The sequence below is a fragment of the Meriones unguiculatus genome, chromosome 8 (assembly GCF_030254825.1).
Source record: "Meriones unguiculatus strain TT.TT164.6M chromosome 8, Bangor_MerUng_6.1, whole genome shotgun sequence".
Lineage (NCBI taxonomy): Eukaryota > Metazoa > Chordata > Mammalia > Rodentia > Muridae > Meriones > Meriones unguiculatus.
This window is the reverse complement of record NC_083356.1, coordinates 108177825-108249913: the sequence shown is the minus strand read 5'-3', so window position 1 is coordinate 108249913 and position 72089 is coordinate 108177825. Positions and strand designations below refer to the sequence as shown.

Here is a 72089-nt window from a genome sequence, read left to right as displayed (position 1 = left end):
CATGATTCAGTATACGCTGGCATGAAAAGAGCTTCTAGAATTGAGGAAGAAAATGGTTTTACCATTTGGTTCTCTCTTTAGTTTGACTCAGCTCTCTTGACATTTCATTTCTCAGTAGAAACTTATGAAAAAATTAAATGCATATGCATCTTGTAACAGATTCTATTCTTTTTGAAAAGTCAAAAAGACTGCAAGACTTATGCATCCTCCTGAATCATCAGTTGTCACCCCTGCTTCTGCTTTGGAGACTCTGGTCTGTCTGTCTAAGACACTGTTTCATCATAACAATTTTTTTAAGGTTACTAGACATTCTACTTATATTTAAAGGATGAAAATCATAAGAAATCAAACATTACATACTCTGATTTTTTGAACATCAGGACTGTCAGACTTACCTATGGAGTTATGATGATTTTTAAGATATTATCCAAAAGATGAATAATTTGTGTCTGAAGAATTAACCTTGGAGACACAGGCCTTCCTGCATTAATCAATGAATCATCAGGGGAAATCAAAAAGATTCCCTCCAGAGTTATTTACAAGGGAAATATCTCTATTGGTAAGATTTTTAATTTATAATTTAATCATTAGATGTTTGGAGTATTTTCAAACAAATGTAAAAAACACTAGATTGGCTTTACTATCTAGGTTGTTTTAAGGGTCAGTTTAAAGGGGGAACTGTAGAGAGCTGCGGAATGCTATGCCTTAAAGTTGGAGCTGGTTTCCGCCTTCCACCTTCCCGATGGTGAGTGCTCTCTGTCACGAACAACTCCACATTTGGCTAAGGCCGAGGATCTGGCTTGCTTCCATGTATGTGGACCTATCTGCATTGCCCCCGTGGCACGCCTGGGTTGGCTACCCAGAGGCTATTTAAGCTGTGGGCTGGCTTTCCCCGGGGTCCGAGGATTGTTCAATGTTCCTGAATAAACTGCATTGAAAAAAAAAAATAAATAAATAAAGATATCACTCCCCATCTCCATTTTTTAAAAATCAGAAAACCTTTCCATGACCCCATTTAACACTCACAAAGAATTATATTTTTTCCTGTATTTCTCTAGTAGTTTCATCACCATTTCGTTCTACTTGTTTTAATTTCTATAAAAGTTCTAAAAACAGAAATTATATCAGTTTATCTTGGTATTCTCTATAGAGATATGCATAAGAATTTAGTTATGCAATTATTGTATAATGAGTAAATAAATGTGATAATTAGCTTAATTAGTAATTAAGCTAGCATTTAGGATATTTGGTACATAAACATGAACCATTAACATAAAGACATATTTATAATTTCAGAGAATTACTGATTAATAGAATATTTTCTCTACACATGTATTTGAAATCCACTTAAAGCTCTGGAATTTATGGGCTGTAAAGTAATGATTGTTATGCATTGTTATTATTCTTTTGGAGTAATATATTACCTTCCCTATAACTATGAAATTCTTCCTCCCCCAAACTTCATTCATGATTAATGCTTGGCATTTAAAAAATGTGGATTATGTTAAAAGGAAAAGATTTAAAATACAAAGTCTGCTTTTTTAGCACAGCATATGAATGACTAGGAAAGGAAAACAAAGCAAGGAAGAGACTTCCAAGTCAGAATCAACAGTTTTCATGAATCAAATGAACCTAACAGATATCTACAGAACATCTCACTCAAACACAAAGAATATACATTCTTCTCAGCACGTCTCAAGACACCTTCTCCAAAACTGAGCATGTACTCAATCACAAGGAAAGCCTCAACATATACAAGAAGCCTGAAATAACCACTTGTATATTCTTAGACTACTGTGAATTAAAGATAGATTTGAACAACAACAGAACAAGAGAAAACCTACAGACTGACGGAAACTGAAAAACTCTACTCAATGACCATTGGGTCAGGGAAGAAAGAAATTAAAGTCTTTATAGAATTTAATGAAAATAAAGGCACACCATATTTAAACTTATGGGACACAGTGAAAGGCATGACATATGCAACCTTATGGGACACAAACTTATGAGTGAAGAGGAAAGTTCATAGCTCTAAGAGTCTTTATAAAGAAATTAGAGCATTCTTATACTAGCACCTAAAAGCTCTAGAACAAGGTGAAGCAAACTCAACAAAAATGAGCAAACAACTAAAATTAATCAAACTCAGGGCTGAAATCAGTAACTTAGAAACAAAGAGAGCAACACAAATAATCAAAGAAACCAAGTGCTGGTTCGTTGAAAAATTCAACAAGATAAACAAACCCTTAGTCAAATTAACTAAAAGGCAGAGAGATAGTATCCAAATAACAGAATCAGAAATGAAAAAGGGAACATAATGATAGACTCTGAGTAAATCCAAAAAGTCAATAGATCTTACTTCAAAAGCCTGTACTCCACAAAATTGAAATAACTTAAAGGGAATGGACAATTTTCTAAATAGATTTCACCTACCAAAATTAAATCAAGATTAGGGAAACAGTTTATACAGTCCCTGAGGAAATATAAACAATGGTCAACCCTCTCCCAACCAAGAAAAGCCCAGGGCCGATGGTTGTAGCACAAAGTCTACCAGACTTTCAAAGAAGACTTAACATCAATATTCCTCAAACTATTTCACAATGTAGAAAGAGAAAGAACATTGCCAAACTCATTCTCTGAAGCCACCATCACTCTGATACCTAAACCACACAAAATTCAACAACAAAGGAGAATTTCAGACTAATCCCCTCATGAACATTGATGCAAAAATACTCAATAAAATACTTGCAAACTGAATCCAAGAACAAATCAAATACATCATTTACCATGATCAAGTAGTCTTCATCCAAAACATGCAGAAATATTTTAACATACAAGAAAACCCATCAATGTAATCCACCATATAAATAAACCAAAAGAAAAAAGCACATGTTTGTCTCATTCAATGCAGAAAAAGCCTGTGACGAAATCCAACATCTCTTCATGAAAAAAGCCTTGGTTAGATCAGTGATATAAGGCACATACCTAAACACAATAAAGGCAATATACAGCAAGCCAATAATCAACATCATATTAAATGAAGAGAAACTTAAAGCAATTCCACTGAAATCAGGGACAAGACAAGGCTGTCCACTATCTGTGTGTGTATTCAATACAGTAATTGAAGTTCTGGCTAGGACAATAAGGCGACGAAAGGAGATCAAGGTGATGCAAATTGAAATCAAAGGATCACTATACAGAAATGATAGGATAGTATAATTAAATGATGCCAAAACTTCTGCCACAGAACTCTAATAGCTGATAAACACCTTTAGCAAAGTGGCTGGATATAAAAATTAACTCAAAACATCAGTAGCCCTTCTTTACACAAACAATAGAAGGGCTGAGGAAAAAAAATTAGGGAAACAATACCCTTCACAATAGCCACAAATACTATAAAATATCTTGGTGTAACCTCAATCAAACAAGTGAAAGATTTGTATGACAAGAACTTCAAGTCATTGAAGAAGATATTAGATGGAAAAATGTCCTGTGCTCATGGATTGGTAGGATTAACATAGTAAAAACGGTCATCTTTCCAAAAGCAATCTACAGATTCAATGCAATTCTTATCAAAATTCCAACAGAATTCTTTACCTTAAAAGAACAATTTTAGACTTCATATGGAAAAATAAAAGATCCAGAATAGCTAAAACAATTCAGTACAATAAAAGAACTTCTGGAGGTATTAATGATTTCAAGCTATAATATAGAGCAGTAGTAATAAAAAAAACCTGCCTAGTACTAGCAGAAAACCCAGGAAGTTGCATAATGGAATTGAATTGAAGACCCAGAAATAAACTCATACACATATGGACACCTGATTTTTGGCAAAGAACCAAAAGCACACAATAGAAAAAAAGATAACATCTTCAACAAATGGTGCTGCTCTAACTGGATGTCCACATGCAGAAGAATGCAAATAGGTCCATATTTATCACTCTGCACAAAACTCAAGTCCAAGTGGATCAAAGACCTAGGCATAACACCAGACACACTAAATCTATTAGAAGAGAAAGTGGGAAAAGCCTGGAACTCATTGGCAGAAGAGACAACTTCCTAAATGGAACACCAACAGCTCAGGCTCTAATATCAATAATTAATAAATTGGACCTCATACAATTGAAAAGATTCTTTAAGATTAAGGACACCATCAAAAGAACAAAATGGCAGCCCACCAACCCTACATTTGACAGAGGGCTAACATTCATAATATATAAAAACCTCAAGAAATAAAACACCGACAAAACAAGCCAATTAAAAATGGAGATAGACCTAAACAGAATTCTCAACAGAGGAAACTCCAATGGCTGAGAAGCACTTAAATGTTCAATGTCCTTAGTCATCAGGGAAATCCAAATCAAAATGCCTCTGAAATTCTTTCTTACACCAGTCAGAATGGCTGAAATCAAAATCTCAGGGGACAGCACATGCTGGGAGGATGTGGAAAAAGGTGTACGCTCCTCCATTACTGATGGGAGTGAAAACTTTTACAACCACTTTGGAAATCAATCTGGAATTTTCTCAGAAAACGGGGAGGAGACCTACCTGGCTATACCCAAAAGATGCTCCACCATACCTCAAAGAAACTTGCTCAACTATGTTCATAGCAGCTTAATCTATAATAGATAGAAACTGGAAACAACCCAGATGTCCATCAACAGAAGGATGGACAGAGAAATTGTGGCACATTTACACAATGGAATACTACTCAGCTATTAGAAAAAAAGGAAATCATATTTGCAGGCAAATGAATGGAACTAGAAAAGATCATCCTGAGTGAGTTATCCCAGATCCAGAAAGATACAGAGGGTATGCTGTAATACAAGTTTTGTTTTCTTTAAAAACCCTGTTATGTTATGTAAATATGTTTTTGTATTGATCCCAAGTGTGGGATTTTAGTTTGGGCTTTAGTTTGTTCACAGACGATAACTGTCTGGTGAGGGGCACAATCTTTGACATCTGGCAAAGGCCTGCCTCATGCATTACGGAGAGGTCAGGGCCTAGGGCTCTGAGGATATCAATATAAATTGAGTCCAGAAAGAGAACGTGTGATCTCCAGTGGTGATGCGTGGTGAGTGTCAGGTTGGAGAGGCAAGAGAAGGAAGGTAAGGTGGCTTGGAGAGAGACAGATATGATTCAACACATATCTGCTTGCTAGTCTGTTGTTAACGGAGAAATGGTATAGCTGTAAAAGAATTTGTATAGCTGTAAAAGCTGTTTGTCCTTTTGGCTGTTTAGCCAAAAGGAGTAAAAGGATTTGTGTCACCTTTACCCACAAACCTTCTTTCCCCTACCTAGGGCTTGGGGTTGGGGGGTAGTTGGAAGGTAGAGGCTTCAAGGAACCTCAAATAAAAAAAAAAGATTTTAAAAATGAGCACTTACAGTATGTATTCACAAGTAGATTTTAGCTAAATAATTCAGGGTAACCATACTACAGTCCACAGACCTAAAGAAGCTAAGTAACAAGGAGGACCCAAGAGAGAATACTTAATTCCCACTAGGAAATGGAAATAGAGTAGATGTCAACAGTGGATGAAGAGAGAGCACAGGACTGGAGAGGCTGTGGGAAGGGAAACAAGGCTGGGGATCAGAGGTTGGGAGAGCTGGGGAGGAGACCAGAGGGCAGGGAGAGAGAAGGGAAACTGTGCAGGGAGGACATCTCTGAGACAAGGTAGAGACCTGTGACAGAGTAGGCTACTGGGAGGATATTGGGGTGACTGTAGCTGAGACTCCTTAGCAGCTGAGGACATGAAGACTGAAGTGACCTTCTCCTAGCCAGGTAGCACTTCCAGTAAAGGGAGGGGCACTACCCAACCCACAAAACATTTGACCCAATATTTACCCTGCCTATAGAACTTGCAGGAATAAAGATGATACAGAAAATAGAGAAAAACAACCATGACTGGCTCAACCTAAAACCCACTCCACAGGAGAAAGCCAACCCCTGACATATTAATCATATCCTGCTCTGCTTGTAGCCAGTATCCTAGTGTGACTGTCCTCTGTGAGGCTCTATCCAGCAGTGGGTAGTATCTGACATGGACTGCTTTTGGATCACTTCCCTTTGCTTGACCTCAAACTAACTTTGGTATTGTGTTCTAATCTTCTGGCTCCTAATTCTCTGTCTTGCTCTCTCTCTCTCTGCAACTCTGGTCCATTCTGTCAAATCTTTCTCTGATTTATCATTTTCATCTCCTCAATTAGACATCTATTTCAAACATCATTGCTTCCTTCTATAAACTAGTCTTACATTCATTGTTTGGGATTAAAGGTGTATATTGAGGGCTTATCTGCATTCCAGCCAGATCATACTATAATTCAGGACATGTCTGCATTCCAGTTGTATCACTTAGACTTAGAAGGCCTTTATTTGTGTCTTTCCAGAGCCACCATGTTGCTGTTATATTCCTCTACACATACACATTAAAAATGAATCTCTCTTAAACCTTAACTATGATGAACAAAGGAATATCCTAAACTTTTAACAAATCCAAAGTTTATTATTATGACTATTATTGTCTCCACTTTCATATATGCTGAGGAGCTGTTGAGCGCCGCCCTGATATAGCCTGAGTCAAGAACACAGGATGAAGGAAAATTCTCAAGATGTTTAGCTTAAATGAATCCCAGAAAAATATTAACGATAGTGGCAGGATTGAAAATATAATCCAAATAAATTAAATCAACAAAGGCTGTGAGCAAGAACAGTGAATACTATTTCTAAAGTTCTTTGAGAGTTAGAACCAAAAAAAAATCTCATATCACCTTCTTTTCTGATACAGAGTTAATAAAATGTAACTGGTAAAAAAAAAAATAATAAAATAAAAAAAATAGAAGACAAGGTGTGGAAAAAAATATTCAATATTGAATTTTTAGAAGCTTGTGACTGTGTTAGCATGCTCATGTTGGGACCAGGAATTGAATAAAAGAAAACATAGAGCTCCTTTTCTCTCCTTCCCTTTAATGACATCTTACTAGTTCCTCTCAGTAGCAAAAGTCAGATTAAAGCTAAACACCAAAGGGACTCCACTTGGCAGTTTCTAAGTGCTGACAGGGAAAAGTGGAGAAAGTGAGATCAGGGTCAAGGAAGCACAGTATATAATTGCCACCATATGTATGTTATGTGTAAAGTGCCCAAACTTAAGAAAAATATCCAATGTTTGGGTTTTTCAGACTCTAAAATTTTTCTTTCTCCTGCGTGCTGTAATTATTTTAGAGCTTACAAAAAAGAATAGTGAGGCTTTCCCAAGACAAAAGTATAAAATTCTTCATTACAAACAAAGATAAATTATAAGTCCCATTGCTTTACCATTCCTTAGAGATTTGATTCCTCTATGATTTGAACAGTCAAACTCAATTCATCAATATGTTTATCATCCTCAGAACTTGTTTACAAAACAAATTATTTCCAGCAAGAAATATCAGAACCATAGGGATTTGATCCCTCTGAAACAATTTTGCTATATAATACCAAATGTCTGCATGTCAATGCTATCATTGTGAACTTCCTTTGCTCCTTCAGGTAGGATCTCCATGGTCTTTTAAGATTTATAACAGAAACAAATATTTAATTGATAAATTGATTTGCAACATATAATTCTAATTAAGAATCAATTATATTAAAATGCTACTATTTTTCTCTGTCTAAGGTACTCACAGATAAAAGACAAAGAGGTGTACAGTTGCATGATGGAAAAGGAGATTAATACCTTTTAAGGTATTAAGGAAAGAGAACTTTAATGCCTGTCAATACTATTGACTGTTATTAATAGGGAAACACTTATCTAGATGTTAATGCATCTTTAACCATATAAAAGCCAGTCTTTGCCCTTAAGGAATCTGTACTTTGATTCTGAATCTTGCTCACAATCTGACTCTCATCTTCATCATGACTCTAGTCACTTCAGCATTTTAAGTATTTGTTGCATGTCATATGTTCTTGAAAGATTTTCCTGAATAAACTTCATACAGAATTGACTTATGTATGAAAAGATTTTTTTTGGATGAGAAAGTTAAGACACAATGATATTAATGATTAAGTCAAGGCATACACTAGAACCAAGAGGATCTAAGACTTAAACTCAGGGAGTGGTAGAGACACTGGGTGTAATTGCATTCTTCTTACTCTCAGTTCATATTTGCTTTATAGGAAATGGTAGTCAGTAATTCCCTTTGAATTCACAATGAAAACAGTTTCCCAATTTCTATGACCAACTGGCTGAAAAATTGGACACAGTGCATTTCTAATCTTTATTGATTATTTAAAATCAAACAGAGGTGCATTCCATGAAGGCACATTCTCTAATTACTGTAGAGGACTGAGTCATGCAGGAAGCCCAAGCATGAGAGATTATCAAGGCACAGTGAATTTCAAGAGTGCTAGTCTGGCATGCTCAGATGCACTTATGTCATTCAAAAATATTCAGATGTATTGGATTAAGCTATGTAGCATATAGTGTTATTTTTCTCTAAAGCAAGGCCCTTTCCCTAAACTACTAAGTATGTAATTGAGAATTCTCATAGCATTTGTTACTTCATTTTTGCTTATATTTAGAAAAGAAGTGAGGAAAGACGTTGAATTTTTTTAAATTCTTTATTAATTACACTTTATTCACTTTGTATCCCCCCTGTGATTCCCTCCCTCCTCCTGTCCCAATCCCTCCCTTCCTCCATCTTCTGCATGCATTTCCCTCTCCAAGTCCACTGATAGGGAAGGATTTCTTTTCCTTCCTTCTGGTTCTGGTCAATTAGGTCTCATCAGGAGTTGCTGCGTTGTCTTCTTATGTGGCCTGGTAATGCTTCTTCCCCTCAGGGGGAGGTAATTAAAGAGCAGGCCAATCAGTTCATGTCAGAGACAGTCCCTGTTCTTACTACAATGGAACCCACTTGTATACTGAACTGCCATGGGCTACATCTGTGTAGGGGTCTTAGGTTATCTCCATGCATAGTCCTTGGTTTGAGTATCAGTCTCAGGAAAGACCCCTCTGCTCAGATTTTTTTGGTTTTGTTGCTCTCCTTGTGGAGTTCCTGTCCTCTCCAGATCTTACTGTTTCCGACTTCTTTCATAAGATTCTCTGCCAAAAGTTTGCCCATAAGTCTCAGCATCTGCATTGATAGTCTGCAGGGCAGAGCCTTTCAGAGGTCCTCTGTGTCAGGCTCTTGACTTGTTCCCTGTTTTCTCCTTCTTCTATCCATACTCTTTGCCTTTCTGGATAGGAATTGAGCAAGAGCTAAAGAAGTTAAACAGCAAAAAATCAAGTAATCCAATTAAAAAATGGAGTACAGAGAAAAACAGGGAATTCTTAATAGAGGAATATCGAATGGCAGAGAAACACTTAGAGAAATGCTCAACCTCATTTGCCATCAGGGAAATGCAAATCAAAATGACCCTAAGATTTCAGCTTACACCCATCAGAATGGCTAAGATAAAACACATGCTGGAGAGGTTGTGGAGAAAGGGGAACCCTCCTTCACTGCTGGTGGGAATGTAAACTTGTATAACCACTCTGGAAAGCAATCTGGCCACTTTCTCAGACAACTAAGAATAGCGCTTCCTCAAGATCCAGCTGTACCACTCCTAGGCATCTACCCAAAACAGTCTCAAGTACACAATAAGGACATTTGCTCAACCATGTTTGTAGCAGCTTTATTTGTAATAACCAGGAGCTGGAAACAGCCAAGATGCCCCTCAGTGGAGGAATGGATGCACAAATTGTGGTATATCTACGCAATGGAATATTACTCAGCAATAAAAAAACAAGGAAATCACGAAATTTGCAGGTAAATGGTGGGATCTGGAAAAGATTATCCTGAGTGAGTTATCCCAGAAACAGAAAGATGCACACGGTATATACTCACTCATATAGTCATATAATAAATGATAAACCTACTAAAATCTGTATACCTAAAGAAACTAATCAAGAGGGAGGACTCTTGCTAAAAAGACTTTGAATTTTTTAAATCTTTTTGTGTGTGTTGCCCTCTTAGTGCAGTAGGCAGTGAGTCAGTCTCATAAATCTTAACATTTCAATAAATAAATACATTAAAATATGACTCTAGTTCCACAAAGTGCTTGTATATGTAGCACCCACAATTATTGAATAAGAAGAGCATAAAATAATTAAGATTTTGGTTAGATAATTTGGTTTGTATCTTATTATCCTAGTCAATAGTTCTAATGTCCCCAAATGCAGAATGGAATGCTGTTAACCTTTTCATGTCAATTCACAAAACAACTCACAAGGTGACTTGTTTCTGCTCCTCTTGTACTTCTATTGTATAAAGACCAGTATCCAACAGCATCATAAATTTGTATGTGTCACTGAACGAAGATGCCAAAATTTTGTGATGGTCCCAACAGTCACTTTCGCTCCATTTAAATGTTAAGAGACACAATTTGGAATATCCTATGTGCTACGTCACTACATGGTTAATCTGGCTATTATTTCTGATGATTTATAGCAAGGATCCTATATTGAATTTGCTATATTCATTAAAACATTTAAGAGTTGAGATCAGTAGTAGCATGGTAAAGTCAGAACAGTTTGAGGACTCCCTTCTGGATTGTCACATTGTCTCCTGCTGTTTTACCAGAGGCTGTAGACACATGTTTGCTTGACTTTGACACCAGCCCATCATGAACACTGAATGTCACCAAGGTATGTCAACAGCTATAAAAACATGATATTAATTACACATGGAGTGTAGTTACAGATATATTTTGTATGCATGAAGGAGGTAAGGTACATTTGTTGTTCCACACGAATTATATTCTACATGAGCAAAATGTGCTGAGAAAAAGAGAGCTTGAGCAGTGTATGAAAGTTAAAAACTATTTGTTGGTAAAGGGTTACTTGGGGTGGGCAAGAGTGGAGAAAATCATAGCTGGAAAAACCTTCATGGGAGACCAGAGAGGCATGTGAAGGGATATTGATTTCATAAGGCTATGCACCATTTTTATAGTTTCACGTTTCTAAAATCTTTTACTTGTGAGAAACAGATAAGGTTCAAATCCTTCATAAAATTAGGATCACATTTTCAAACAAAAACAGTTACATACATGTGTTCAGGGAAACAATAAAGAAATGTGATAAACACTTGCTAACCAAAAGACACTTGAGACATAAAAAGATTTGCAGAAAAAAATTCTTAGAACATCATTTTAAAGTTACAATTTTATCATCCATCCATCCATCCACCCATCCATCCATCCACTCACTCACCCACCCACCCATCCATCCACCCATCCATCCATCCATTCATCCATCCATCCATCCATCCATCCATCCACCCATCCATCCATCCACTCACTCACCCATCCATCCACCCACCCATCCAGCCAGCCAGCCATCCACCCATCCACCCATCCATCCATCCATCCATCCACCCATCCATCCATCCACCCATCCATCCATCCATCCATCCATCCATCCATCCACCCACCCACCCATCCATCCATCCATCCATCTATCTATCTATCTATCTATCTATCTATCTATCTATCTATCCATCTTTATCAATTATCACCTATCTTTCTATGTAATATATGTATCGCTCCAGCTATTATCTATTGATTAATTTAAAACATATCCATGTATTATCTCTCTATATGTCTATCCACTTATCTATCTGTCTGTCTATCTAATTATATAATGATAAACCATCTACCTTTCTTTTTTTCTGTATGTTTGTGTTCAAGACTGGATTACTCTCTGTAGCCTTCACTGTCCTGGACTCCCTTTTGTAGACCAGGCTGGCCTAGAACTCACAGAGACCCACTTACATCTGCTTAACTGAGTGCTGAGATTACAGGAATGAATCAGTCGTACCTGGCTTCTTTCTATAATCTATCAACATTTCTCTATTAATTTAGATATTTATAATATCAGTCCAATGATCACAAGGTTATTTATGTTATGTATGTTAGCAATTTGAGAAAACAGGACAATTAATCAAATAGCATGATGGAGATAATGAATGAATAAAAATATCCAAATAAATTTTTATTTAATTTTAAAGGTCTTGTTTGATGTCAGTAAGAAAAAATGTTAAAGAAAAACTACACAGTGGTGACTGAGTTTATTTTGCTGGGGCTCACAGATCGAGCAGAGCTACAGCCTGTGCTCTTCATGGTATTCCTAGTCATCTACCTCATCACTGTGATTGGCAACGTGAGCATGATTTTCTTAATCAGAAGTGACAGCAAGCTCCACACTCCCATGTACTTCTTCCTCAGCCACCTCTCCTTTGTAGATCTCTGTTATGCTACCAATGTCACCCCTCAGATGTTGGTTAACTTTTTATCCAAGAGAAAAACCATTTCCTTTATTGGCTGCTTCATACAGTTCCACTTTTTTATAGCCCTGGTGATCACAGATTACTATATGCTCACAGTGATGGCATACGATCGCTACATGGCCATCTGCAAACCATTGTTATACACCAGCAAAATGTCCAGAGGTGTCTGCCTCTCTCTTGTAGCTGTACCGTACATTTATGGCTTTGCGAATGGTCTGGCACAGACAATCTTAATGCTTCGGTTAACATTCTGTGGACCCAATGAGATCAATCACTTCTACTGCGCAGACCCGCCTCTCATGGTCCTTGCTTGCTCAGACACCTATGTCAAAGAAACTGCCATGTTTGTGGTGGCAGGATCCAACCTCACCTGCTCTCTCTCCATCATCCTCATCTCCTACATTTTCATCTTCACAGCCATCCTGCGAATCCGTTCTGCAGAGGGGAGGCGCAAGGCCTTCTCCACTTGTGGCTCCCATCTGGTGGCTGTCACTGTTTTTTATGGGACATTGTTTTGTATGTACCTCAGGCCCCCTTCTGAGAAGTCTGTAGAGCAGGGGAAAATTGTAGCTGTCTTTTATATTTTTGTAAGTCCAATGTTGAACCCTATGATCTATAGCCTCAGAAACAAAGATGTGAAAAGAGCAATAAGGAAAGTTGTCAAGAAGGAAGTATTCATGAAGTAAGCTGAGGGTTGCAACCTTTGCTTTCTCAGTCATTGGGAATTTCAAAATAGCAAATTACTTTCTGCCACCGATTAATTTTAATTTCTGTTTCTCACAAATGCCATGTAGTCAGTACAAAGTGTATGCTACTTGTAAGTTAGATATTATCCTTCATTTTTAAGAATGAATTTAAAAAGTCTAAAACTGGAAGGAGATACTGCCATTACTCTATGAAGTTAATGTGGAACATGGAACGTAGTTTTAGCAAGAGTAAAATTGTCAAGTGCTGTGGAAGTTCCTTTACTTATGTGTCTGAAATTCACCATCCATTGTTCTTTCTCTGCAAAATTTTTATATGTGTTAACTCCTAAAATTTTCAAGGCTATATCTCAGATTATTACTCCACGGTGAATCTTTCAAATGATCTGATTGATCTGAGTGAATTTTTATACATGCCATCTTGATTGAAATTCCAAATCTCCACTAGCTTGTCTTGGTGTTCTTCTGTTACTGAGTGCGCATTCCCATCAGCCTCTGCTGCTCTAGTGCTTTACCATTGTCTAGTGTTCGCAAATCAACAGTAATTTGATTCTTTTGACATATTAATGTACAGCTGTTTGTGCATAAAACTCATGTTTTACCATTCACATTTGTTTGTGTACTTTAGGTTTCTCTTGTGACATGTCCCATCCTTTGCCTATTTTAATACTGTAATGTTTAAATTTTTCCTATTCATTTAGAATTATTTATTATTAAACTATTTCTTTGTATTTCTGTATGTACACTTTTATATAAAAAGGCATAAATTTCCATTGCATATCTTTTTGTAATATTGTAGGAATGTTAACATGTTGGGTTTTTTAAGAATTCATTGTTTGAGATTTATTTTTTAAATTGTATGTAAATTAGTGTTTTGTCTGCATATGTGTTTGTGCAGCAGAGGTCTATCATTTCTGTGCAGCTCAGAAATGAATGAATAATCTCTCTGGAAGTGGAGTTAGCAGATGGTTGCTGGCTATCATAAAGGTGATAGGAATTAAACTCAGGTCCTCAGGAAGACCATCAGAGCACTTAACTGCTGTGTCACCTTTCCAGCTCACACATAAAAAAGATTCATATTTGACCCCATTAAATATTTGTACAGAGGAAGTTATATTCCACACATAATTAAAGTGATGTTCATTTATAACATTCAATTATTTTAAGGTTGCATTTGTTTAATTTGAAGCAAACTACAGCTCACACTCAAAAATATGATATAAAATCTCTCTTTGTGAATTCAAGTTATTTGTGTCAGATTTGCACATGATGTCACCGTTGTTTTGAAATAGAAGTTCTTCTTGGTTGGTTGTCTTTCTGTCTTTATTTCCTGCAGTAAATACTGTGTGTCTCTAGTTCTCCTGTAGAATTACCTCTGTAGAAAGTTGTTTGCATAGCCATAGATTAATATAACTTAGGTTTGCTAGATTTCAAACTTCACAGAAGGAAACTGGTAACTTTTTTGCAATAGCATTTTTACTAAAATGGTTGGATTTATAAACACTACTTAATTTAAGAGCACTTTTTACTCAGTCTCTTGTCCCTGTTCCATTCACTCACAGCATATGTATCCATTCTGTTCTAAAGAAACAACTTCATATTGCTACTTTTCTGTTGATATGAAATGCTGCTGACATACTTCATGCAATTCTAAACATGTATACCTGAAAAGTGCTGCTGTTTGTGGTTCAGAATATATGAACATCTAAACCTTTTCTTGTGTGTTATCAATGCTTTTCCAACTCATACTCATGACAATAGCTCGTTTCCTTTACTTTGCATTCCTGCCTATGCATGACATAGTAGGACTTGGTCCTGGGTTCTCTAGCTAGGTTATGTCAATACAGAGGTACAGAGGTACAGAAAAGAAAATCATTCCTAAGCAGCATGGTCACACTTGAATTTGCTTGACATATTGCCACTAATTATAATATTTGACTGTCATATGACTCTCAATTGGACAGGACACAGATGGAAGGTGATTCATTTGTTTCTGTAACTAGCAAAGGAAAACCAGAAACACCTCAAACATTAGGATGAAAATACCTATTGTGACTATTTTTACCCCACTGTAATCTGTATTAAATACATAACATATTCCACTTTGTTCTAGATTGGAGACTAGCATTAAAGCAAGGTTCTCCTCTATTGTCTGATCTTAAAAATATCTAATGATGAATGACAATAAAAGAGATCATAACTCAGATAAAGTTCAAGCAGTGGAGGCTCATGGCATAAAAAAATTCCCAGTTTGAGGCCCCAGGGAGCAAGGAGAGTGGCTACAGGCTCCATTGCCATTGAGACCTGGAATCAGAAAGAACATCTCATTTTTACTTTCTCCTACTAGAGACAATCAGGAAGTTTCTACTTGTACAGACGAGAAAACCTCAGCACGTGCTTGCTGAGTCTGGAGGGGGAGGAAAAGGACACAGGGCTGCTTTTCTTACCCTGCCTCTAACATTCCCCTGGTCCTCCCTTTTGTCAAAGTCAGCGTTAATCAGACACAAGTCACTCTACGCATGATGTTCATTACTCTAGGTGGGAAAAATGGAAGCCTGAGAACAAAGGGAACACAGCTGGAAAATGGAAACCTGAGAACAAAGGGAACACAGCTGGAAAATGGAAGCCTGAGAACAAAGGGAATACAGCTGGGAAGCAAATGTGTCTCCTCATTAGACTCTCTGTGCCTATGAATACACAGGGAATAACAGCAATTTCTATTAAAAAACTGGATGTGAGGCTCAAAATAATTTCAAGCTAAGTTAATTGACCTTTCTAGACTCCAAAATGCCCAGTCAATAGTTCAAATTATTTTATATTTTGAAAATGTGCTTTTTCAATATTTATTACATTTATTCTTAATTTTTATTTTAGTTTTAATATAATTACATTATAATTAAATTAAATATAATGATGCATGCTTTCAGTTCTAGCACTCTAAGCAAAGATAGGAAAATATGAGTTTCTTGGTCAGCCTGCTCTGCACAAGGAGTTTCAGGCTAGCCAAGTCTATGTAGTCAGGGCTCTGCCTCAAAAACAAAACATAAAATACATAAATTTTCACTTCCTTATTGCCTCTTTTCAGTGTCTTTTCTGCCCTATTACTTCTTTTCAAATCAATTTAAAATTCTTTCTATTAATTATTACTGTTACATGTCCATATAAAAACACATGAAGATACAAATATAACCTGTGATTTGATTTTGTGTTGTTTTTATGTGTATATGTTTTCAGAATTGACCATTTATCACCGGATAGATAAATAGGGGCTCATCCCTTGGCTCCTTATTAGTAGTCATTAATATATACATATATATATATAATAACAATTAAAAATAAAGATATTTAGCACAAGCTAAAGTAAACAATAAGTTCTTTGGTTCATCATTCTTAGAAGATTTGAATCCCTGATGACTCTGGAGAGAAGACCGAACTCCTGCTTTCAGTGGATCTAGGGTTTTAGAACAGGAAGCTAGGGGTTATTCATAATCTAAACAATTTACTCCGAGTGATAATTGAGCCCTAGAGAATTGCTTCTATGAGAACTTGCTCCTATAAACTGTTCAGATCCTTTACCTTGGTGCTGCCCTTGCAAAGTCACTCTCCTCTCACAGGTAGGAGTAGCAAACACTCTTATTTAATTTTAGAATGTGGAGATAGGCATTTCAATAGGTAAAAACTGAACTTTAATGACTTAGTAATATCACTACTGAATATCTTCTACACTTCTCAGAGTAAGTAGTCATTTATCAATATGACTTATTTAGTACTTTAATGCCCTATTCTATAAAACCTAGGTCTTCATTTGTAGAACAGCAAAATGCAATGTGCAAGAAGCCTTGAGTGGTGCATTTACAGAGTACCTAAATGACACTGTTCTGTCAGTGGTATTGTGTTTATTGTGAAAGAGCCAGGTTACAAACCTGTCTGTGTGGACATATGTCACACAGACAAAGAGGCATGAACATGTTCCATGATACGGTGTCTATGAGCACTTCACTTCTGCACTAATGCCTGCCATATTGTCTTGGGTGGATTCATAAAATGATAATTGCTTCAGCATGATGTAAAAGAATACAGAATTTATGCTTTTTAGAAATCTGTATAGAATTCATTGTTTTAGCATTATTGAAACTTTCTATGAGTATTAGACTGAGATAAAGATACAAAAAATCGTCATGGCTTGAGGAGTTCTTTCTCAGTATTCTTCCATTCCTGCCTGTCATTCTAGCAGAAACGCCCCATATGAGCACATGATACCACCAATGTATTCACATGTACATCTGTATACACAGCATTTAATTCATTTACATAAGCAATATATGCTTATATATGAGTATTTTGCATTCATAAATAATATTGACTAGTTTTCTCTACCTCAAAACAGTTATTTTTCTGTTTTTGAAAAAATGAAGATGAGTTTGATTTTAAAAACATTAAGAAAGTTTTCTTGATATGATAACCTCATGAGTCTATTTGGTGTGAGAACCTCTGTTAAAGATGGAGGGAACAACTTGAAAGATATCCTGGATTGAGAGTGTGTAGAGAGGTTGAATGCTATATGGACATGTGCCATGTTTAAGTTAAATTCCTCAACTCAATTAGCTAAGGAAGACAAAGTAACAATTAATGCCTAACACTTTGTGAATCATAGTCAAAAGTATGTTTGGAGTAAAACATCATTTTATACCCCATGTTCAAAGAAAACAAAGTAAACACAGGGAAAACTTGCACACACACACACACACACACACACACACACAGAGCTCTATGTGATTTGGGGGGATTTTTAAGAAATTAACCCCACCTTTCTTAGACTATTTATTTTAATTTATTTTAGATTTTTTTATTTTACTTTATACGTATTAATACTTTGCCCAAATGTATGTATGTGCAGCATGTGTGTGCCCTGTGTCTGCAGAGGACAGAAAAGGACACTATAGTTTCTGACACTGAAGTTACAAGTGGTTGCCCAAAGTGAGGGGAACAAGGACTATTTCTAACAGGAACTCAATGACTGGCTCTTTGACCTCCCACCCCCCAAGGGAGGAGCAGTCCTGTTAGGCCACAGAGGAGGGCTTGGCAGCCAGTCCTGAAGATACCTGATAAAACAGGATCGGATGAATGGGGAGGAGGTCCCCCCCATCAGTGGACTTGGAAAGGGGCACAGTGGAGATGAGGGAGGGAGGGAGGGACTGGGAGGGAATGAGGGATCGGGACACGGTTGGGATACAGAGTTAATAAAATGTAACTGATAAGAAAAAAATAAAATTAAAAAAAAAAAACAAACAAGTGGTTGTGAAACACTGTATGGATGCTGGGAATTGAACCGTAGACTTTGGTAAGAACAACAAATGCTCATAACCTCTGAGCTTTATCTTCATGGCCGTGAGTCACTCCTATGCCACGTGTATTTACAAGTTTGAAGGAAGAAGGTTCAGTATCACATAGAAATGACACGTCACGTGTACAATGGTTATCACATACATTTCAATTTCTTTCTCTTTAGACCTTGTCTGGAGCTGAGCAAGCAGAATGTTAAAGAAAAACTACACAGTAGTGACTGAGTTCATCTTCCTGGGGCTCACAGATCGAGCAGAACTGCAGCCTGTGCTCTTTGTGGTATTCCTAGTCATCTACCTCATCACTGTGATTGGCAACGTGAGCATGATTTTCTTAATCAGAAGTGACAGCAAGCTCCACACTCCCATGTACTTCTTCCTCAGCCACCTCTCTTTTGTAGATCTCTGTTATGCCACCACGGTTGCTCCTCAGATGTTGGTTAACTTTTTATCCAAGAGAAAAAACATTTCTTTTATTGGCTGCATTATTCAATTCCACTTTTTTATAGCCCTGGTGATCACAGATTACTATATGCTTGCAGTGATGGCTTATGACCGCTATGTGGCCATCTGCAAACCTTTGTTATACACCAGCAAAATGTCCAGAGGTGTCTGCCTCTGTCTTGTGGCCACACCATATATTTATGGCTTTGTTAATGGTCTAGTACAGACCGTCCTGATGCTTCGGTTAACATTCTGTGGACCCAATGAGATCAATCACTTCTACTGTGCAGACCCGCCTCTCATGGTCCTTGCTTGCTCAGACACCTATGTCAAAGAAACTGCCATGTTTGTGGTGGCAGGATCCAACCTCACCTGCTCTCTCTCCATCATCCTCATCTCCTACGTTTTCATCTTCACAGACATCCTGCGAATCCGTTCTGCAGAGGGGAGGCGCAAGGCCTTCTCCACTTGTGGCTCCCATCTGACAGCTGTGACCATCTTTTATGGGACGTTGTTCTGCATGCACCTGAGGCCCCCCTCTGAGACATCTGTAGAACAAGGGAAAATTGTAGCTGTCTTTTATATCTTTGTAAGTCCTATGTTAAACCCATTTATTTATAGTCTAAGAAATAAAGATGTGAAAAGTGCAATAAGGAAAATTATCCAGAAATGATTGTTGAGAAATGCTTACAGGCCTGTAAAATGTTCTTATTATCAGACAAACTTCTGCGTGGTTTAAGTGAGCAAACTTTGTCACTGTTTATATTTTGTATTTTTAAATTCACATGTAGAATTTACTAGTTTCTATTAATTTGTTCACTGGAGATTCCACCGTATTTGCTTTTTTGTATGTGTGTGTAGCATGATACAGAAGTAGAAACAGGAGTAGGAATCGTGTTTATTTTAATCAGTGTAGAACATGATTGCATCCCTAGTACTTACACTGACCTAGAATTATAAAAGGTGTAATTACCCAGTGCTCTGACAGTGGCAATTCTTTGGGTTATAATTTTGCTTACTAACAGTTTTTGCAGGTTTTTTCATTCATAAAAGTAGAATTTTTATTTGTTATTATTATTATTATTATTATTATTATTACTTACACTTTATTCATTTTCTATTCCCCCATAACCCCTTCCCTCCTCCCCTCCCGATCCCACCCTTCCTCCCCTTTCTGCATGCATACCCCTCCCCAAGTCCACTGATAGGGGAGGTCCTCCTCTCCTTCCTTCTGATCTTAGTCTATCAGATCACATCAGGAATGGCTGCATTGTCATCTTCTGTGGCCTGGTAAGGCTGCTCCCCCCTCAGGGGGAGGTGATCAAAGAGCAGGCCAATCAGATTGTGTCAGAGGCAGTCCCTCTTCCCATTACTATGTAACCCACTTGGACACTGAACTGCCATGGGCTACATCTGTGCAGGGGTTCTAGGTTATCTCCATGAATAGTCTTGGTTGGAGTATGAGTCTCTGGGAAGTTCCCTGTGTTCAAATTTTCTTGTTCTGTTGCTCTCCTTGTGGAGTTCCTATCCTCTCCAGCTCTTGTTGTAAGGCAATAAAAGTCTTTTGGATATTTACCTAATTATTCCTTTAAAAATGTACCTTTCAAGTGTTTTACTGAACTAGTGGCATCATTGCACACTGGATGCACGTTTGAAATTGAAAATTTTGCATAGGATACACTTTGTATATTTTTTACAGTCAGAAAGAGGGGAAACAAACAAACAAACAAACCCCAAAAATGTTTATTCCATATGGTCACATTTGGAAGAAGAGTAGTAATGTCCAGTGACACTCCAAGTTCATCTTTGGTATCCTAACATAAACATTAGATTTAAGTACATTACAGGACCTCTGGGTACTTAAGCAGCCTTGGTCATGTTGCTGTGTGGTCCTGCCTGTCTTCAGTGCCTTAGCTCTAGTTCCTCCTGCAAAATGGACTAGCAGTTTGTCAGTCTATTCCTGGGGTACGAGCTCACCCTTTCTTGACCTCAGATGCTTAGGCTGCTCCTTTTCCCAGGTAACATTCCTAGGTAACATTTCAGTGGTGATCCATTGTTTCCTTAGTGTGAGGGCAGAGGGAGGGGCAGAGTTCCTGTCAGTGGAGTAACACAACTGCCTGTGATGATTCAAGCTTTTCAGTGCATGGATATGCACTGAATATGCACTGAGAATATGCAAATACTCTACCACATTCCAGAAAGAACAGGCCTTTTAAAATTTCTCAAACAGTCTCCAGTTGGGAGGATTCAATATACATTCTCATTTCTCCTGATTATTATTAAAAATGTAGTAAATGCTGTCTAATATTTTGGTGTCCAAGTTGTGTCTTCTTTTAGCTTGATGTTTATGCTGTCTACTTTTTAGGCAGCTTTTTCATCTTTTTAATCCATTTGTAATAGTTTCTCAATACATTGTATTTTGTATTGATATTTTGATGTTAGTTCTACAAACTCTTCACAAATTATATTTCAGTGTTTTACATGATATATTTGATTGTGTGAAATCTATTCATTTTAATATACTTCAATTTTATTATTATGTTTAGGTGTGTTTTTGTATACTGAGCAAAAGTTTTGTCGGGAGGTTTAGGGAACTAAGAGCCTCCAGTGGACTAAGACGCTCTGGATATGAAAGTGGACCAGACTGATATCACCTGTGGAAGCTTCCACGTACCTACTGTATCTACCCCTCTCAGGGGAACCGACCTACTGATGGGCTTTTCTATCAGCCTTTTCTATCCTATAAAATCCCAAGATTCCAATGCCAGGTAGGCACAATCTCCAGTCCTCGGAGAAACTGCAGTCCTTCATTTGTTCTGATTAAAGAACAATTCTGATTCTGGAAGTACCTGTCAGTTTCTTTTTATTTGCAAGTTATCTCCATCAAACATAATCTGAAAATGTTCAAAGAATAAAGATATATATGCATGTATTTAGGACTTTCTACTCCCCCCCCATTTCAGTAATACACAAAGTAATGTGATTCTAATATTTAACAAAAATATTTTCTAGTTCTATATTACTTACATTTAATTGACTTCTTAAGCAATTTTTAATTTTTTAAGATCATAATATAATTACATTTTCTTTTTCTCCTTCTTAGTACTCTTATAAACACATTCTTTTTTTTTTGTACTTTTTATTTATTTATTTATTTTTCTTGTTAGTAACATTTTATTAACTGTGTATCCCAGCTGTATCCCATTTCCTCATTCCCTCCCAATCCCACCCTCCCTTCCTCATCTCCTCCCTGCCCCTTTCAAGTCCACTGACCTCCTCCCCTTTCATCTGACCCTGTTTTATCAAGTATCTTCAGGACTGGCTGCAAAGTCCTCCTCTGTGGCCTAGCAAGGCTGCTCCTCCCTTGGAGGGTGGGGAGTTCAAAGAGCCAGCCATTGAGTTCATGTCAAAAATAGTCCCTGTTCCCCTTACTAAGGAAACCCCCTTGGTTACTGAGCTACCATTGGGCTACATCGAGCAGAGGTTCTAGGTTATATCCATACATGGTCCTTGGTTGGAGAAACAGTCTCAGAAAAGACCCATGTGCCCAGATATATTTTGGTCCTTGTGGAGCTCCTGTCCTCTCCAGGTCATATTAACTCCCCCTTCTTTCATATGATTCTCTGCACTCTGCTAAAGGTTTGGCTATGAGTCTCAGTATCTGCTTTGATACACTGCTAGGCAGAGTCTTTCAGAGGCCCTCTGTGGTAGGCTCTTGTCCTGTTACTTGTTTTCTCCTACATCCAATGTTCATCCCATTTGTCTTTCTAAGTGAGGGTTGATCATCTACCCAGGGTCTTCTTTCTTGTTTATCTTCTTTAGGTGTTTATATATACATTCTTGTTCTCTTCCAAATGGCTGTTTTTATATGTATAGGTATACACATGTACATCCCTAAATTTAACCTTCCCAGACTATACAATGTTACTTGTATGTATGTTTTCAGGGCTGATCATTTGATAGCATAAACAGTTATTGTGCTTTTCCTGGAGATGACTATTTCTCTTACATTCCACATTTCCTAGTTGCCTGCAATTGTTTTGACTATAGTTACTTAACTTAGGGCTCCTCGGACCCACATTGGGGGGGGTGCTCCCAACTGTATGTAACTCTAGCGTCAGGATATCTCATATTTCCGCACATCCTCCAACATCTGTCCTAAAGTGAACATGTTCAATTTCAGACACAGACACCTATGCATAATTAAAAGTAATAAAAATAAAACTTTGAAAAAAATATTACTAGTTCTTTCATCCTGAAGAAGTTACCAGATGAATTATTAAGAAAGCAAAAGAAATGATGAAACAGTCTTAATTGCATATTAGTAGAAATGTTATTATATCCACTCTGAAAATTGTGGAATTCCAGAATGAAGGTGAAAGCAGTAAGTGGCTCCTGACAATGCCACCTTGCCAAGCCATGGAGGAAGAGGACCCAGGCAGTCCTGATGACACTTAACAAGCTATGAGCAGATGGCAATAGTGGAGAACTCCCCCTTTCAGTGGACTAGGAGAAAGGGATGGTAGTAAGAGGGAGGAAGGGTGGGACAGAGGGATGTTGAGGGAGGGGTTTTCAATTAAGTTATGTAATGAATAAATTGTGAAGAAAAATTTTTTAAGAAATAAAAAAAAACGAATTTAGGAGCATTCATCTTGAACATGTTTAGGGTTTAGCAATGAAACTACTTAGCTTATGAAGGTATAGCTATGGAGTTCATAATCCCAATTAAACTTGAAATGACATGCTTAGATAAAGTGTTAATGCAATATCAATATAAAAGAATTTCTAAAACAATGTATACTTCTTTGTAGACATATGGAAAGATATATAAAATTGATATTATTATGTCTGTTATGTAACTGGATATTTTCACGTTTTAAACATGTATGCTCATATTCAAATGTGTGTACATATATGTATGTATTCATTACATAATATATCTTAGAGTATTTGTATTCATATACATTATGTAATATATAATTTATATATATATATCACAAAGAGAAGAGTATCATTGTAATTTCTGAAGTGGTCATTTTGTTTTAATTTTGTTATTTTAATGTTTATTAGATTTACTTTATTTTATTAGATTTACTTGTGTGCATAGGGCAGGTGTGGATAGGTATGTACATTCCATGGAGTGTTCATTGCAAACAGAGGACAACTTTCAGAAATCTGTTATCATCTTATACTATGTGGGTCCCAGGGATCAAAATCACATCATCAGGATGGAAGGCAAGTGTTCTTACCTCCTGAGCATCTCACATGTCATACTCCACTGATACCTATTATTGTGATTATTTTTGTATTGGATAGAAATTTAATGTAAATTGAATGTGCTTTCACATTGCTTATTTGGAATCATCAAAGAATACTTTTATCATTTTTTTTGAGAACGATAGCAATGCTGAGTTCACCTCATTTAAGTATGTTTAGCACATTAAAGGGGGCAATCAAAATAAACTGTGTCCTCTGCAGAGCTCATCACAAAGATGCTTTTATGTATGGAATTGTAGAAAATATGATGAGGTGGTTAATTAGTGTCTCGATGTGAAATCACTCCAATTAAAGCCAAGAAGGGAGCTCCCAGTGTGGAACTCATTGTGCAGCATCTCATCCCTCTGCGGACTGGCTTAGAATGGCCCAGTTCACTCATGCAAGTATAAGAAGGGAAACAATTTACAGTTTATAGCAGCATCCAGAAACAGCTACAATCAGAGACTGAGAACAGAGGTGTGTATCAGAGCCAGAAGTAAGTCTTGTGTGTTTATTCCCTCTATATGTTCAAATGAAAAATACCTGGTCTCTAAATCAGGCAGAAAAATTATGTGCCTTAGTTTTAGTTCCTTTAAAATCATGATTTTCTTGAATTTTCAAATCAGTGAAAAACATGAATCTTGGTATTTTCTATGAATAAGGGCATGCTTAATGAAGTATAGATAGGGGTCAAATCTGTGAAGTATAAACTGTGTCCCTAACAGCAGTGACTATGTACTGACTCCTCACCTCAGTGATGATTGTTCAAGAATAGCTAGTTGTGTTTCTTCTATTCATCTGAAACATGTTGTGTAACTCTTCCTTTGCAAGCATAAAATGACACAACTGTACTCTCCCTTGCAGATCTCTGAGAAGAATTTAACTTTGGTGTACTGCTTTCTAAAGCATATGTGGGCCGCTCTGCTGCTTTCATGGCAGATTTTAAGTTCAATAATTCAGTGACAATGAGCATCAGCGGTCTAGAGACTGAGCACTTCTGCTTTGTGGGAACATCCAGATAGCATTTTTTGCATCTGTTTTCATGCAATCAAAGGTCACATTCTGACTGGGAGAAATTAAGACATTCTCAAGAAACATATGTGTCCCTCCACTTGGCTCTCAGAATATTTAAACAATGAACCTCAAAGAAAAGAGGCTTTTTTCCCCCAGAACTTCATACCAGGAGAAGGAAAGTGCCCAACCTATGGGACACTTGTCTCTAGTGAAAAGAATTCACACGATTGTTAGAGCCTGGCAGACTACCTTTTATGATGAGATTGAAGCCCAGAGAAAGATGGGTCATTGGTGGGCAGGACAACATCTCTGCCAGGACTGTTGATATTTATAGTTAAAGGCTTTGGGTACAGATTTAATAGGGACTCAATGTATATGCCCTTAGGCCTTTGTTTAACCTTTAATCTTATTTCAGGACCCCCAGGAAAACTTAGAGATACAACAAATGTATCTCTTTGTTCATTGTTTAAAAGTGGCCATAGTGAAGAAATGTGCTTTTTCTGATACTGATTTGACTTATTAGGATAAGTGCTTGAACATGATATGGTGCAAAGTTTCATAGCAACACTGCCAAAGAGAGTAACGTATTTCTGCAGTTTCTTCCTCCTTCCTAGAAATCTCTTAAAGTACCTGGTTATTACCTGCTTTTTGACTTTTAGCAGGGTCTATGTTCTTAAGGTTTTCATTGTTACTTGAAGGAACATTCATTTATTCAGAATCTTGTAAATTTTTATTCACTATAAAGACTGTGAAAGGGCATGAACTTTAAAAAACAGTGTTCATTTCAGTCCTATAGCCCGTAATCTACTGATAGGTTGAGTGTCAGTCTTGTTACAGAGGAGACAAATATCACTGATTCTGCCAGTCACAGAACCCATAGTTGCTGTTGTCTATCTCAAACACCAGGCACATCTTCCAAAATCAGTTTCTCCATTCCAAGTTCAGGGAGCTGCTGTAACCTTGCACCTCTCACTAAAATCTCTTCCCCAGTTCCATGCCTTGCAACTTCTAGCACTTCGGCAGGTCACATAGGATAAAATTAATCGCCCACAAATTTCCAATCCTGGAAAAGTCAGAATGATGGCTGCTCTTGGCCCCCAGGATCCCATAATGTGTTGCCTTAATTTTTTCTACTTCAGAATCTTATCCTGGGTGTTTGTGACCTTGAACCTAAAACTTTTCTTAATAAGGCTCTTTGGAGGGGTGCATTTTTCTCAGCTTTTCTTCCTGTAAGCCTGCTTTTCTGTGCAACATTTACAACTTGCGATTTTGGGAATGATGTGAGTCATCAAGCTGTGATTCCTTTAGATTCTATAGTCATCATTTTAGGCATATTTCCACACTATAACATCAAGAACAGTTATATTACCTAATTTTGATATTTATAGTTAAAGGCTTTGGGTACAGATTTAATAGGGACTCTAATAAGGATGTTTTGGATGTTAAGAATTATATTAGATGTGTTTTATTTTTTATATTTATTTTTAATCTATTGACTAGGTCAGAGCTTTATTGAGATGTGTTTCAATAACTCTCTAAGCCTTTTAAAAATTCTTTTCAAAATTAATTACAATTTATTCACTTTGTATCCCAGCTGTAGCCCCCTCCCCTGGCAATCCCACTCTCCTCCCTCTTCTCCTCCCTTGCCCCTCCTCCAGTCCACTAATAAGGGCAGTCCTCCTCCCCTTCTGACTCTAGCATATCAGGTCTCATAGGACTGGCTGCATTTTCTTCCTCTGTGGCCTGGTAAGGCTGCCCCCGCTCTTGCCTCTCAGGGAGAAGTGATCAAAGAGCCAGCCACTGAGTTAATGCCAGAGACAGTCCCTGTTCCCCATACTAGGGAAACCACTTGGAAGCTGATCTGCCATTGGCTACATCTGTGCAGGGCTTCTAGGTTATCTCCATGCATGGTCCTTGTTTGGAGTATTAGTCTCAAGAAAGACCCTCCAGGTCTTTTTATCTCCTCCTTCTTTTATAAGATTCCCTGCACTCTGCCCAAAGTTTGGCTATGAGCCTCAGCATCTGCTTTGATACCCTACTGGGTAGAGTCTTTCAGAGGCCCTCTGTGATAGGCTCCTGTCCTGTTCCCTATTTTCTCCCTTTTCCAATGTCTATCCCGTTTGTCTTTCTGAATGAGGATTGATCATCTTACTCAGGGTCCTCCTTTTTGCTTAGCTTCTTTAGGTGTACCGATTTTAGTATGTTTATCCTATATTATAAGTCTAATATCCACTTATAAGTGAGTATATACCACGTGTTGTCTTTCTGCTTCTGGGATACCTCACTCAGGATGATCCTTTCTAGTTCCATCCATTTACATGCAAATTTCATGAATTCCTTGTTTTTAATTGCTGAGTAATATTTCATTGTGCAAATATACCACAATTTCTGTTTCCATTCCTCAGTTGAGGGACATCTGGATTGTTTTCAGATTCTGGCTATAACAAATAAAGCTGCTTCTAACATGGTTGAACAAATGTCCTTATTGTATAGTTGAGCATATTTTGGATATATACCTAGGAGTGGTATAGCTGGGTCTTCAGTTAGCACTATCACAGAGACATACAGCAGGACATGGTGGGAGACTCCAAAGAGAATTTAGAATCCAGTACCACAGAGAAACCATGTGGGGCACTGAAGACACAAATTTAGCCCATAGTGGGTCAAAGTCATGCTCTTTTTGTTATAGCTCTCTGGCATAATGAAAAAGTTCATAACACAATCTGAAACAGCATAGTGACTGAGGAACAGAAAATGTGACCACCAATATCCCCCTTGATATAAACTCACATCTCCAGGTAAGAAATCCTGACACATGACAATGTCTCTGTTGGGTGCTTATGTCTGTGAGGAAGTGTGGACTGCTCTGGGATTCGTAGCAGAAACAAGAGTGTGGTTTGGGTAACAGTATAAGGTACAGCTTTGGTCAAGATTAATGAAAGGGAAAAAGTTGTCCCATGATCAAGCATGTTTGTGCTTAAGGGAAGTTGTCACAAAATTCTTTCCTCTTTGGTACTACGTAAGAGCGCCATGGTTGTTCCTCTACCCTGAGAAGATTTGCACTTGAGTTTTATGGTTATCACATTGTACATCTCAGAGAATTTCATAATGTGGTCTAGGTTACAAAAAAAATACCTGATAAAAGTTGTAAAAACAAGATAATTTTCTGTTTAGACATCATGTCCTACAGCTGCTCTCAGAGAGGTTTTCTCCTAATTATCTCTGTTTTCTTAGGACTAACAAGAGAATCATATTTATTTTTGCATGGTACAGTTTTGTGAGTGTGAGATCTGTCATCACATGCAAGGAAAATAGATTAAAATTATGTTAGCCTGTGATTGAAGACCATGTGAACATTGTAACTGACACGAATCCATCCAAACAACACTTAGTATTTAAATTTTGGGATAAGCGAACAGGAGGGTTTGTTATTTATGATGATGTGAGTGAGGTCACTAATTTCATGATAAGACATGATTTGACATTTTAGTATGAGTGCCAGAAAGAAGGATCAAGAACTAAGGTGTTTGCTGCCATGCCTGCTGACCTGATTGTCATCCTAAGGATCCATATAGTGAAAAGACAGAAGTTGTCTCTTGCCCCTCACTGGTGCTGAAATGCATACCCTTACAACATATATAAGTGAATAAAAAGAAGCTTATAACAGACTGTTTTGAGTATGAGGGTAAAGTCAAAATTTTAAGATAATGAGAGAAATGAAAAGAAAATTCAGTATTAGATATAATAGGAGAAGAAATTTAAAATGAATCAAAAGCATAATAGTATTTCAATTTTTTAAATATTAGCTGCAGAAATGACTATAATTTATCTTTTTCGTAAGCATTAGTTACTGTTTTTATAACTATCTTTAAATTCATCTATTAGATAACTAATTCATTTGATATATAACGTGCATGTATATTGTACACATATTCATATATATCATACACATATCCATATGGCAGATGGAAGTACTAGGGATTAAATACAGGACATTGTACATGCTCATATATGCTAGACTAATCTACTGCTAAGCTGATTTTAGACTTTAGGGCTTTGTCTTTTACAGGTATGTTCAGGAAAGGTTTGTGCTAGATTTTTCTGTTTTATTTTTCATTTCTTGTCATTTTTCATCTCACTAGCTTTTTAATTTTATATTTCACAAGAACACTTACACATATGTACATGTGTTTTTCTCACATTTTCTTCATCTTACCTACTGTGTTTTCCTCCCTCATTTCTCTGTTTAGTATTCTTCTCACTGAAAACAGATGCCCCTCTATTTTCACATCATCATTTAACAATTGCAAATATGAGAGAAAGCCTGATATATTTTGTAGCATGATCATTTTGTGTAACATACAATCTTTGGTTTAATATGTTTTTCTTTAATGGACATAATTTTTCCTACATGTGAAAAAATGTGGTGTGTGTGTTCCTACATACAAAAGTATAACCTGCTCAGTCTACAACTTGATATTGGATGATTTCGGGGCTCACCATTTGGTACAGGATACCCTGTTGTGTTCTTCCAAAAGGGAAGCATTTCATAGTTTCCAATAGTTCTTGGCATATGGTTGAGGCAGCCTGGGCTTTCTCACATCTCCACATCTGCCTTGTTTCCACAGCTTGTAGCACAGAGCCACAGCTCAAGAGATGCTCCTGACTAACAACACTGAAATTACAGAATTCATTTTACTGGGGCTCACAGATCGCCCAGAACTCCAGCCTCTCCTCTTCGTGCTGTTTCTGTTTGTTTACCTTGTCACTGTCTTAGGCAACATGGGCATGATGGCCCTGATCAGACTGGATTCCCGCCTTCACACGCCCATGTACTTCTTCCTCAGTAACCTGGCATTTGTGGATCTGTGTTACACGTCAACTGCTACCCCACAGATGCTGAGTAATTTCTTATCAGACAAAAAGAGCATTTCCTTTGTTGGCTGCTTTATCCAGTGCTATCTTTTCATTGCTCTTCTCCTCACAGAGTTCTACATTCTTGCAGCCATGGCCTATGACCGCTATGTGGCTATATGCAATCCTCTGCGTTACAGTGTAAAAATGTCCAGGCGAGTCTGCATCTGCTTGGCCACATGTCCTTATGTTTATGGCTTCTCAGATGGGCTGTTCCAAGCCATCCTGACCTTCAGTATGACCTTCTGTAAATCCAATGTCATCAACCACTTCTACTGTGCTGACCCACCACTCATAAAGCTGTCTTGTTCAGATACTTACATAAAGGAGAATGCCATGTTAATATCGGCAAGCTTTAACCTTTCGAGTTCCCTCACCATCATCCTGGTGTCTTATGCCTTCATTATTGCTGCCATCTTAAGGATCAAATCTGCTGAAGGAAGACACAAGGCTTTCTCCACCTGTGGTTCCCACATGATGGCTGTCACATTGTTTTATGGAACCCTCTTCTGCATGTATGTAAGACCACCCACTGACAAGACTGTTGAGGAGTCCAAAATAATAGCTGTCTTCTACACCTTTGTGAGTCCAGTGTTGAATCCACTGATCTACAGCCTGAGGAATAAGGATGTGAAGCAGGCCCTGAAGACAGTCCTCAGACGAAATGTTGGCAGTGCAGCACTCATGCCTCCAGGTTCCAAGAAATTGCAACTGTAGATTTGTGTCAAATGTATTTGTATTTTCATGTTCAAGTCTTTTTATTGTTGTTGTTTGTTTTTGACATTTTTGTACATGTATACAAAGTAATATTCTCATATTTATTTACCATTTTCTCCTTCCTTCACATATCTCTATGTCCTTTTCTAATAATGCCACACACACACACAAACATACACACACAGACACACACACACAACATGTTTTGAATATTTGAAAAAACAATATTTTCTTATTTAATCTTGACCTTAATTATGATATTCATGGAACAGTGAAATTCAGTTTGCACAATTTACTTGACTAGATCAAGAATCACCTAGAGTCACACCTCTTGGTGGGCCAGTGCAGGTATTTCCCGAGGGGTTAAACTTAGGCAGCAAGACATGTCTCGGAAAGAGACAGGAACATGTGAAGTCTTGAGATTAGATTCTGATCTTAATGTAAAGTAGCACAGGAGAAATCATGTATACAGTCATTCAATTTCTGTGTTTTATTTATTATTATTATTATTTATATATTTATTGATTATTACAGTTGATTTTTCTTTGTATCCCAGCTGTAGGCCCCTCCCTCTTGCTCTTCAAACCCTACCTTCCCTCCCTCTTCTTTCCCTACATCCCTCCCCAAGTCCACTGATAGGGTAGGTCCTCCTCCCCTTCCCTCGGACCCTAACCTATCATGTCTCATCAGAACTGGTTGCATTGTCTTCCACTGTGGCCTGGTAAGGCTGCTCCAGCAGAAGGGAAATGATCAAAGAGCCAGTCACTGAGTTCATGTCAGAGACAGCCCCTGTTCCCCTTACTAGGAAAAGCACTTGGAGGCTGAGCTGCCATGGACTACATCTGAGGAAGGGGTCAAAGTTATCTCCTTGCATGGTCCTTGCTTGGAGTATCAGTCTTTGCAAAGACCCCTGGGTCCATATTTTTTGGTTCTGTTTGTTTTCTTAATGTGAGCACAAAATAACCAAACCACCTCTCTCTCCTGTCCTGTCTGTGTGTCTTTCCACTGCAGGGAATATATACCATCTTAAACTATGAGCCCAAATAAGTCTTTTTTTCCCTTAAATTGTACCTGTCAGGCCTTTTCTCAAATAAAAAAGCAAGCACCAGTAACACAGATATTGTTGGAGGAGCTGTTAAAACGTTGAATAAAATCCCACCTCAGATATATGTTCCAGTCTGCTTTGTAGACAGATCCTGAGGAGGCGGACAGGGAGATGCGATTAAGAGGACGATTCTAAGTGAAAACCTCTAAGTTCTTTGCTATGTGGGGTTCCCTATCTCCCCGTGGCACTTGTTTACAAGGCTTGACAGGATATACAGGCTCTCTGCTCTGTTCCTTCCATGGTTAGACCCATGTCTTTTTGCTGAAGGACCTTTAAAAGACAACGGTACATCTGTACTGCCCACCTTCTTACTAGGTAAAGTAAGGAACAGCATCATGAGAGTGCTCCTCTGTTTCTTTTTTAATATTGTATTTTAAATTTTATTCACGTTTTATCCTGGCTGTAGGCTCCTCCCTCTTCTCCTCCTGGTCTGTGCTCCCTCCCTCTCTCTCATCCTCATCCTTCTCCCATAGTCCACTGATAGGGGAGGTCCTCCTACCCTACTGTCTGACCCTAGCTATCAAGTCTCATCGGGACTGCCTGGATCCTCTTCCTCTGAGGGCTGGCTAGGTAGCCTCACCAGGGAGAAGTGATCAAAAAGTAGTCAACAGCTACTAGTCCATGTCAGAGACAGCTCCTGCTCTCCTTACTAGGAAACCCACATGGAGACTGAGCTGCCTATGGGCTACATCTGATCAGGGGTTTAGATCTTCTCCATGTATGGTCCTTGGTTGATGTATCAGTCTCTGCAGGGCCCCCATGGACCAAGCATTTTTGGCTTTGTTGTTTTCCTTGTGGAGCTTCTGTCCCATCTGGGCAATTCCATTTTTTTACTAGTATGATTCTGTGGAGAAGGAATCATTCAAGTACATGAAACTGGTGGATTATACTTTTATAGATGTAAGCCTGTGGATCGAGGTTTCTGTGTTTTTTGTAAGCCTACATTCTGCTATGAATCAAGGCTGGCATTTCACTTTTGGTTTCATCTTCATCTGACAATTTCAAGAAGATTGATCTGAGAATAAAAATTAAAATCAGAAAGGAACAAATACAGAAACTGAATAATCAAAAAGTTATACCAGATAGTGATTACTTTGTATTGACTATTCCTTCTCTTCCTAACTATACTTGGTGTACCAATGTTCATTTTATTTTTTGTAAGTGCACAGAGCACATGCCATGCTTTTATATACTTTGGTTTTGAAGATTTTGCACAAGCAGTCAAATACACTCCTATGCCTAAACAAAAATATCAAAACAGGGCAAATTTGCCCTCAGGATTTGTGCTAAAGCAAATGAATTAAGGAAACAACACAGACCTGTTTCACCAAAATATCTTACTGTTCTAATGTACTGAATATGTTCTAAACGACATGCTACAAAAAAATAAAATAACCCTTCATTTAATTCTTACTCAGTTGCTTATAAATTTTTGTGTAGAGCTCTGCTCCCTATTCTGTGGCTGCTTGTGCACCATGTGGCTGACCTTCATGTTAGATTAACTGAAAAGACAAGTTTTTAAATTAATTTTTAATTTTTTTATATTAATTACAGTTCATTTGCTTTGTATCCCAGCTATAGCCCCTTCCTCATTCCCTACCACTAGTGGATACTAGACCTATAATATAGGATAAAAATGTTTTTTTTTTCTTCTTCTCATTTTCTTCTTCTTCCCTAGAAAGCTGCTAGGATTTACACATTGTCTTCCCTAGAGTTGTTTGTGTGTGTGTGTGTGTGTGTGTGTGTGTGTTTTTTAAACTTTTGTAAAATTGCTCTCAAGTTTTAATTGGAGTTTGTTCTATTTTATTTTTTAATAATTTTTTATTTTTTATATTAATTGCAGTTTATTTATTTTGTATCCCAGCTGGAGCCCCATCCCTCATTCCCTCCCAATTCCAGCTTCCGTCATTTCTTCCCATGCCCCTCCCCAATTCCACTGATAGGGGAGGTCTTCCTCTCCTTCCATTTGACCCTAGCTTATCAGGTCTCATCAGGACGGGCTGCATTGTCCTCCTCTGTGGCCTGGTAAGGCTGCTCCCCCCCTTAGGGGAAGATGATCAAAGAGCCAGCCACTAAGTTCATGTCAGAGACTGTTCCTGTCCACCTTACTAGGCAACCCATTTGGATACTGACCCGCCATGGGCTATATCTAAGTAGGGGTTCTAGGTTATTTGCATGCATGGTCTTTGGTTGGAGTGTCAGTCTCAGAAAAGATTCCTGGGCCCAGATATTTTGGTTCTGTTGCTCTCCTTATGGAGTTCCTGTCCTCTCCAGGTCTTTCTATCTCCCCCTTGTTTCATAAGATTCCCTGCACTCTGCCCAAAGTTTGGTTATGAGTCTCAGCATCCCCTGTAATACCGTGCTGGGTGGAGACTTTCAGAGGCTCTATGTGGTAGGCTCCTGTCCTGTTTCCTGTTTTCTCCCTCTTCCAATGTCCAACACGTTTGTCTTTCTGAGTGAGGATTAAAAAATAAGTAAACTAATAGATTTGTTTGTATACTAAAAGATACATGTGTAGTATAATTTTATTTAGTTTTAATGTTAGATATAGTTGTCTGCATAAAAAGTGTAAATGTGTTTATTCTCCATCTGTTCTTTCATTTGCCCTTTATTTTCATGTGTTGGCAAAATAATTACTTGTTGTTAAGTTCTATTCTTATTATGTTGTCAGGAAATATTAATTCTACACATCTAAGCCTAACATATGAAACCAGTGGTTCTCAACGTGTGGGCTGCAACTCCTTTTGGGGTGAACAGAACTTTCACAGAGGTCCCATACCAGATATCCTGTATATCAGAGATCCACATTACAGTTCCTAACAGTAGCAAAATTACAGTTTTTAAGTAGTAACAAAAACAGTCTTACGGTTGGGGGTCACCAATACATGAGGAACTGTATTAAAGGGTCACAACTTAGGAAGGTTGAGAACCACATTAAATTAATTCTACTATAACTCTTCATAGTCTTTCCAAACAGTAATAATTTTACTCAGTCTGTTTTGTAATTTTACAACTTAGCTCCAGGTATTTTTAAAAAAATTGATAAAGCACACATTTCAGCTTGGGAAAAATTTTAGAAACATCAGAGTCCATGAATTATGTCATAATATTAGGCCATGATTAATTGTTCAACTTATCTTTATGAAAGAAACAGACTTATTTTAAAATATTCCCTTAAGTATCATTTCTTGAAACATTCAGCTCAAGGTGATTTTTCACAAGCTGATACATCTCCATTGTTCAACTCCCTACATTCTAGTGAGGGAATATTTATACCAATTACTACTTTTCCTTAATTAATTCTTTGGGGAATGTGGAAAATTATTTTGGAGATAAAAACTTCAGGTTACAAATTTGGTATAGATAGTGTTCGGCAACTTCTTGCTTGGGTTGCTAGTGTCTCAGGAATAATTTTTTCTGGGCAAGGTAGGAAAAAAAAATAATATCTATGTTGACACATTTGTTTTTATATCATTTTGGATATTTATTACTTGAAGTTAGTTATCAGTGTTAATGTTAGTCGAGATTCTTATCTTGCTGAAATAAGTATTTACTTAGCCTTTAGAATAGTGATAAAATGTTGAAAATTTTGTAATAATCATAATATTACACAAATAACATTTTCATTATTAATTCAAAACAAAAATATGTACTAAATAAGTATGCCAGAAGAGACATTAGAATTTCTCATCATATTAATATTTTTATAATAATTTCTGTTAAAAGATAGACACATGCACTTCTTTCCTAATACTCAAAAAGAAAAATATAAACTGAATTTTTTTTCTTTCTATTAAAACCTATTGTAGAAGTTCAAAAGTCTTATCACTAAGTGATTAGAAGAAATTTTTATTGACATGATATTTTTCTTTTTCTTCATTGTCTTAACATTAAATTCTAGAGTTCCATATGTTTTCCTACAAATGACAGGATTTCCTTCATCCATGTGACAGAATAAAATTCTATTAAAGAGCACAATATTTCAATTAGCCATCTTGAAATGGATGTGAATTTAATTGAATATTAAGCTTTATAAGAAATTCTGTTATACAGAGAATTTTTAAGCTGTAAATAATTCCATGTTATACATTACAACACAAAAATATCTAGGATTTTTTTTTTTGCATTGGTAATAATTTCTACTTCTATGAAATCTTTCATTTTTTTCCTCATAAACCAAAATATAAATATGTGCTGAATGTTCATGGTATAGTAATTAAAGAGTTTTGTTTCTACCCTTAGAATGCTAATATGAAAACTGTTTGTGAATATATATGTGTATGGGATGTCCTGGAAAGATGAATATAAAGAGACTTATTAGATTCATATATGAGGAGAGTATGTAAGAAATGCCTCACAAAGGAAGTTAAATATGCTTAGCATTGTGGGATTGTTATACTGTGAGGCAAAATGAAGATCAGAGAGACAGGGCTGATGCATCAATGATTTACAATGGATTAGTATTGTGATACAGTTAGAAGCACATCCAGAGGAATGGAAACCAAAGTTAAATAGGGATTAGTAGAAATATAAACAGAATTATTGTATAATTTGCTTTCAATGTATGTAATATATTAAGAAAGACATGGTTTTAACTATCATTATTTAATAAAAAATTTAAAAAAATTATTACAATTGATTCACTCTGTATCCCAAGTGTAGCTCCCTCCTTTGTTCCCTCCCAATTCCACCCTCCCTCCCTTCTCTCCTCACATGCTCCTCCCCCAGTCCACTGATAGGGGAGGTCCTCCTCCTCTTCCATCTTAACCTGTACTATCAGATCTCATCAGGATTGGCTGCATTGTCTTCCTCTGTAGCCTGGTAAGGCTGCTCACCCCTCAGAGGGAGATGATCAAAGAACCAGACACTGAGTTCACGTCAGAGACAGTCCCTGCTCCCCTTACCAAGGCACCCACTTGGAGAATGATCTGCCATGGGCTCTATCTGAGCAGAAGTTCTATGTTATCTTTTTTATCTCCATGAAATCTGTACACCTAAAGAAGCTAAGCAATAAGGAGGACCCTGGGGAAGACACTTAAGCCTCATTCAGAAGGGCAAAAGGGATAGGCTTCAGAAGTAGGAGAAGACAGGGAAAAGGACAGGAGCCTACCACAGAAGGCCTCTGAAAGACTCTGCCCCTCAGGATATTAAAGCAGATGATGAGACTCATAGCCAAACTTTGGGCAGAGTTCAGGGAATCTTATACAAAAAGGGGGAGATAGAAAGACCTGAGGGTACACGAGCTCCACAAGGAGAGCAACAGAACCAAAAAATCTGGGCCCAGGGGTCTTTTCTCAGACCAATACTGTTATTTTTAATCTCCACATCTGCCTTGTTTCCACAGCTTGAAGCACAGAGCCACAGCTCAAGAGATGCTCCTGACTAACAACACTGAAATTACAGAATTCATTTTACTGGGGCTCACAGATCGCCCAGAACTCCAGCCTCTCCTCTTCGTGCTGTTTCTGTTTGTTTACCTTGTCACTGTCTTAGGCAACATGGGCATGATGGCCCTGATCAGACTGGATTCCCGCCTTCACACGCCCATGTACTTCTTCCTCAGTAACCTGGCATTTGTGGATCTGTGTTACACGTCAAACGCTACCCCACAGATGCTGAGTAATTTCTTATCAGACAAAAAGAGCATTTCCTTTGTTGGCTGCTTTATCCAGTGCTATCTTTTCATTGCCTTTCTCCTCACAGAGTTCTACATGCTGGCAGCCATGGCCTATGACCGCTATGTGGCTATATGCAATCCTCTGCGTTACAGTGTAAAAATGTCCAGGCGAGTCTGCATCTGCTTGGCCACATGTCCTTATGTTTATGGCTTCTCAGATGGGCTGTTCCAAGCCATCCTGACCTTCAGTATGACCTTCTGTAAATCCAATGTCATCAACCACTTCTACTGTGCTGACCCACCACTCATTAAGCTGTCTTGTTCAGATACTTACATAAAAGAGCATGCCATGTTGATATCAGCTGGTCTCAACCTCTCCAACTCACTCACAATCATCCTGGTGTCTTATGCCTTCATTATTGCTGCCATCTTAAGGATCAAATCTGCTGAAGGCAGACACAAGGCTTTCTCCACCTGTGGTTCCCACATGATGGCTGTCACATTGTTTTATGGAACCCTCTTCTGCATGTATGTAAGACCACCCACTGACAAGACTGTTGAGGAGTCCAAAATAATAGCTGTCTTCTACACCTTTGTGAGTCCAGTGTTGAATCCACTGATCTACAGCCTGAGGAATAAGGATGTGAAGCAGGCCCTGAAGACAGTCCTCAGGCGAAACGTTGGCAGTGCAGCACTCATGCCTCCAGGTTCCAAGAAATTGCAGCTGTAGTTCATTATAAATATATTTGTATTTTGATGAGTTTTTAATATTCTCTAAGACCATATATTTGGTGTCATAGCTAGATGTTCTTCGTTTTGAGGTATACCATCTGTTCATGTTCAAATCCATGTGATAGACAGATCCTCAGATTAATGGGCTCATCACATTAAGAGGACTATTCTAAGTGAAAGCTTCCAAGTGCTTTGCTATGGAGGATCTGCCCCCATCTCCACAGGGCACTTGTTTACAAAAGTTAACAGTATATACAGGCTCTTGGTTCAATTCTTTCCATTGGTAGACCCATCATTCTCTTTTCTGAAAGACCTTTAAGAAACAGTGGTACAGCTGCACTCCACACTTATTTACTAGTTAAAGTGAAGAAAAGCATCATCTGAGTGCTGTTCTGTTTTTTTCCTGATGTGTTTCTGTGGAAGCACATCACAGAAGGAGCCATGCAAGCAGCATGAAACTGAGGGACATTGCTTTTGCAAATGTAAAACCGTGGATCGAGGATTCTGTGTTTTGTCAGCCTACTTTCTGCTGGCATTCAGGTTTGGAATATCACTTTTGTTTTCATCGTTATCTGATCTGAGAGTAAAGATTAAAATTAGAAAGTGGGAGACAGGAAAACTGAGCAATCAATAAACCATGGCAGATTGTGATTCCTTGTACTGACTGCTCCTTCTGTTTCCAATTACGTTTAGGATGCTAATGTTTCTTTTATTCTTTGTAACATATGCTATTGAATATTTTTCTGTAAACAAACAAATAACTATTGCTTCCCTGCTGACACACCTCATTCTTCACAATTTTAGGATTTTGAAACCAAATTTCTATGTCTATGATTATTCACATTTTTTTTGATGAGGAATTTTTGGTATAGTTTGTTTCCTGGACAGAAAATCAAACATGAATGCATTATCATATTTATTGATAGACTTGATGTCCTTAATTCTTGCTGAAAATTTTTAATATGTTTAAAAGATGTCTAGGTAAGATGATCAATCCTCACTTAGAGAGACAAATGGGATGAACATTGGAAGTAGGAGAAAACAAGTAACAGGACAGGAACCTACCACAGAGGACCCTTGAAAGACTCTACCTAGCAGTGTATCAAAGCAGATGCTGAGACTCATAGCCAAACCTTCGGTAGAGCACAGGGAATTATATGAAAGAAAGGAGAGTGAGTATGACCTGGAGAGGACAGGAGCTCCACAAGAACCTAATATATCTGGGCACAGGGGTCTTTTATGAGATTGTTTCTATAACCAAGGACAATATATGGATATAATCTAGAACTCCTGCTCAGGATGTAGCCCATGGTAGTTCAGTATCTAAGTGGGTTCCCTAATAAGGGGAACAGGGACTATTTCTGACATGAACTCAATGGCTGACTCTTTGACCCTCCCCACACCCCCTGAGGGAGGATCAGCCTTGCTAGGCCACAAAGGTGGACATTGCAGCCAGTCCTGAAAAAAATCTGATAAGCTAGGGTCAGATGGAAGGGGAGGAGGACCTCCCCTATCTGTGGACTTGGAAAGGGGCAGGGAGAAGCTGAGGGAGGGAGGGTGGGATTGGGAGGGAATGAGGGAGCAGGCTACAGCTGGGATAGAAAGTTAATAAACTGTAACTAATATCTAAAAAATAAAATAAGTAAAAAGAGATGTCTATACTGAATAAACTTGCTTTCTAATAAATTTATTGAGTGTATTTATGCTGGTCTAGTAAATAATTAAAACAATAAAATATTAGAAAGTATCTATTTTATATTGAATCTTGTTAAGTGACCACTTAGTCCTTTTGTCATTTTAAGGGATTGTGCAGTAGACAATTCTAACTTTGAAAGAATCATAGAAAAATCAAAGTTTATGAATTATGTGAAAACATCATACCATTACTAATTGTTGTAGCCATTTTCTTGCAATAAATAGCTATTCCTATTGAAAAAAATCCCCTGAGAATCAATTCATAAACACACAAAATATGCAGCTCAAGATGAGTACAAGGTGATGCAATACCACTACTCAAATCCCCGGGTTCTAGCGTGTGCATCTCTAAACAAATTACTGCGTTTTCTTCAATTATTTCTTTGGAGGGTTTTTAAATTCTTTGGGGACAAACACTCCCAACTACAAATAGGGCATAAACCATTTTCAACAGCAACTTGTTTGGACATCCAATGCTTCTGTGAGAATTTTTTCTAAGTTCAGGTAGGAGTGCAAATCATGACCTCTGTATTACTAATTTGTCTGTTTGTTTCAGTTTGGATATTCAACATGAAGAGTCAAATGTCAACAAAACTCCTTGAATACTAGTTTAAGATCTTACCTTGCTGTAATAGTTGAGCATGTATGTGTTATATAGATTGATTACAAAAATATTAAAATTTTATTGAAATTATGTGTATGTGATAATCATTCTGTTTGACAAATTACATTTCAATGATTAATTCAAAAGAGATTATTAATCTCACTGACATTTTCAGAATATGTTAAAAGGGTAATTACCCACAAAACCATTTCATCAAAAATTAATGAAAAAAGGCCATAATTTTGGAAGGGAGAAAGGAGGGGTATATGAGAAGCTTCAGAAGGATGAAAGAGAAGAGAGAAGTGAAGTAATTATATACAATCTCAAAAATAAAGAAAGTAATAAAAATCAAAAGGAAGATTATGTTGAATTATATTCCTGTAAAAATAAAACTATTATATAACTTTTAAAGGTTTATCTTTAAATTATTGGAGAGAAAAAAATTGGGATCAAAGTTAATATATCTAAAGGTACATTAGTAATTATGAGTTTAGAATTGGTAGACTCAAAATTGTAAGATAGGCACCATAGAAATGGGAGGTGCTATGGATAATGCTCAATGTCTGTCACTGAACAGGCAGATAATCCAAATATAGAAAGGATGTGACTCTGAGAAGGGAGACCTTATGATCTAATTAGTCTTAAAGGAGTTTTACTAATAACATAGAAAATTGTGTTCATTGTCTTATTGACCTAGACTTCAGTGTTGTTCATTGTAAAGAGGTGATGTCCCTTGTCCTCTTATTTGAGAAGCACCGAAACCCAGAAGAGATGAAAGTGCTCGATTCTGTGGTGGAAGGGCATACAAGAACAATGTGCACTCCCTAAAGGTTGTGCACAGGAACTACATGGTGTCGTAACTATCTGGCTTATCCATGTTTTTATTTTGTACCTTACAATCTCATTTCCTCAACTAAGCTCACTATCTTCTGTATATCTTCATGTTCAGCCAGATAATTAGGTGCCCAGATACTGGATTTTAAATTCAATAACTCTTATTTTAATTTCTCTGCCCCTTTCCTTGACTAAAATTGCATCTATTTTCCCATTCCATGCAATTTATATGGGCAAATAACAGCTTTTGTGTATGAGATGGTACATACATGTTTAGTGATTTTTAAAAGTTTTAGGAAACTCAGCTACTCTGCTACCATGAATTTATCTATTTATTGATTGATTGATTGATTGATTTTTATTTATTTATTTTTAACCATGAAATTTTTATATAGACCAGTTCCAGAGAAGAGGATATGGACACTTCATCTAACAGTAATTCAGATACCACAGCTATCTGTAGAGCTGATTTTATAGATGTATTTATGTTTTTTTAATTATTGTAGATTGCACTTTTTGTCTAATTTGTAAGCTAGAAATTCTAGTAACTCAAAATTTCACTTATATATTCACAATGAATCCTGACTTAACACAACAGTCTTTTCCATTTAAAAGACTATATAATTTGCCAATTAATGTGATTAATTTTTAGATTTTCATTTGGAAATAAACATATATTTTGGATATATTAAGTTATTAAATTTATGTTTAAATTTTTCAATCTAGAGAGAAGTTAATGTTGTGCAGCCAGTGAAATTTAGTTTTCTTTGCTTTTACAAAGAATACACATGTTGGGCTGGAGAGAGGGCCCAGCCATTAAAGGCTCACGACCAAAGCTATGAGAATACACATGTTTAAATATCTCATCAGTCCACATCTGGTTCATAATTACTAATAAAGCTTAAATAGGATCAATGTCATAAAGATGCAGCAGTTTAGAAGGATGACTGTCTACTGTCTTCCCTCATAATTTCTCTGTGACATTTCTTATACACGTTGAATAGCTTCCATTTCAATTGAAAGTCTCCAGTGGAATGACTCCATGTAGAATGTTCAAATTACTTGAGAGTCATATACTCTTGTCTTTCTAAACAATTATTATAAATGCCTCAAACCTCAGATCAGCTCCATTGTTCGTCAATGTCTACCCTAATTTTTAAATGCAAATATCTACTTAATTCAAATACTTATTGTTGAACTATGACATTTAACTATGGTTTTCATCACTCTTATCATATGACACCCACCAGCTTTTTCAATTCAAAAACCATTACTGGTTACCTTATTTTTTCACCAGTAGATAGCCTCTATGCATGTGATGTTCAGCATTGCTTGTGTACTAGGTTATCTTAATTAAGTATGCAGCATGCGGAGGGCACTATCAAGTCAAGGCACAGAATTTGTACTTGGGTTTGACTCCTTTGCCATGAACAGCTTGTGTATTGGAAATATACAGCTGGTGAATTGGGCAGCAGGTGGGACTGTTATTTGTAACATAGTAGAACAAGCCTGCAGATTTCTATTTTGTGCCTTAATGGAGGACAGGTTGAAAAATAACATTAATTTCTAACAATATTTTGGTAGATTTTCCTTAAAAATGAAATCTAATGCTTAAATTAGGAATCCTATAGGACAGCAGAACACAGGGCTCACAGTGCCGTGCAGTCAAAGTCCATCCCACAGTCAGAGTTGTTGTTTACATGGAAACTGTTCTCATTTCAGTTGGCTCTGAATTCCCCACTCTGCTCAGTTTGAGAGATAACATAAAAAGCTCTGATATTCAGCTGAATTTTACTCTTATACAATGTAGTCCAAAACTTTTTAAAAAGCTGAATATAGTAAACAAATCTATAATTAAAATACCTTATATGAAGGCCCAACCAGTAATGTATTGTTACATTTATCCACTAGAGTTGACATTATCTGACTTGATAATTTCGGAGAGAATTATCTATTAATCACAAAACCACCTTCTGCCTTCTGTACTAAAAATAATTAAAACTACTTTCATTTATTTTTGTTTTACTATAATGACAGTCAAACTTTTTTACATGCACTTAAAAAGATTAAAATCAAATTTCTGCTCCACTACCAGAATGTAATTGCCAACATTTTGTCATATGTTGTGAAACATTTGATTTGTGGGGAACAAATGAAAAGGTAAATTGATAAGAAAATAGAAATGTGACCTAATCACTAGTGATTGAAATTTTCTTTATGTGTCATTTGACTGCAGTGTGTAAAACCACCTGCTTAGTAACTTATATAGATCTTTGTTATTCCCAATTTATAACTTTATCCTTTTGTATTCCGACAGAAATACTTCATTCTGAAACACTAAGATTATAGTACTAAAATTGACCTGGGAAGACTTACTTCTGGTCTCTTCAATTTGGTTTTTCTTTCCTTCCTTCGTTCCTTCGTTCCTTTGTTCGTTCGTTCGTTCTTTCCTTCCTTCCTTCTTTCCTTCCTTACTATTTTTTTTTTTTTGCTTTCTTTCAAACACAAAGGGAATAAATTCTCTAAAGTGAGGCTTCTAGATATGCACACAGCCACTGGAAAAAATCTTCTCTAATTTTTTAAGAAGGGGACTCTTGTTTCATAGCAAACTATAAAGTGTATTTGGAAGTTTATCTCAATTGGGCAATTATTAATGTGTATAATGTATAATTATTTATAAAATTTGCAATTACAGTTTGGGCTATTATTAGATCATGATTTCCCTCCCTCATACTGAAGGAATTTGGTAACTTGGGATCCTCTCTGGGTAGGAATGACCTGCCCTTTTGCTGTCAGCTATTAGGGGCTATTTGCCATCTGCTTAAGAATACCAGCTCTGGCTGGGACCACTCATTGTGTAAAGCACCTGTCTTTGCCCCTATACCACACGCATAAAGACAGGAGTCCTCTAGAATGTATTTAAGTTGGCTGTGGTAGCAAGTGTCTGCAGTCTCAGTGTTCTTATGTTGGTACAGGAAGTAGAGACAGCAGAATCCTGAAAGCAGGCTTGTGAGGTCATTTAAGAACAAGAGGTGCTGAAACCACCCCAAACAAGATGGGAGGCAAGCACCAACACCCAAGCTTGTCCCACTTGTATGTGTGGCTTACACATGATACTTGTTCTTGGCAGTGCACGCACACACACATGCAGAACTATTTAAAGAAAACCTTTGTGTTTGTGTTTAATTATTTTTTAAGATTTGAAAATCTAGTGTACTAACTCTGATATTCTCAGACCTTAGCAATAGCTGTGTGAGGGTGAATAATAAGAAGGAGGTAGCAAAATAGGGAGAAAAAGAGAAAACATCTAACATGCATCTCATTTACCTCTCTTTAATCCATCTAAGTGAACATGCTGACACCTAAGAAAATGGTCAGAGGCAATTACTCCATGGTGACTGAATTTATTCTCTTGGGATTAACAGATCGTCCAGAGCTACAGCCTATACTTTTTGTGCTCTTCCTCGTGATCTATTTGGTCACTGTGGGAGGAAATCTTGGCATGATGGTGTTGATCAGGGTAGATTCACGTCTGCATACCCCTATGTACTACTTTCTTGCCAGCTTGTCTTGCTTGGATTTGTGCTATTCTACCAATGTGACTCCCAAGATGCTGGTGAACTTTTTATCAGAGAAGAAAACCATTTCTTATGCAGCTTGTTTAGTCCAGTGTTACTTTTTCATTGCTATGGTGATTACTGAATATTATATGCTAGCTGTGATGGCCTATGACAGGTACATGGCCATCTGTAACCCTTTGCTTTACAGCAGTAAGATGTCCAAAGGCGTATGTATTCGTCTGATTGCTGGTCCCTATATCTATGGCTTCCTTAGTGGCCTGATGGAAACCATGTGGACATATCGCTTGACCTTCTGTGGCTCCAATATCATCAACCACTTCTACTGTGCTGACCCTCCTCTCATCAGGCTATCCTGTTCTGACACATTCATTAAGGAAACATCTATGTTTGTGGTAGCAGGATTTAACCTCTCCAATTCCCTGCTCATAATCCTCATCTCCTACCTCTTCATTTTAATTGCCATCCTGAGGATGCGTTCTGCTGAAGGTAGGCGCAAAGCCTTTTCCACCTGTGGGTCTCATCTGGTGGCAGTGACGGTGTTTTATGGGACTCTGTTCTGCATGTATGTTAGACCGCCCACAGACAAGTCAGTGGAGCAGTCCAAAATCATTGCGGTGTTCTACACTTTTGTAAGCCCGATGCTCAACCCCATCATTTATAGTCTGAGGAATAAGGATGTGAAACATGCTTTTCAGAAGCTGGTCAGAAAAAATGTTCTTTCAAAGTAAAATCATTTTATCTTTAAAATCAAATAAAAGCTTTTTATGAAAATGACACCCAACTTTTTTTGCATAAATTCACTTTATACACAAGATGAAAAGTTATATTCTTACAACAAAATATATAACATAATACATAAGTGCAAAAGATAAACACGTTACATACTATGTCAAAGTGCAATGCATGTGAAAATGTGAAAAGTTTGTTTTCCTGTTATACACTTTTATATTCATGTGTTTGTATATATTAGTTTTACATTATAAAAATTAAATATTTGTTACAGTAAAACACCCAATCTTAATATAAATGTACAGAGTAAAAGACTGAACTATTTCTGTCTTCCATCCTTATCTTCCATTCTTAACTTTTAGACTGACTATTAACAGTTTTAAAAGCTTTTAGAAAAATATATTTATATAACTACCAACAAATGTGTAATTGTGTTTCTGAGCATAGGCATAAAATTGGCAAAACACATACTGCAGGGCAGAGCTGTTACCTTGTAGGAGTTTCTCTCTGGTATGTTACAGGACTCTCAGTGGGGGTGCTTACTAGTCTCACTTCTTCACCTCCAGTTTTGACCCCTGCCATTCATTTACTTCTTTCTACTTGTAAGAAGGATTTTCAGCAAAACATTTCTTTGCCAAGCAGAATGCCAGAGCTTCCATATGATTCTCTCTTTAGATATTAACTTATGTCTTTAAAGATTCCAAGGTTTGCCTGTTTATTTTGTGTGTGTGTGTGTGTGTGTGTGTGTGTGTGTGTTTAACACATGTGTGCCTGGTGTACTGAGAAATCAGAAGAGGAAGCCAAATCCCCTGGAACTAAAAATAATTGTGAGCTGCCGTAAGTGTGCTGGGAATCAAACTGGGTCCTCTGGAAGAGCAGCCAGTGTTCTTAATACTGTTATGTCAAATCTCCAGCCTCAAAGATTTATTTTTATTTTTTGAAATTATAATTTAACTACAGCATTTCTTTTCTTCCTTTCCTCCCTCTATTGTACCTGTGTTTACATGCATACATATCTCTATCTATCTATCTATCTATCTATCTATCTATCTATCTATCTATCTATCTATCTATATCACATGTCTATATATCATAGGAAAAGGATACCAGATCTCCTGTATCTAGAGGTATAGTTGGTTGTGAGCCATCATGTAGTTGCTGAGAACTTATGTCATGTCATCTCCCAGACCAAAAAAAGATGTTTGTTAACCACTGAGCAACCTTTCCAGATATTACACATTAACTCTTCAGTCAGGCAAAGAAGGGTTTCCACAAACGTTATGGATGTCTCGTGTCTTTATGTATTTTTTAATAGAATTAACTAGTGACATTTCACGTCTCTTGAGCCAAGTATCTTTCACATCTTTCCTTATTTTTTCTTCACTAATCTATTTTTTTTCAGGATCAACCAAAAATTTGATAATTGTACCACAGTTTAAATGTGATCTACTGTTGTTCTGTACCATGAGTAGAATGATTTATATTTTTAGAGTGAGACGTCTTCCTTCTTTTGTAAGTATTTTTATAGTAAAGAAAGCATTTTTTGTGTGTGTGTTTCTGCTAAATTTGCTGTTCTGCGTTCTAAGCAAAGATAACCAGTGTTTACTAAGTCTCATCATATGATATGCATTGCTTCTAGTGTCATGTGGATTTGTGAGGTGTCTTGGGGTAGTTTATTTTGTAGAAATTGTAACATTATAAGGAGAATAAAAGCAGACAGTACAGTTTACTTGGCTTATCACACAGAACTGTCCAAGCATTTAAGCAGTGGAAGAAATGTCAGTTCACTCTTCTTCTGTGGAAGCCAACTCTCTAAGATGCTAACTTGTTATGTTTCAACAGGCAGGTATTGGAGCGTCGCTATGCAAATGCATCTGTTGATTTGGATATCAATGGAAAAGAGAAAACTGCAGAATATCTTTATTCCTCTCAATAGAAATATTCTTTCTTTATTGTTCTTCAAAGTTTTCTTTACAACTACTGAAGAGTTTATTTCTGCTCAATGATACACATAGAGTGACATTTTCAGTGTGTTTATATTAAGCCACTCAATTATTCATGCCCAAAGATATAATTAAAATATCTTACTTTGAATGTCATATTGTTAATTCATTCTGCTAAAACACACAAAACGGAATTTAAAAATATTTACTAGTTTGATGGATTCTCCTAACAAGCCTGCATATACTAATATCTAAACAGGCCCTTCACATCCCATTCCCATTATTATTCCTATTGTTTCAGATCTTATTGTCTATGTAAGCTTTATGCTTACACTGTAAAGACACAAGTGTAGGGTTCACTAATGGACTGTATAATATTCACTAATGGACTGTATAATGGACTGTATAATAGCATATAATATTTTTTTACTTATTTTTATTTTTTTATTTTATTTTTTTTATCAGTTACATTTTATTAACTCTGTATCCCAGCCGTGTCCCGATCCCTCATTCCCTCCCAGTCCCTCCCTCCCTCCCTCATCTCCACCGTGCCCCTTTCCAAGTCCACTGATAGGGGGGACCTCCTCCCCATTCATCTGATCCTGTTTTATCAGGTATCTTCAGGACTGGCTGCAAAGCCCTCCTCTGTGGCCTAACAGGACTGCTCCTCCCTTCGGGGGTGGGGAGACCAAAGAGCCAGTCATTGAGTTCCTGTTAGAAATAGTCCCTGTTCCCCTCACTTTGGGAAACCAATTGGTTACTGAGCTACCACAGGCTACATCTGAGTGGAGGTTCTAGGTTATATCCATACATGGTCCTTGGTTGAATGTCAGTCTCAGAAAAGACCCTGTGCCCAGATATATTTGGTCCTTGTGGAGCTCCTATCCTTTCCCCATCAGACTAACTCCCCTTCCTTCTTATGATTCCCTGTACTCTGCCAAAGGTTTGGTCATGAGTCTTTGCTTTGAAAACACTGCTAGCATGTCCAATATTTTCATGGAACTAATTGACATGTGAAAACATTTGCACGTATTCATACATACACATATGAAGAAGAGAAACAACATACATTTTAAAATCATTATTTCTGTTTAGTTGTGTGTGTGTGTATTTGTGTGTATGGAGGAGAAGTTGCAGGAGTTGGTTCTCTCCTCTCCTTTTTTCTTTCCTCCTCCTTCTACTCCTCCTCCTCATTTTATTTTTAGGGGGCGAGATTTGAGATAGTGTTTCTTTGTGAAGCATTGACTGTCTTGGAACTTGCTCTTTAGACTACACTGGCCTTGAACCCAGAGATCTGCTTTCTTCTACCTCCCATGTGTTGGGATTACAGGCCTGTGCTATTATAGCCCCTGCATTTCTCTGTCTCTGTCTCTCTCTTTTATTATTATTTTATTTATTCATTTTACATCCCAAAGGATGGTAGCCTCTCCTTTGTCTCCTTCCAGTAACACCCTCCCTCCCCTTTCCCCCCTCCCTCTCCCTAGTCCTCAGAAAGGGAGAGCCCTCCTCCCTTACTAACTGGCCACAGACTATCAAGTCTTTTCAGGACTGCCTGCATACTCTTCCTCTGTGTCCAGACAAGGCCACCTCAACCTTGGGAAAGTGATCAAGGAGCATGCACCAGAGTCTATGTCAGAGACAGCCTCTGCTCCCCTTACTAGGGTATCCCACATGAAGACTGAGCTGTCTACTGGCTACATCTGAGCCTGGGTCGGCTCCATGATGCCCCTCTGCTCCCCTGCCCTGTCCAGATTTGTTGGTTCTGTAGGTCTTCTTAACTTTTTCCCCTTCAATTACATTCTTCTGGCCATTTGCTTTCCAGAGTATTTCACATTTGTCTGGCTGCTACTGCCAATGTGTTTGTTGCAAACTGAATTATGAAATAGCCTAGTGTTTTCTTTAGAGCCAGTAATGGAGAGAATCATTGTGTTTTGCCACCTAGTGGCTTCAGACCAAATAAAACTAGCTTTTAACAGAGACCATGTTGTCATTCAGAATGTGTCAAGGAGCACACAGAAGCCAGAGATACATATTTTACTAAAATATGGGGACTTTTCTACTCTGTAGGCAACACTGAGATACTATCTCTTTTCTGCATTTGTGGTTTTTGAGCTGCCAAATGAACAGAGGAAAAAATAATACCACTTTTACAAACCTGAATGTCGAGGCTGGATTAACTGAAGAGGGAAAAACAACCTTAAATGCAAGTGGCACCATTCCCTGCGCTGGGATCCCAGACTCAAAGGAAAGAAAAAGCGACCTGAGCACTGGCATTGGTCTTGCTCGGTTTCCTGTCCATGGAAAGTAATCAGCCACCTCACACTTCTGATACCACAGCTTGATGAACTGCTCCAGCCGAAAGAATAAGCCACAATGAACTGTATCTTCTGGACCATAAGCCAAAATAAAGTATTTTAGTCTTCATGATTTTGTTGTAAATTGATCACAACAGTAAGACGAGTAGGTACAAGATCTGTAGTGTGGGAGGAATGTCCACACTGGTTCTCTCACTTGTGAACCAAGAGTAACAGAAAAAGCCGAAATCAGTTTTGGTTTGTGAACAAGGACAGAAAAAAAATCTGAAGCTCTTTAATATTTTTCTTTTTTTTTTTTTTCAAAAACTTTAGAAATTGTATGCAACCACATATGATCATATTTACTTCTATATTCCAATTCCCAATATTTCCAGGTCACTGCCCTCCCAGTTTCACTTGTGTCTGATTATCAGTAGGTTCAGTTAGAGATGCTGTGTGTCCGTGGGTGTGGGCAATCCGCTGGAGGAGGGGCAGTGCACCAGTTGTTAAACCTTCCATAAAGAAATGCATCCCCAACATCCAGAAGCAACCCACTGCCAATCACTCCTGAGAAAGGTGAGGAGGCTGGAAACAGTCGAAACCACAACTTTTCCTGGACTGATCATGTGTAGATCTTTGGTAAATAACACAGATGCTGTGAGATCACAGTGTCAACAGCCATGTTATCGCCAGGAGAGAGCATTGCATTTCGCTGTACTCTGGCTCTTATTTGTTAACACTATTTCCAGGAAATCCAAGAGGACACTGTGGCCCTCCAGTTGGTAGGAACTAATTCAAGATATGGGAATGGAGGAGTTTTAACTCCCAGTAAATTTTCTTGTGGTTATCCCAATCATGGGATGCATAATTACAATAGGCAGGTGACTGTCAGTTTGTTTAAGTAAAAAATAACCTAGAAGATAGAGTATGGGCATGTTTGTGAGGTAATTTAGTTAAATGTGAGAAACACTACCTATGGACTAGAGTCTTATTCTAAATAAAAAGGGAGAAGAAAATAAAATGTTTGCATTCTTCTCTTCTACATTGAATTGGTGAACCAATAGAACTAGCTGCTTCAATTTACATGCTCTTTTTTATTTTGTTTGTTTATCTATAGGGAAATGTGTAATGATTTTGACCCATTATTGTGGATATTTACTCAAGAAAGGAGATGAATTAACAATGTCCTTTGCGGTTTCCTTTCTGAGCTAGTGTCTTTTCTATAGCTCGGCACTTCATGAAAATGGTTTGAATTTAAGATTTAATGAGTTTCCGTCAATATTAATCTTAAGAAAGTGCTAAGTACGGTGTTTATAAAACTGTGTTGCTTTACGAGTCATACAGATTAAGAATACAGAGCAGCAGTGAGATTCAGTGGCTGAAATATACGGGATAGCCCAGGAAAATAAACAGTTAAAGAAGTTTCCCCAACTAATTGAACTTATTTCAAATTTCTCCATTTTCATTCACTTGTTTTTGCATTTTCTAAGCACTTAACAATATAAAATAAGCAGACAAAAGCACAAAAGCTAAAGGGCCTCACCTTGGCAATTTTGAAAGGAACATGTGTCCCCTGCACTAATGCTGCTTGTTTGATTACACAGTGCCAGGTCGTGCAGCCCAGTGGGTTTAGGCTCTTACCAACACAGGTGAGGTCCCTGAAGAGATGCTCCAGTTCTTCCTAAACCCCTGCTTTGATCTACCTGAGCTGTCTTCAGGGACTTGTAATTGGAGGGATTGATGACTTTTTTTTTTCTATTTTTAATGGTGTAAGGGGAAAAACACCTTCACCTTATAGGTATATATAAGCAAACATCTTCCTTGATTATTAGCCTTGAAGGCCCATTTATTTTTCTTACTTCCATAGTTCTTTATAGGTAAGTTGTTAGAAAATAGTCAAAGCAGAGTTTTATAAGTCGTTACTGTTGTTTTGCTTTTCATGGAATGTGAGCATTTATTCACAAAAGTATTGTATGGCTAGATAACTACAATAGAATAAGGTTTATTTTGACTTATCTGTGTGTATGTACAGTACTAATGATCAAGATCTAAGAATGTGTGTTTTAAATACTGAACAAATAGTCACATGCCTGAGAGGAAAATTGTGAATTTAAGGCCAGCCTGCATGATATATATATAGGCCATTTCTCAAATACTAAATACTGAAATAAAGTTTATATCAATACTTCTCTCTATATATATGTAAGATAGATATTGATATTTATCTGTAAGTATAGACAATAATCTCTATTGAGAGAGAGTGAGAGAGAAATAGAAAAGCAAGCCTATGCCCCAGAAGTCGATTAAAGTTTCTGACTGAATTTCATCTTTTCAGTCACAAAAAGATCTCATTAGCAGATCTGACTAAGAATTAGATTAAGAGTAAATGAAAAAAGGGAGAATTGCCATTTGTTTGTTTTATGTTTTGTTTCTTTAAGTTTTGTTTTTCTCTCCCCAAGAACTATTTTTATGACCAGTTCTTTCTTTGAGATGCAACATGTACATGATTATGATGTGAAGTTGTTGTCTGACCCAGGCTCTGAAATCCCAAATTTCAGTTATTACTAGGCATCCATTCACTTTTGCAAATGTAGATGAACATCCTGAACTGAGTCACGTCCATGTCACAACCCAAGTCTGATATCTGAATAATTAGTCTGTATGATTTTTACTGAGGAAACTGAAAAAATGCTATCAAGTTTCCAAAACCATGAACGTGGGACTTGTAATTAATTGTTAATTTAGAGTATTTTTCTAATTAGGAAATATAACATATTGATCTTTCATGCTTTATAAAGATGTAAAATGATTTAACGCTATCATTTGGAAGCTTTATACATAGAACATTAAAGATTTTACATACATGGCATCGTCTGGAATCAGTGTCACCAGTCAGTGTCTTGTGCTCATTCCTCCTCTGAGTAAACTCATATGAAAAATCTCACAAGTGGTAAAATTCATTTGTCTATATATAATGAGTGGAAAATCTTAGAATGGGAAATTTATATGAAGTTTAAAAGTAAAGAATAAAAAGCCGAAATGGAGATGGGTAAGAATTCTAAATTAGACTGTATAGTTTTAATTCAATTCTAAATTAGGTATATAGGTATATATTAGGTAATTAGGTATATAGCTTGAGAGAAAAAGTTTAAAACACTAGAGTCTACTTAAAAAATGATAGGGAAGAAAGGGTGATATAGAGGGTTTTCTGAAAGGCTCCACCGAATGAGGGAATCTAAGCAGATGTACAGACTCACAGCCAAACTTTGGGCAGAGCGCAGGGAGTCTCATGGAAGAAGGGGGGGTCGAGATAGAAGGACATGAAGGGGCAGGAGTCCCACAAAGAGACCAACAAAGCTAAAAAATCTGAGCCCGGGGAGTCTTGCAAGAGACTGATGCACCAACAAAGAACCATACATGGAGAGGACCTAGATCCCCTGCTCAGATGTAGTTGATTAGCAGCTCAGTCTCCACGTGGAATCCTAAGTAAGGGGAACAGGTTCTGCCTCTGTCATGAACTAGGTTACCTGCTCTATTATCACTTACACCTGGCAGTGAGAGATCCAGGCAGTCCTGATGAGACTCAACAAGCTGTGGGCAGATGGCAAAGGAGAACTCCTCTTTCAGTTGGAGTAGGGGAAAGGAATAGGGGAGTAGGGAGAGGGAGGGAGGTATGGCCTGGAAGAAGTCGAGGGAGGGGCTTCAATCAGGATACATAATGAACAAATTGTGAAAAAAAAATTAAAAACAAAAAAGGAAAAGTAAATAAATATGCAAAAGAGGTGAGATAGCAATTCTAAGAAAAATTTAAATGTTGCCCTCTTTATGGACTGTCTATTCTGACATAAAATTTTCATTTCTCTTTTTAGGCCAGCATGAGGAGAAACTTCACCTCTGTGACTGAGTTCATCCTTCTGGGACTTACTAGCCATGTGGAGCTTCAGCTTCTCCTTTTCGTGCTGTTTCTGGTGGTCTATGTGGTCACAGTGGTACGCAACCTGGGGATGATCCTGCTCATCCAGGCCAATGCCAGGCTGCACACACCCATGTACTTTTTCCTGAGCCACTTGTCCTTTGTGGATGTGTGCTTCTCTTCCAACGTGACCCCAAAGATGCTCCAGATTTTCATTTCAGAGAGGAAAACTATTTCCTACCCTGCGTGCTTGGTCCAGTGTTACCTGTTCATTGCCTTGGTCCATGTTGAGTTCTACATCCTGGCTCTGATGGCCTTTGATCGGTATATGGCCATCTGCAACCCTCTGCTCTATGGTGGCAAGATGTCCCAGAGCATCTGCCGGTCCCTCGTCGCTGTGCCTTATGTGTACGGAGCACTCACCGGGCTGATGGAGACCATGTGGACATACACTCTGGCTTTCTGTGGCCACAATGAAATCAATCACTTCTACTGTGCTGACCCACCTCTGATCAAGCTGGCTTGTTCTGACACTTACCGCAAAGAAACCTCCATGTACATTGTGGCTGGATTCAACCTCTCCCTCTCCCTGCTCATCATTCTCACCTCCTACCTGTATATTTTTCCTGCTATTCTGAGGATCAGCTCTACAGAAGGCAAGCACAAAGCTTTTTCCACCTGTGGCTCCCATCTGACAGCTGTTACCATATTCTATGCAACTCTCTTCTTCATGTATCTCAGACCCACTTCCAAAGAATCTGTGGAACAAGGCAAAATGGTTGCTGTGTTTTATACCACAGTCATTCCCATGCTGAACCCTATGATTTACAGCCTGAGGAATAAAGATGTGAAAGATGCAATAAGCAAAGAACTGTCACGGAAAAATGCCTTTTTCTGAAAAAAAAAAAAAAAATTTGTCACCGATGGCAGTTTTTTTTTTTTTGGAATTATTATTATTTTCTTAAAGTTTCAGAAATAATACTGACAGAAAATTAAAGTAGGGCAAGAAAATAGGGAGTAGAGGATTGCATGGGTTTAATTCTTTTCTAAAACAGAAACTTTTAAAATTTTGTTTATAAAATTTTATATGGTGCATTTGCCTCTTTTCATTCAATACTTATTGTATATTCTTTACACTGTCTGCATAGGGAAACGTTGTTTCCATCCCTTTAAATTTGTGGCTACTTCAGGAGGATGAATTATGTTAGAATTCATAGGTGTAACTTCTCTTTTTATCACACCATTTCTTTTCTTTTTGGCATATTATTTTTCCTTTGTTGTGATTCCAATCAACATTTACGGTAATGGCGACATGGTCGTAAGACATGGTAGAATTCTAAAGCAAACCACACCAGATGGATAGAATAGTGGTAGATATGCTTTGTTCTTAGTAAAGATCATAATCAAATCAGTCTGCATGTTTCTACAACATGATATGGTCTCTCTTGATGGACTGAGTATCAAACACACAGATTTTATTATATTGTGTTTTGGCAGATTGTTTTCTATGCATGTACACAAATGACTGAAATTAGTTCTACGTTATAATTTTAAAATTATTGATGAATAAGTATACATATGCTTTTAATTGTCAAATATTATATAAGTACAATGTCTGCTTCATTTCCATCCCACCCATAAATTTTTTAACTTTTATTTTTATATTAATTACATTTTATTCACTTTCTAGTCCCCTTCCCTCGTTTCCTCCCAATCCCACCCTCCCTCCCTCTTCTCCTCACATGCCCTTTCCCCAGACCACTGATAGGGGAGGTCCTCCTCCCCTTCCATCTGACCCTAGCCTATCAGGTCTCATCAGGACTGGCTGCATTGTCTTCCTCTGTGGGCTGTCAAGGCTGCTCCCCCATCAGGGTGAGGTGATCAAAGAGCCAGCCACTGAGTTCATGAACCCATAATTCCTTATACAGAAAAAAATTATCTTAATTTCTTTGAAGAATTAACCCATTTTTAATCGCACTTGTACTTCTACTTAAAAAAAAACTTTATGAACTTGATTTAGTAGTATTTTTAAATTAAACTTAGAGGTTAGTGTTATTTCATTAATTCCTACAGTCCTACGCTGCATGAATTCCTTTTTTTTTTGCAACAGAACATTTGAATATTTTTAATTAAAATGACTTCCACTATGGGTTTGTAATAGTTATGACTTTGGATGAATGTTACTCTGAAAACAAGCAGCACCAACAATAACTGTAATAATTTAATAATGTGATTAAATTTATAATATTATTGCAATTTTTCACTTGCATAATTTGATCCTAATTATTCTAAAATTTGTATCTAGTTGGTATTTTGTTTGTTTGTTTTGTCTTTGTAACAACTTTGCTCCAAGTTTATACTGACTTATAAAATTTCAATTTAAGGTTCCAACACAATAACAATCAGTTTTCAGTCCTTAAAATGGTATGCTTTTGCCAAGGTGTTAATATGGAGAAAGTGGTTTCAACCATACAAACACACACACACACACACACACACACACACGTATTTATGTATATATAATTGATTAAAATGAGGCCATGTATTTGGGAGTGAGTTGGGAAGGGGCCTAAGAGTATTTGGAGGAAGGAAGGAAGAAATGATGTAATTGTACCTTAACTACATAAAACAATTAAAAGAATTTTATTTTTCAATGTATATATTGATTTTAATGTAATATATGACAAAATTAACTCATCAATGACTGGAATTGAAATAGTCATTTGATGAGTGTGTGAGTACAACAGGTAGACGCATAAACAAACCTGGTAAAAACAAAACGAAAGAAAACAAAAAACGCTCAGATACTGAACAAGAGCATCAAGGTGGTGAGGCCTGCATGGTAGAGACGGACTGAAAGCCTCAGGCTCCGGCCCGTGTGCTCATGTTAAGAGGAGGATACGACTCTGGCATAGGGTTACATTGAGAAGAAACTAAATGCCTGAGAGCTGAGGCTGTGGTTGTTTTATTTATGGGTCTGTATAAAAATGTCCTCGGTTCACGCAGTCAGAACGTTTATCCTGATTATCCACTTAGCTGTACCAGTCGTCTGTGATTGACCAGGTAGTCTGTGACTGAGCCAGCTGTTTTCCTGTTTGGGTCAGCACATCTGGGCAAGCAACACATCTGGAGACGATGCTGCTCTCTCCCAGAGGAAACTGGAAGGTGAGAACTATGTCTTAGTCTCCTTTCAAGAGCAAGTCCTTGGACCTTCAGGGAGCTCCCTCTAAGTTCTCCTTCACCCATTGACAGCAGGGTCTGGGGAGTGAACCTTTAAGAACACTTATCTCTCCTAGAAATGGGTTCATAAATAAGATCAGAACAGTTTCAGTATAGGCAGACAGATTAACACTGAAGGGAGAAAATTTTTTTGAGTCTCACCCATACACAACTATTTACTTCTGTAAGAAAAACTAGCCTTTCCTTGATCTGATGGCTCTTATTTGTTGTCATATGCAGAGTGCTCAGGCCTGAAATCATATACACACAAATAACAAAAATAGACTCAGCACGATAATATGTATGCATAGGCATTATGCATGCATGATATATGTACATACATATATAACAGTAATAAACATGATAGTCATGAAGAGGCTAATAGCTTGAGCGTAGGAGAGATGGGAAAGGGATGTAATAGGGAAAGTGATGTAAGGGGAAGTGATGTGATTCTACTCAACCGAAAACATACTAAAAAGAAACAAGTATTTAAACCACAGCAAATGTCTGTTAAAACTCAAACAGAATCCCTGAGATACTGCTTTCAAGGAGTTTGCAGGAGCTTTTCTTCTACTAAATAAATCACTATTTGATTAAAAAGTAACATTTTATACAATCATTGTCAATATTTGTATATGAATTAAGCAGAACTACTTCCTTCAAAACAAAAGAAAATCACTTAGAAAATGTATCCTACTTTACTTTTCATTTCATGTGTACATGTGAGTTCTTCTGTATACACATATGTGTTCATGCTAGTATGCCCAACAAGCCTATGTGCACGTGCATGTGGAAGTCAGAGGTCAGCTTTGGGGATTATTTTTCAGGTCCTGTCTATATTTTTTTCTGAGATAAGATTCTCCACTAGGCTGAATCTTACCCAGTGGACTAGAGAGGACTAGGGCTCGTGCAGCCGCTGCCTCTCACAGACCTGCAATACAATCTCTTGTCAACACGACTTTTAAACAATGTGGCCCTTTTGGACCAATCATGGGTCCTTCTGAATGCAAGCAAGTCCTTTGCCAACTGAGGTACTGCTTCAGTCCATTTATCTCATTTAAAATAATCTATTTATTAGACACAACGAAAATGGAATTTTCACTAATAATAATTGCATTAGATTTGCTTATTATGAAATACTGCTTATTAAAATATACATGTCAAATGGTTCAATTCTTGTACCACCAAATGGAAAATTGTGGCCTTTATCAAGAATACAACACATCCATGAAGATTAACAGAAAACATTTCAAAATGGGAAGGAAAGAATCTGTTAGCATAGCATCTGCTTTAAAGTTCTAATACTACTGAGAGTTGTTCATCTCTTGAGGTTAATTTTCTGATTTGCAGATAGGTGATATAACATGGAACATTTTAATTGCACCTTCTGGGTCCCTCTGTACTTCCTAGTAAGGTGTGCAGGATGGGGAATTGAGTTCATAAAATGTGTCTGAGTTACTCATTGATGCTGACAGAGGCAATGTGCACACCTCACATGCAGGTAAGGTTCATCACAGAGGCAGCCAGCATGTCTGTGCTTGTTCTTGTTTGTTTGCTTTTCAAGCAAAACCAGTCTACACCGACAGCCCTTAGGACTGTCCTTAAAATTCTGAGGTTGAAGAGAATATTTTGCTGAGGAGCTTCTGTGAGGAGCTGGAGAAGGCCGGGAATGGATATGATTTAAACAAATTGCATTCATGCATCACATTACCAAAAGAAAATCAGTATTTTCAATGAGAGGATTGGACAAATTTTACAGTTCTAATGGGAGTCTGTTGAGGAGGGTTCTTTAGGTCTGGCATGCCAATCTAAGGGTAATAACTTGTTAGTGACAGAAATATACTAAAGCAAACCATGTGAAATCTGTTAGTGTCATCAAGTGGTAATGAAGAAGTACATTTCTTTTACATTGTGAGATGTTTTGGGGGAAAAGGTTTATTGAAGCTTGTGCTTCCAGGTCACAATCCATCACTGAAGGAAATCAGGGCAGGCAGGAACCCATAGATCGGAGCTGAGGCCAAGACCATGGAGGCATTCATGTTGGCTTGCTCAGTCTGATTTCTTTTTTTGATATCATTTTTTATTTATTACAAATTATTTACTTTGTATCCCAGCTGTACCCTGCTCACTCATTCCCTCTCAGTCCTGTCCTGCCTCCCTCCTTCCTTCATCTCCTCCCATGCCCCTTCCCCAGTCCACTGATAGTAGAGGACTTTCTCCCTTTCTATCTGACCCTAGCCTATCAGGTCTCATCAGTGCTGTCATAGTCTTTCTCTGTGGCCTGATCAGGCTGCTCCTTCCTCAGGGGGAGGTGATCAAGAGCCAGCCACTGAGTTAATGTCAGAGGCAGCTCCTGCTCCCTTTGTTAGGGAGCCCATTTGGAGACTGAGCTTCCATGGGCTACCTCTGTGTAGGGAGTCCAGGTTATCTCCATGAATGGTCCTTTGTTGGAGTATCAGTCTCAGAAAAGACCCCTAGGCCCAGGGTCTGGAGCTCCACAAGGAGAACAACAGAACCAAACAAATCAGTCTGATTTCTTACAGAACTCATGACCACAAGCCCATAAGTGGTGCCATCCACAATGGGCTCTCGCCATCAATGTCTTGTTGAGAAAATGCCTCTATTGTAGGTGGATCTTATGGAGGTATTTTCTTAACTGAAGTTCCCTCCTCTCAAATCACTTCAGTTTGTGTCAAGTTCACATAAATCTGTCCATCACAGGTAGCTTCCATGCTCTTCTTATGCCTTATCAGCAAATAAGGATGCAGGTGATGACCTTTTTGGTTAAGTGGGCTCTAGTATTCCTTCTGACCCAGCAACACTATGTGTAAAGGATTCAAAATGTCGAAGACATTTGCTGAGAATCGCCTAAAACCTAGAATGCTGTCAGCTAGCATTTATCATTGCTTTAAAAACTCTCATGTTTAACTTCAACTTATTTCCAAGTTGAAGTCTTTGTAGACCCTGAGAGACTTTATATTGCTTTCAACTTAGAGAAATGTCAGGATAAATTTTCCCAAGGGCCAAGAAAGGAGGGTTATGCAATCTGGTTAGATGAAGCCATTGTAATTTTTTTAAAATTTGTGCTAGTGTTAATTTATCCTCCTATGTGTCTCTCTGTCACAAGTATAAGTAACAAGTGAAATAATAATTTAACATGGCTTTAAACCTAATGTCATTTAGATTATTAGGAAAGATTAATGACATATGCTTAAACTGAAGTCAGATTAAATGATGATTTGGCAACGGTAAAGTAAATTTGCAGATAGAAAACTCAACAAAAGATTAATAGCAGAGATATTTTGGAGAAGTGATTACTGATATATAAAGGAAGATATGATGTTCTATAAATCAGCACTGTCTAACAATGCTCAGTTCTTCCTCTTTTTTAACTACTCTTATTCTTATTGCTTGTGTTTTATTTAGTCTTCCTTAGGAACATTATTTTAAGAGAAAGAATTGAGAGGGAAAGACCTGTATATATATAGTCATAAATGGAAATAACTCCTTTCCCCTACACACCACACATTCCATAGCTTCCTGGTACACTTTAGAAATGCCATTCATAATTTATTATTATTATTGTTATTAATTACAATTTATTCACTTTGTATGCTGGCTGTAGCCCCCTCCCTCATCTCCTTCTAGTCACACACTACCTCCCTCTTCTCCCTTTATTTCCCTCTCCTAATCCACTGATAGGGGAGGTCCTCTTCTCATACTATCTGATCCTAGCCTATCAAGTCTCATCAGGACTGGCTGGATCCTCTTCCTTTGTGGCCACCATGAGATTCCACCTTACACCCATCAGAATGGCTAAGATCTAAACCTCAAGTGAAAACACACACTGGAGAGGATGTGAAGAAAGGGAACCCTCTTCCATTGCTGGTAGGAATGTAAACTTGTACAGCCACTTTGGAAATCAATCTGAAGCTTTCTAGGAAAATTAGGAATAGTGCTACCTCAAGACCCAGCTGTACCACTCCTGGGCATATCTGAAAGATGCTCAACCATACAACAAGGACATTTGTTCAACCATGTTTATAGTAGCTTTATTCATAATAGTCAGAATCTGGAAACAAACTAGATGTCCCTCAATGGAGGAATGAATACAGAAAGTTTGCTACATTTACACAATGGAATATTACTCAGCAATTAAAAACAAGATAATCATTGAATTTGTAGGCAAATGGATGTAACTAGGAAAGATCATCCTTAGTGAGGTATCCCAGAAGCAGAAAGACACACGTGGTATGTTAGACAAATAATATAGAATAAATATACTAAAATCTATAGTCCTAAAGTAGCAAACACTAAGGAGGATCCTATGGAAGAGGCTGAAACCTCATTCAGAAGGACAAATATTGGAAGCAAGAGAAGACAAGGAACGGCAGGAACCTACCACAGAGGACCTCTGAAAGACTACTGATCAGGGTATAGAAGCAGATACTAAGATGCATAGCCAATCTTTGGGCAGGGTACAGGGAATCTAATGGAAGAAGGGAGAGATAGAACGACCTGGAAGGGACAGGAGCTCCACAAGGAGAGCAACACAGCCAAAAATCCTGGACCCAAGGGGACTGTAGAGTCTGTTGAGTCAACCAAGGACCATACATTGAGAAGACCTTAGCCCCTGAGCTCAGTCTTCATGTGGGTACCCTAGTAAGAGGAACAGTAGCAGTCTCCAGCATGAACTCTGTTGAAATGCCATCAATTTAAGTTTTCCACATTGATTATTGAATAATACTGAAGGTAGTTTCATTTCATATCTATTTTTTAATTTTTATTTTTTATATTACAGTTTATTCCTTTTGTATCCCAGCTGTAGCCTTCTCCCTCATTTCCTCCCATGCCCCTCTCCAAGTCCACTGATAGGGGAGGTCCTCCTCCCCTTCCATCTGATCCTAGCCTATCAGGTCTCATCAGGATTGTCTGCATTGTCTTCCTCTGTGGCCTGATAAGGCTGCTTCCCCTGCAGGGGGAAGTGATCAAAGAGCCACCTGCTGAGTTCATGTCAGAGACAGTCCCTGTTCCTCTTAGGGAATCCTGCTTGGAGACTGAGTTGCCATGGGCTACACCTGAGGAGGGGTTCTAGATTATACCCATGAATGATCCTTGGTTGGAGTATCATCTCAGAAAAGACGCCTGTGCCGAGAGTTTTGATTCTGTTGCTCCCCTTGTGGAGCTCCTGTTCCCTACAGCTCTTATTATCTCACCCCCTCCTTTTTTTTTTTTTTTTTTTTTTTTTTTCACAAAATTCCCTGCACTCTACTCAAAGTTTGGCCATGAGTCTCAGCATCTGCTTTGATACACTGCTATGTAGAGTCTTTAAAAGGCCCTCTGTGGTAGACTCCTATTCTGTTTCCTGTTTTCTCTCTCTTCCAATGTCCATCCCCTTTGCCTTTCTGTGTGAGGATTGATTGTCTTACCAAGGGTCCTTCTTGCCTAGCTTCTTTGGGTGTACAGATTTTAGTATGTTTATCCTATATTATCTGTCTAATTTCCACTTATAGGTGAGTATATTTTTCTGAGATTGTAATATAATTACAAATTTCTCATTTCCCTTTCTTACTGACAAATTCTCTCATATGTCCTCCCCCGTGCCAGTCAAATCCCATGACCTCTTCTTTCATTAATTGTTATTGCCTATATGTATATGTGTGTTAATCAAAGTTTTAAGAGAAAGGAATGAAGGAAAGCAAAGAGTGTTTAAAAATTATTACCTCTTCGTATTAAAAATATATAAATTTCAGCAAGAAGACAATATTTGGGGTGATTTTAATAAGGTTGCTTCCTAAGGAGACATGATTGGAACTATTAAGTAATGTTTTAGGGCTATTAAAAATAAGGTTACTGTTTAAAGACATAATAGGGTTTTAATTGGAAATATTAAGTAATGTTTTAGGGTTATTAAAAACAATGTTAATGTTTAAAGGCATAACAAGATTTTATATAATTTGCTGTCATTTTTCAATACCTTTTGATACATTTTTCAGGTATGACAAAACAATGTATACTTCTCAGAGATAGAATACACATGTATCCATATATGCACTTGAAACCTAAACTTGAAATATAAGATATTTGTTTTTTAACAAGTAAAACTGAGAAATGTTATTATGCTATTTCATGATTTTCCAGTGTAAAAACTATAATGTATATGTATGTATATGCATTGCATAAAATACTATGAAATGACATACACAGGAGACATAAAAACATTAGTGCTCCATGAAGAAAATGAGTTAAGGCAAAGGTAAATCAACACTAATGGCTGTATTCCACCTGACTACTAATTTTCTTTGTCTTATTAGATAAAATGCTTCTGTCTCTGGATGAGATTTAAGAAAATGCCCAATTTCACTGACGTGACAGAATTTATCCTTCTAGGCTTGACTAGTCATCCTGAGCTGCAGCTCCTCTTCTTTGTGGTTTTCTTGATGGTCTACATTGTCACTCTGGTTGGCAACATTGGGATGATCATTCTAATCAGAATCAGCCCTCAGCTCAGCAGTCCTATGTATTTTTTCCTTGGTCACCTGTCTTTTGCAGATGTGTGGTTCTCTTCTAATGTCACACCCAAAATGTTGGAAAATCTAGTATCTGCAGTGAAAACCATTTCTTACTCCGGGTGCATAGTACAATGTTTCTTTTTCATTGCCTTTGTGCATGTGGAAGTTTTTATCCTGGCAGTGATGGCCTTTGACAGGTACATGGCAATCGGCAACCCTCTGCTCTGCAGCAGCAGAATGCCGCGGACTGTGTGCGTGAAGCTAATCTCCTTCCCTCACATCTACGGCTTCTTTATCAGTTTGATCTCAACCTTGTGGACTCATGGTTTGTACTTCTGTGGGAACATTGAGATCAACCACTTCTACTGTGCAGACCCAGCTCTCCTCAAGATGGCCTGCGCAGGGACCTTCGTTAAAGAATACACCATGCGCACCTTAGCAGGCCTCAACTTCTCTTATTCCTTACTGGTCATTGTTGTCTCCTACGTATTCATTCTGATCGCCATCGTAAAGATGCGCTCGGCAGAAGGGAGGAAAAAAGCCTTTTCCACGTGTGGCTCCCACTTGACAGCTGTCACCATATTTTATGGAACTCTCTTTTTCATGTATCTCAGAAGCCCAACTGAAGAATCTGTGGAGCAGGGGAAGATGGTGGCTGTGTTTTACACCACAGTCATTCCTATGTTGAATCCCATGATTTACAGTCTTAGGAACAAGGATGTCAAGGAAGCCATGACCAAGGCTATCAACAGAGCAATTTTAGAAAAGTAGAAGTTTAAACTATACAAAGATGTGTTGTTCATAAGAAAACACTTTGAGATGACTTTGAATTTATTTGTATTTTCATCAAATATAAAATTTTATTTCTTAAGTTTTGAAATAATAATTGTTATTCTTTGAAAGTTCCAGATACTTATATAATGTATATGTATCACATAAAATACTATAAAAAGATTTATAATTAAAAAGAGAAAAACAGTGTAGAGTTTAGAAAAGCATGCTGAAAAGGGCTCTATGCCATGATATAACACAGCAACAAAACCACCAACATCACACACACACACACACACACACACAATTTCTCTTCCATTCAATTTCAAATTGAAAATAAATTCACAGTTCAGAAATCTTTTCACGACTGGGATTTCAGAAGTCTTTTGTTGAAAGAAATTATGTTGAAAAGAAATTATGCCTTTTGAAGAACGTTTAGTAGAACAATGAAGGATGGGAGCAGACATATTAAAAATAGTTCACTTCAGTTTATAACTATTAGGTAGTATTTAAAAGATGATAAGCTAGGGTCAGATGGAAGGGGAGGAGGACCTCCCCTCCAGTGAACTTGGAGAGGGTCATGGGAGGAGATGAGGAAGGAAGGGTGGGGTTGGGAGGGAATGAGTGAGGGGGATATAGCTGGTATACAAAGTATATTTAATATACAAAATTAAAAAAATAATAATGTGACAAAAAATAAATAAAATATGTCAGTGACAACCCTCCTCCCCAAATAAAAGATAATGGCTCTTGCATTAAAGTGCATGTAACTGAATTATGACATTGACCTCATGCTTATGTTTTGCCTGGCTGTGCTCCTCAGTTTCCCTTGGACTTGAAAGCTCAGCAGCAAAAGAGGTCTTTTCCTTGATGTAGCTGTGCTTTTATTTTGACCTAACTTCTTCCCTTTTCTTCAATAGCTATTTTCATTTTTGCTGTCCCACAACAATTTCTTCACCTATCTTTTTAACTATCTGTGCCTTCAGTCTTCACTTTTGAGAACTGTTCATTTTGTTGTGTTTTCTAATTTTTATTTTTTATAATAATTACAGTTCATTCACTTTGTATCCCAGCTTTAGCCCTCTCCCTCATTCCCTCCCAAACCCACCCTCTCTCTCTCTCTCATCTCTTCCCTGCCCCTCTATAAGTCCACTGATGTGTTTTTACTGAAACAGTCTTTTTATAGGTCATCAATGAGTTACCTTTTTCTAAACTCAACAGCTACTATGATTTCCTGTAAATTAGCCTACTCTAGTGTTTTGTACTATAAGCAATTTTTATTTTATTTTTTTCATTTAAAGTAATGGAATAAACATGGTATGTTTGGCATTATGTCAAAAATTCAAATAAAGGCACTATAATGAGGTTAAAGGTTATTTAACATATAGCCTTAATAATTATATTATGTACAATATGATTTTTATGGCCTCAAAATGCATAGATTCTGTATCTCTAAGAGTCAATTAGATCCAGTTCATAAAATAAATTACCTTTCATTATATTCTTCTGGATTCATGTGAGCATCATCATGTAATTTATACTAAAATTGTATCATAACTCTACATTTCAATTATGTTACCAGTCTTTTAAAGATCTATTTTACCTGCTGATTAAATTGCTATTGATTGTCAGTGTTTTTCAGTTTCTTATATGCAGTCATACATCTGGTTTTATATTTCATCTAAGGAGAATGACTGAAGAAAGAGATTTCTCACATGCTTAAGTGCATTTAGCTGCTGATAGGAAGCTAAGAGAAGTCCAGGAAAATTAATTTCTACAAGGTTGAACCTTATGATATTTTTTGAAAAGTGATTGCTCACTCAATGATGTTTTTTTTAATCTATGATTATTAACATAAAACTCTCTTCATGTAAAAAAAAGTATGTAGTTTGGTCTGATTATTTTTTTGAAGAGAACAATTCAAATTTACTTACCAAATATGAGACATCCACTTAAGATATTTAAAAAGTATGTAGATAATATTAAACAAACTTAAATATTATTTCCTTTATTCACTCATATTTTACAATTTAATTATCTTAGGAACTCTGATTTGTCTCACGGGTTTTAAATCAGCTTATGTATTTGGTAAAGACACAGAGATCAGCTAACACTACGTGTCCTTTCAATAAAGGACAGGCTTTACGTGTCCTTTCAATAAAAGACAATCTCAGGCTACTTCTCTATGGAAACATTGACCCCATATTGTTAATTTCATTTCAAGCAGCTAGTTACATTGTCTTCATCATGTATAAAATTAAAACCTATTTCTTTCAATTTTTTTTATTTTTAAATAAATTTTATTATATTTTAAAAAGAAGTGTAGGCAATAGGAGACAGAAAACTGAGAAAAAGAGAGAAAGTAACATTTGAGGTTAAAGGAAGGATTCAGTTCCATCTTTCAGTGCAGGGAATCTTAGGAAAAAAGTGGGAAACAGTGAAATCTGGAGAGGACAGGAACTTCCCAAGGAGAACAACAGAACCAAAAAAATCTGAGCACAGGGATCTTTCCTGAGACTGCTATTCCAACCAAGGACTATGCATGGAAGTACCCTAAGACCCCTGCACAGATGTAGCCCATGGCAGTTCAGTATCTAAGTGGGTTCCATTTTAATAGGAACAGGGACTGTCTCTGACATGAACTGATTGGCCTGGTCTTTAATTTCCTCCCCCTGAGGGGGAAGCAGCATTACCAGGCCACAGAAGAGGACAAGGCAGCCACTCCTGATGAGACCTAATTGAGTAGGATCAGAAGGCAGGAAAAGAAGACCTCCCCTATCAGTGGACTTGGGGAGGGGCATGCAGGCAGAGGGTGGAGGAAGGGAGGGCTTGGGATGGGAGAAGGGAGGGAATCACGGGGGGGGGGGATACAAAGTGAGTAAAGTGTAATTAATAAAGAAAAATTAAAAAAATAGAATGATCCCAGTGTGTGTGGGGGGGAACAAACCTTCAGGGAACTGAGAGACAGGCACAGACCAGCTCCTTTTCTAGCCTCTTCTGAGGGAGCATGGCCAGGTTCATGCCTTGAGCTTAGTTTTCACTCCACTAGAACTATGAAATGGTACATTTTTGCTGTTTACAACCCTCAGCTTGCGGGACTTTGTTATAGAAATCCTAGAAAACTAATATAGCTCTCTCTATTCCAAGCCGCAAAATAAATTAGTACACAAATAATAATTCCTAGATGTCTCTTTCTAAATTCAGTTCCTTGTAATTACTGAATTGCTTTGTGTGTGAGATGAGGTGTTGTTTGCTGGCCTTGAAGTCGTGTTTCACTACTGAGCCTCCCAGGTGTTAGGGTTAGAGGCGTATGCTACCATCCTGGTTCCTAATCCAGTCTGCTGTCATGTCTACTACTGCTACTTCATGGCTTTTGTTTTCTGTCTCCTACAGCTCTCCTTATGAATGTATAAAGTTCTGTTTAAAGATTTCACAGGTTATTTTAAAATGTTTAAATGCATTTTCACTGATAGTCATTACCATTATTATCTTTGGAGACAAAAAAACATGATTCTGGAATTTTGATCATATTAATAATATGAATTATAAATTGTTAGCAACTTTAATCTTCAAATGTACACTAATGAAATAAATAAATTTTATTTTAGAAAGAAAGGTGGCACATTACAATGTTTTTATTGTAGTTGTTTTTCATGCTGTGTGTTAATTTCATGTGTAGTCTTATCCTTTATTCTGGTACAGTGAAGTTTATACTAAAACCTAACTTTCTTTAATTATATCCCGACTTTAGATTATAAAACTTAATTTTTGAAAGAGAGAAAATTTTATAATTTTGTAATTCTTTTACAATTTAATACTAATGAATACATTTATATTGAATACTAATGAAGGTACATATCACTACCGGGACATTTGAATTATCTGAATTCTATTTGTTAACCTCATTTTTTTTTTTTGTCCAACAACAATATTTTTTGAAACAAAATGATCAGTCTACTGCCATACCACCCTGAATGTGGCAGATCTTGTCTGCAATGAAGTGATCATCGTAGTGAGGCTTGAAGAGTGTTGCTTCCTTGATCTTAATTTTCTCTGGGAGAAGATTTTCCTGATTTTTATCAGCTTGCAATAACCACATCATATGCTCCCCAAGGAACAGCACTAGTGAGTGTGCTAATCACAGCAGTGAGCTGCTCTAGATCATGTTCTCCACAAGGAATGGACTTAGTGAGAATGTTTGCTAATCACGTTAGTAAGCCAGTTACGGTATTCTATAGACCACATGTTCCGTTTAAAGGCTGTTTTCTTCATGTGTGCATAAAAATTTATATTTTCAAATACTATATAATTTGATTAACTGTTCCTCATTTTCCTTGTCTCATTGGTGTTATAAAAAAACCCTCTTCTTTCTGATATAGGTTTCCAGAACTTATATGTTATCTGAATACAACTACATTTTCATTTTAGTGAAAAATGAAGCAAAGATTGGATCTATTTGTCAGCTGCTTTTAAAGTAGCTTAAAGAAGGACAGGCAGATAGAGGGATGTGTATTAGTATAGGTCCAGCCACTGTTTCCTAAGGGCTTACTCCAAATTTTATCTATTTTTGTTGATCCAAAAAATTCTTTTTGTGTATATCAGGAATAATTTATTTACTTATTTGAATAAAAAACCATCAATAAGTTAACCTGTAAGGTAAGTTTGCTTGTTACTGGTAAATTATTAGTCTGAAATTATATATTACATTAGGAAACTAATTTTTTTTCAATTCTGAATTTTTAAATACATGTGGGAAATATTTATTTATTTATTTATTTATTTATTTATTTCACTTTATTCACTGTTACCCCATCCATCTCCTCGCAGCCCCACTCACCCTCCCTCTTCTTCCCCTATTCCCCTAGGGAAGAAGCTGAAACCTCACTCAGAAGGGCAAACAGGATAGACATCAGAAGTAGGAGAAGACAAGGAACAGGACAGGAACCTTCCATAGGGGGCCTCTGAAAGACTCTACAAATCAGGGTATGGAAGGAGATACTGAGACTCATAACTAAACTTTAGGCAGAATGAAGAAAACATTATGGAAGAAGAGGAAGATAGAAAGACCTAGAGCAGACAGGAATTGCACAAGGAGCCCAAAATACCTGGGACAATAGGGGCCTGCAGAGATCAATACTCCAACCAAGGACCATAAATGGAGAGGACTTGCCTTGCTTAGTGGAGGCCCATTGGATGCTCAGTCTCTAAGTGGATTCCCTAGTAAGGGAGCAGGAGCTGTCTCTGACATGAACTTAGTGGCTGGCTCTTTGATAATAGCACTCTGGGGCATGCAGCCTTGCCAGACCACAGAGGAAAACAATGTATCCAGCCTTGATGAGAACTGATAGGCTAGGGTCAGATAGAAGGTGAGGAGGTCCTCTCCTATCAGTGGCCTAAGGAAGGGGCACAAACATCTTATATACACTGTTCCTTGAGTCTCCAGGAGGTGCTGTGAACCCAGTGGTGAGAAGGATGAGCATAAAATCTATATCACAGCCTCTTACCAATATGACTACTAACTTTTACATGAGCAGAAAACAAATTGTGCCATGCTAAACTCAGTCTCATTTCAAACTATCAGGAGTCCAGAGAATATCCTTTCCAGCAGAACTATTTTAGGAAACTACCAGGAGTCCAGAGCATATTCTGTCCTGCAGTGCTGTTTTAACCTATAGTCACAGTGTAACCCTCCACACAAAAGCTGTTTGACTTTTTGAACTTGGCAGTGACCAGATATTTCAGTGTCATTGTGTATATTTATAAAAAAAGAATTCAGTATTTATTCCATAAAATGTAGCTATCATCATTTATCTTATACTCACTAATTATAAAATGCCAGAGTAGATAAAATCCATTCATTAATGTTTCTTTGTTGTATATTATTTTCAGCATGATGGATTATTTTCCTCATATGTTGGCTTAACTTTTTTTTAGTTCAGTTTGTACTGCATGTCTACCATGTCTTATTTTGGTAAACTTATTTTTCAAAACTAAGGATATAGGTGGATGTAGCTCAGTGTTAGAGTGCTTGCCAGTTTGAATGAACCCCAGTGTTGAATATTAGCACACAAATATTAGCACACAAAAGCAAGTAAAATAAAAGATGGATATCGGAAGAGGGAGAAAATGGGACAGAACAGGAACCTACCACAGAGGGCCTCTGAGAGACTATACTCAGTAGGGTATCAAAGCAGATGATAAGACTCATAGCCAAACTTTGCACAGAGTTACAGTGAACCTTATGAAGGAAGGGGGGAATAGAAAGACTTGCCGGGGACAGGAGCTCAACAAGGAGAGCAACAGAACAACAAAAAAAAATCTGGGCAAATGGGTCTTTTCTGAGACTGATACTCCAACCAAGGACCATTCATAGATATAACATAAAACCACTGCACAGATGTAGCATATGGAAGCTCAGTGTCCAAGAGGGTTTCCTAGTAATGGGAACAGGGACTGTCTCTGATATGAACTCAGTGACTGGCTTTTTGATCATCTCCTCCTGATGGGTGAGCATCCTTAGAAGACCACAGAGGAAGACAATGCAACCAGTCCTAATGAAACCTGATAGGCTAGGGAAAGATGGAATAGGAGGAGGATCTCCCCTATCAGTGGACTGGGAGAGGGGCATAGGGGAAGAAAAGGGAGGGAAGGTAGGATTGGGAGGGGAGGAAGGGGGCTACATCTGGATACAAAGTGAATAAATGTGATTAATAAAAAATAAATTATTAAAAAAGGTAATTAAGTTTAGGAAAATATGTTTCAGGTGATCACAGCATTAGTCATGTAAATGTTTAAAGAGCGTTATTCTAGGCTCTACACGAAATATAAAACAACATCAAAGGTAGTTTTGAGACTACTTTAGCACCAAGTTATTTGTGGAACAGAAAATGAGGGATGATAAGATGACTGGAGGCTTTAGTAACAGGGTTTGGAGTTTTACTGTAGACGTGGAGAACTGTTGCAGAGATCCTTGCAATGCTGTGATGTAAAATGATTTATAATCTAAAAGGACAGCTACAATTTTTGAGTCTATAGTGGATGGTATAATGGGAACAAACATATCAATAAGTCATAAAAAGGTTCCAACCCTGAGATTTCACCTTAAACCCATGAGAATGGCCAAGATAAAAAACTCAAGTGACAAGACATGCTGGAGAGGTTGTGGAGAAAGGGGAACCCTTCTCCACTGCTGGTGGGAATGTAAACTTGTACAACCACTCTGGAAATCAATCTGGAACTTTCTCAGACAACTAGGAATAGCGCTTCCCCAAGATCCAGCCATACCATTCCTGGGCATATATCCAAAAGAGGCTCAAGTACACAAAAAGGACATTTGCTCAATCATGTTTGTAGCAGCTTTATTTGTAATAGCCAGAAGCTAGAAAAAACCCAGATGCCCCTCAACTGAAGAATGGATGCAGAAACTGTGGTACATCTACACAATGGAATATTACTCAGCAATGAAAAGTAAGGAAATCATGAAATTTGCAGGTAAATGGTGGGATCTGGAAAGGATCATCCTGAGTGAGTTGTCCCAGAAGCAAAAAGACACACACGGTATATACTCACTTATATAGACATACAACATAGGACAAACCCACTAAAATCTGTGCATCTAAAGAAACTAAGCAAGAGAGAGGACCCTAACTAAAATGGTCAATCCCCATCCTGAAAGGCAAAGAGGATGGACATCAGAAGAAGAAGAAAACAGGAAACAACCTAGGAACCTTCTACAGAGGACTACTGAAAGCCAGAAGAAGAAAACAGGAAACAAACTAGGAACCTACCACAGAGGGCCTCTGAAAGCCTCTGCTCTGCAGACTATCAAAGCAGATGCTGAGCCTGATGGCCA

General features: G+C 37.6%; 7 protein-coding genes across 8 annotated transcripts; all 7 read left to right on the top strand.

Moving 5' to 3' along the window:
• Positions 1–12044: 12044 nt before the first annotated feature.
• LOC110566962 (olfactory receptor 5M5-like) lies at positions 12045–12983 on the top strand. The gene has a single exon (XM_021664883.1). It carries the CDS (start codon positions 12045–12047, stop codon positions 12981–12983), a length of 939 nt encoding a protein of 312 aa, XP_021520558.1.
• Positions 12984–18536: 5553 nt separating this feature from the next.
• LOC110544708 (olfactory receptor 5M5-like) lies at positions 18537–19460 on the top strand. Its single transcript, XM_021630579.2, has one exon. It carries the CDS (start codon positions 18537–18539, stop codon positions 19458–19460), a length of 924 nt encoding a protein of 307 aa, XP_021486254.2.
• A 10253-nt stretch (positions 19461–29713) lies between these two features.
• On the top strand, positions 29714–30688 carry LOC132655974 (olfactory receptor 5M11-like). The gene has a single exon (XM_060390533.1). The coding sequence runs from the start codon at positions 29714–29716 to the stop codon at positions 30686–30688; it is 975 nt and encodes a 324-aa protein (XP_060246516.1).
• A 6446-nt stretch (positions 30689–37134) lies between these two features.
• Positions 37135–38193, top strand: LOC132656047 (olfactory receptor 5M11). The gene has a single exon (XM_060390597.1). The coding sequence runs from the start codon at positions 37166–37168 to the stop codon at positions 38138–38140; it is 975 nt and encodes a 324-aa protein (XP_060246580.1). The 5' UTR covers positions 37135–37165; the 3' UTR covers positions 38141–38193.
• A 6429-nt stretch (positions 38194–44622) lies between these two features.
• LOC110566961 (olfactory receptor 5M5) lies at positions 44623–45584 on the top strand. Its single transcript, XM_021664882.2, has one exon. It carries the CDS (start codon positions 44628–44630, stop codon positions 45582–45584), a length of 957 nt encoding a protein of 318 aa, XP_021520557.2. The 5' UTR covers positions 44623–44627.
• Positions 45585–53697: 8113 nt separating this feature from the next.
• On the top strand, positions 53698–54704 carry LOC132656046 (olfactory receptor 5M8-like). Its single transcript, XM_060390596.1, has one exon. The coding sequence runs from the start codon at positions 53698–53700 to the stop codon at positions 54631–54633; it is 936 nt and encodes a 311-aa protein (XP_060246579.1). The 3' UTR covers positions 54634–54704.
• An 8600-nt stretch (positions 54705–63304) lies between these two features.
• Positions 63305–64431, top strand: LOC110566960 (olfactory receptor 5M3-like). 2 transcript variants are annotated; one of them, XM_060390595.1, is made up of 2 exons: positions 63305–64214; positions 64409–64431. In XM_060390595.1, exons 1-2 carry the CDS (start codon positions 63305–63307, stop codon positions 64429–64431), a joined length of 933 nt encoding a protein of 310 aa, XP_060246578.1. The 2 variants fall into 2 exon arrangements, with proteins under 2 accessions (XP_060246578.1, XP_021520556.2); XM_021664881.2 differs by lacking the exon at positions 64409–64431 and having other exon boundaries at positions 63305–64237.
• Positions 64432–72089: the final 7658 nt, after the last annotated feature.

What these genes read in the sequence shown, in the direction of transcription:
- LOC110566962 (XM_021664883.1), top strand. Translation starts at nt 12,045, where the DNA reads ATGTTAAAGAAAAACTACACAGTGGTGACTGAGTTTATTTTGCTGGGG.
- LOC110544708 (XM_021630579.2), top strand. Translation starts at nt 18,537, where the DNA reads ATGTTAAAGAAAAACTACACAGTAGTGACTGAGTTCATCTTCCTGGGG.
- LOC132655974 (XM_060390533.1), top strand. Translation starts at nt 29,714, where the DNA reads ATGCTCCTGACTAACAACACTGAAATTACAGAATTCATTTTACTGGGG.
- LOC132656047 (XM_060390597.1), top strand. Translation starts at nt 37,166, where the DNA reads ATGCTCCTGACTAACAACACTGAAATTACAGAATTCATTTTACTGGGG.
- LOC110566961 (XM_021664882.2), top strand. Translation starts at nt 44,628, where the DNA reads ATGCTGACACCTAAGAAAATGGTCAGAGGCAATTACTCCATGGTGACT.
- LOC132656046 (XM_060390596.1), top strand. Translation starts at nt 53,698, where the DNA reads ATGAGGAGAAACTTCACCTCTGTGACTGAGTTCATCCTTCTGGGACTT.
- LOC110566960 (XM_060390595.1), top strand. Translation starts at nt 63,305, where the DNA reads ATGCCCAATTTCACTGACGTGACAGAATTTATCCTTCTAGGCTTGACT. An exon ending in AGCCATGACCAAGGCTATCA is followed by an intron (nt 64,215 to 64,408) that starts ACAGAGCAATTT and finishes ATCACATAAAAT; the next exon opens with ACTATAAAAAGATTTATAAT.